The 72,089-nt window shown below is 38.4% G+C and overlaps 4 protein-coding genes and 3 pseudogenes across 4 annotated transcripts in view; 2 read left to right on the top strand and 5 right to left on the bottom strand.

Annotated features, from left to right (window-relative positions):
* LOC124252247 (olfactory receptor 56A4-like) overlaps window positions 1-12,886 on the bottom strand; it is a 128,588-nt gene extending 115,702 nt beyond the window's left edge. Inside the window, exon 1 of the mRNA XM_046685536.1 lies at window positions 12,848-12,886. The gene's annotated coding sequence lies outside the window, so the exon portion shown is untranslated. The remainder of the gene's footprint in view (window positions 1-12,847) is intronic.
* On the bottom strand, window positions 10,423-11,418 carry LOC124251822 (olfactory receptor 52L1-like). The gene has a single exon (XM_046684720.1). The coding sequence runs from the start codon at window positions 11,416-11,418 to the stop codon at window positions 10,423-10,425; it is 996 nt and encodes a 331-aa protein (XP_046540676.1).
* Window positions 12,887-17,468: 4,582 nt separating the features above from the next.
* Window positions 17,469-18,389, bottom strand: LOC124252009 (olfactory receptor 52K1-like). Its single transcript, XM_046685069.1, has one exon. The coding sequence runs from the start codon at window positions 18,387-18,389 to the stop codon at window positions 17,469-17,471; it is 921 nt and encodes a 306-aa protein (XP_046541025.1).
* A 20,330-nt stretch (window positions 18,390-38,719) lies between these two features.
* LOC124225890 (olfactory receptor 688-like) lies at window positions 38,720-39,659 on the top strand (annotated as a pseudogene).
* An 11,666-nt stretch (window positions 39,660-51,325) lies between these two features.
* LOC124251892 (olfactory receptor 56B4-like) lies at window positions 51,326-52,281 on the top strand (annotated as a pseudogene).
* A 5,251-nt stretch (window positions 52,282-57,532) lies between these two features.
* On the bottom strand, window positions 57,533-58,296 carry LOC124252246 (olfactory receptor 52B2-like; annotated as a pseudogene).
* Window positions 58,297-68,568: 10,272 nt separating this feature from the next.
* LOC124225731 (olfactory receptor 52B2) lies at window positions 68,569-69,537 on the bottom strand. The gene has a single exon (XM_046638366.1). The coding sequence runs from the start codon at window positions 69,535-69,537 to the stop codon at window positions 68,569-68,571; it is 969 nt and encodes a 322-aa protein (XP_046494322.1).
* Between the last annotated feature and the right edge of the window lie 2,552 nt (window positions 69,538-72,089).

Genomic DNA, 72,089 nt, shown 5'->3' with positions numbered 1-72,089 from the left:
CTAGTCTTCCTCAAAGAAAAAAAAACAAAGACCAAGTTCTTTCTACTTTCTGCTCTGCCATCCTAAACTATGACTACCATCCTCCACATTCAATTCCATATCCCAGATTAGAAAAAGAAAAAAATGAAAAAGGACGCCTCAACAGACTTTTACATCTGATTGAAGAGAAATGAGTCTGAGGTTCCTCTCCTCAAGGAAGACTCAAAAGCTGAGTACTCTAGCTTCAGAGTCTCTATAGTGGAAAGTTATGGAAAGGTGGGTTTGAAAGGATGTTGCAAGCTAACTCTCAGCAAAAACAGACAATACACATCATGTTATTTTCATGCCTTATTTTCAGAAATTGACAGAATATTGAGCCATGAGGAAGGTCTCAAAAATTCCAAAGAGCAAATAAGTTCCAAAGATCTCTGAATCAACATAACAAACTCAGCACTCACTGTAGCTTCCTCCTTCCACCCAAAAACCTCACAATACTGACAAGATATTCGATAATAAATCAATCCATAACATGATACGAAACAAATGGAGAGCCATTGATGAAACAGAAAAAATGGGGAAACTCCAAAGATGAAAGACAACTGTGATGGAATTATGGAAGAATGGAAGCCCAAAAGGTGCACAAGAAAGGACAACTACAAAAATAATGAAGACTCAGACTCTAAAATCTCTGATATTAAGAGAAACAGAGTACCACAAGAAAACAAACCTGGTGACTAATGTATAGTACAGTAGGAGTAGCCAGGCAGGTCTATGTAGTACAGTAGGAGTAGCCAGGCAGGTCTATCTTTCTGCACATACACTCTTGGACCAAGAAGTAGGCTAAAAGTTAAGTAACAGCAGTGGGTATTCCAGAATATTGGAGACTGGGTCAGAAAACAGGACAGTGACCCACATGACCATAAACAATCATGACCCATGAGGCATAAGCTCAACCATAAATCAAGGTATTAGCACACCCCATGTCCTCCTACAAAAGGTTGCATCAACAAATACATCAGCATTATTACATTGCCTGTTAGAAAGAAAAACAATCAACCAATGACCAGGATGGCTAAACTTTGGAAAGGTTTCTTCCTGACTATAGGCTGAAAGCATTTTCTTGAGAAAACTTGTAATTGCAAATTCTTTCTCTTCCCCTTTGTGGTGTATATATATCTTCTTATAACCTCCTGCCAGTTTTACAACCTAAGAAATGTCTTTCTCAAGGACCTTGGAATTATCTCTTGAAATGTAAACATTGAAGGAGATGGCACTCTATCTTCCAGTCTCTGTGGAGGGTAGTATCCTAACTTCAAGGGTGTCAATTAGCAAACACAGAGGCCCTAATCACAGACAAAACATTTGCAATCTCAGGAATAATTCAATGTGCTTGACACATCCCATTGATCAACCTCCCACTAAAGTCCTCCAGTATTTTTCCACTAGCTCAGCCCAGGACTTAAACCCATTCCACTTAACACCTTACCCCAGTGCAACCCCACCTTTTATTTTAGCAGAACTGGGTATCCAGACTTGGTCTATTCTCTCTTCCCTATTGCTGATAATAGGATCAAAATAAAATCAACTTCCATTTGCTCATCCTGTCCAGTACAATTTTTCTTTAATACCAAATACAACTATCTATTTGAGAAAAATCAATAAAAAGCTTCTGCACAGCAAAGGAAACCATCAACAAAATGAAAAGACAATCTAACAATTGGGAGAAGATATTTGCAAACCACATATCAGATAAGGGGCTAATATCCAAAATATACGAAGAACTCATACAGCTCAACAACAAAAAACTAACAACGCAATTAAAAGATGGGCAAAAGATCTGAACAGAGATTTCTCCAAAGAAGATATACAGATGGCCAACAGACATATGAAAAGATGCTCAACATCATTAGCTATCAGAGAAATGCAAATCAAAACTACAACGAGGTATCACCTCACTCCAGTCAGAATGGCTATAATTAACAAGACAGGAAACAACAAATGTTGGAGAGGATGTGGAGAGATGGGAACCCTTGTACACTGCTGGTGGGAGTACAAACTGGTACAGCCACTATGGAAAGCAGTGTGGAGTTTCCTCAGAAAATTAAGAATAGATCTACCATATGATCCAGCTATCACACTGCTCGGTATTTATCCAAAGAACTTGATATCACAAAGGCATAAAGATACCTGCACCCCTATGTTCATTGCAGCATTATACACAATAGCCAAGACTTGGAAGCAACCTAGGTGCCCATGAAGGGACGAATGGATAAAGAAGATGAGGGATTTATACACTATGGAATACTACTCAGCCATAAGAAATGATGAAATCTGGCCATTTGTGACAACATGGATGGACCTTGAGGGTATTATGCTGAGTGAAATAAGTCAGAGGGAGAAAGCCAAATACTGTATGACCTCACTCATAAGTAGAAGATAAAAGCAATGACAATCATACACACAGCAATGGAGAATGGATTGGTGGTTACCTTAGTGGAAGGAGGGGAGGGCAAAAGGGGTGATTAGGCTCACATGTGAGGGGATGGACTATAATTAGTTTTTGGATGCTGAACATGATGTAATCTACACAGAATTCGAATGTATTATGGTGTACATCCGAAAGCTATATAATGTTACAATCCAATGTTACTGTAATTAAAAAATAAGTGAATTTTAAGAAAAATGAAAGAGTGACATTAAAGTGAACAAACAACTCACACCTGAAGAGATAGAATAAATTCAACAACATCAACCAAAAAGGCTCCTCACAAGATAACCTTCTCTGTCCCAGCTCTCTATTTCGGGATGCCAGTCACTCATTCCTTCAGGTTTAGAGGTGGTGGCAAGTGTTGTAACACGCCCTAGGTAACTGCGCTATCACTTAGAATCTCTTAGTGACCACATCCTTGTAAATAGTCCTTTGTAAGCAATCCCTTCTCAAATTATTCTAGTGGCCATCTATTCTCTAGTGGGACTTTATCTAATTCAGTGCTCATTCAATTAGACAGTATCAAAGTCACTATCAAAATCAATTTCAGCGTCATGATAGGACACATTTAAGATGGCCATAAATTAAAAAGGTGAGGAGTTGAAGGCAATATACAAAGATAACTCTTACAACAGGATGGATCAGTGAAAAGCAGAACCTGAGGCTACAGGGCTGTGACTGGGAAGTGCCATGGAAATATCTAGGCAGAAGTAAGTGGAATAGAGATAGTTTTTGAAGTTGAGAGTCCTTGGAACCTTCATAAATTGAAGTCTGTGATTCAGGAGAGTAGAAGACTGTTGATACATAAAAAAAGGAGATAGTCAGTTCTGCTATGTCACTTGGTTTGAATGCACAAACATGTTCCAACCAATGATATATTGTGAAACAATTTCAGGATAATTGAATTTCACCTTTACCTTTGTGCAGTTTAAATGCATAAAACTGCATCAAGCTGCAAACAAGCTGCATGGGAATATGCAAAACACACACACGCATACATGTCTAACATCTGCCAGCTGCCTTCATTCACTTTACAACTTTCCATCTGATTTCAGATAAAGTTCTTTCTAGCACTTCATAGTAACTCAACCCTTCTGCAACCCTTCTGCCCACTTCCACAAGGAATTTCATGTATTTTTCACACTAGTGTTGTACTCATTGTAGGATTTGTATTTTTCTTAACCATTTAACATGTTTAAGACTCTGCTACTGTTTATATTAGTTTTCTTTTTTATCTGTCACTGATAAGATTTTTGAAGGCTGTGCTCCTAATTCCATTTTTCCATAAGTGCTGTAGTTTTTCTTATGGAATTTTGCATAGCACAGTGATTTTTACAAACTGACTATACTTGCCAGAGTGAGTGGAGAGGAAACCAAGCCTAGATAGAAGGTGGAACACATCTCTTCCAAACATTCAAGCTGGCAGAGCCATCCATCTGGTGGGCCTGCCCCCTGGGACTAGGTTTGAGTAGGACTGTTCCATAAAGTGACCAAGACAAGCCTCCAAAGTCACTGAGGGCCCTTTCTGCTGGAGTGAGACAACAGCTTGCCCCAGGGGTAGTTGGATGAGACTAAGGAGTGCCATGGCATGGGCCCAGAGAGGATCAGTCCAAGACCAGGTCTTTTCACACCTGTGATTTATAACCAAAACCCCAGGAGTGGTAGAGAGAGGGTTAGCTCTGAGCAACAAAAGGCCAAGCACAGGGAGCAACAGCCAGGAAAGTGAAGGGAGGCCAAAAAGAGGCATCAGCCTGAGGGCATCTTCATGATCTCTCTTGCAGTAGTAAATAAACCAGCCAATGTTATGGACTCTGGGAGGGGAATCAATAGAGGCAGTCTACCTCATTTTGCTCTATCCTGGTCTATGTATCTGGTCCAGTATCCTTGGATTTCTCAATTTTACTTTCTTTACCTTCCAATAGGCTCATCACCTTGTAGGAGTTAGGAGCTATATCTGGGAATGAGTCCAAAACTGAGTTCTTACTTGGCCATGTTGGAGACTATGGGGCTCTTCAGCCAGAGGAATATATATGCAAAGACCTCTTGCCTGTCACAGTGTCAGGCACACAGGAGTGTCTCTGTAAAACTTTTATGGGTTTTATGATCTATAGTTTCTCCTCACACTGTGCCATTCCCTTCTCCAAGCCAACTGGGAACAGTAATAGTTTGGGATACTGGGACCTGACAGTTGATGAGCAGGATCCCATGGGAATCTTCATCTTGCCTTCTGTTAAGGTGCTACTGGGTGCCAGGAGTCAAGATGTGAGGGACAGGATTTGAAACTGACTTGAAACTCAAATCTATGTCTATCTGCTTGACCACACAGATCAGCTTCTTAAACATTATAGCACTTTCAACATTCTGAAATGTCATATTGAATCTTTTCAGAATTTCTTAACAAAAGAATACTTTTTCCTGCCTTTATATTATCCTGCACTGAACTCTGCTATTTGATATCTGTATGAATTTGGGTAGCTAATTTACCCTATGTAAATATCAGCTATTCAATAAGTATTTATTTTTTATTGTCAACTATATGTCCAGCACCAGATTAGTCACAAAGATAAACAGGTGAATAAAGTAGTTAAGGTCCCCGCCACCCTCAATGAGATTCCATTATAGTAGTTACATTAGGTAGTATTATCAGAACTTCCCATTGTTTATAAAATAAAACCAGTTTTCATAATATGGCCTACTCCAGACTACACATGAACTGGACTGTTAGCTTCATGAACATTAGATCCAAGTTGATTTTGTTCCCCATTAATGTGGTGTCTCACACAGTGTTTAGAATGTAGTAGGATCAACACATTCTTAGCTAATTAATTAAATCAAGATCATACATAATATGACTCCTTCCTACATCTCCAGTGTATTTAGAACCATTTTTCTGAGTGAGCAATTACTCCGGTCGTAAACATTGAATGTCTCTTGGGAGTTTAGGATGATGAAGTTAAAGCAAAACCATTCAGATTCATTGTGTGATTATTTTCTCCTTTATATCCTAGGTCCAACCATAGAGAAGGCAAATAGTTGGGTTCAACCCAGTGTGCCGTTTGTTCTCTATTTGACCACAAATCCATTTCCTCTTTATTTTTCCTGCTCTGTGCTGGGCGAGGCTGATCTCCATGGCCTGCTTTATCTGGGTTCCCTAACCTGACTCTCTGGCTTCCAGTTCAGGCAATAGGAGTCACCTGCAGGAGATAAAAATGTAGGAGGAGAGAGAGGCTGGGGTACTTATTCCTACCTCACCCTTCACCTTGATACAGTTATGACAATGGCTGTGTTTCTCTCTAGCTGGACATCCTAGTGGAAAGCCCCGTTTCCACAGCGCTAGAGCTCATCAGGTTGGAGTAATAGTGTTCCCTCCACTTACCATTTCAAGCCTGGGGTAATAGTAGCATCCTGCAGCTGAAAGCTCCTAGGTGCTTTGTTTGGTTCCCTTGACCCTGCCAACACATCTACAAATAGTTCCTTTTTAAGTTCCTTTCAGTTAAACCCTTTTCCTGTGCTGTTTCCAGCTTAGACCATGCATGATATAGTAATTGGTACCAGAAGAAGATACAAGAACAGACCCTCAAAATGGGATTCTAAGATGGCTCACTCACATGCTTCAGCATGTGGAAAACCTTCTTGCCAAGGCAAAATGGAATATTAGGAAGTGTATCATGGAGTGACATCTCAATAATACAAATTACCACCAATATGGTATAAGATGGAGGGCAGGTGGATGGCAAGGTGCTATGAGGAGAAAGACTATAAAGTGGCCTGTCTAGGTTAAAATCCCAGCACCATGGCTTACAAGCTGTGTTACTTAGGGCAAATCAGTTTACCTCTCTGGATCTCCATTTTCTTATTTAACATGAAGATAATAATAGTACACTTACCTCACAGGTTTCTTGTGAAGAATAAAAGAATCAACATATAAATAGCACTTAGAACAGTGCTGGGCTCATAGTAAGCAGTGTGTAGGTGATAGCTATTATCGATAACACTTTTATACATAAATTAATTACTTTACGTCCTTGTATTTTCTCTTTGGTAGAGACTCCTCACATGCTTCTCAGGCCTTCTTCCAAGATGGAACCAACTAAAAGTGTAAAGCTCAGTCTCTAATGCCTATTTACTCCATTTATACATATTTTTCTCATTATACTGTCATTACAATGAAGAGAGAGTCCAGGCTGGGTTTTCAGATACATTTGTTGGAGACAAAATACAAGCCTGGCCCCTGAGCTTGCTGAGAGTTCATTTATGTGGTGGTTAACTTTATGTGTCAACTTGACTGGGCTAAGAGATGCCCAGATAGCTGTCAAAACATTATATCTGGGTATTCTGTGAGGGTGTTTCTGGAAGTGATCAGGTGAAGAGCATTGATTTCTAGGATGGGAGATATGCCCTCCTAATCATAAACAGAAAATCACACAGACAATTATTAAAATGAAAAAAGGAGCACTCAGTGCAGAGGTATTCAGTTTGTAAATTCATCCTGTATCACAAATAATTATTGAGGGTGTTTGTTGCATTGTGGAATAAGTCAGGCAATTAGTATTGAGAAGTAAATGAAACATATAAGACACCTGTCTTCCTAGAGCCTACAGTTTAACATGAAAGATATATAATACAATTAATATCACAAAATTAAATTAAAATTGTAATCATGCTGATTAAAGATGTTGGATTGGAAACATGATTTACTTCCTTTCTCTCCCAAAGTTCCCATTTAATGGCTAAGTAAATAAGAAAATAAGATAATTTAATAACAGTCCCAGAATATGGGGAAGTGTACAAGGGTCAGTTAAAATTCTTTGAGAAATTTCTTGAATTCATAAGTCAGATTGGCTTGTACTTACAGAAAAGCCAGAATGAAGAAACCTTCAAACCAATGTAGGTATGTGTGTGTGGAGGGTAGGGATTATGAGTTAGAGAATGAGGAATTGAAGACATTAAAACTTGATGCAGAGATGGGAAATGTTCTTATTAAGAGATCCAGGAGTGATATCAGCATAATGGTGGAGTGAGTTGTTCCCTTAGTCTCTCCCCTCTAAGTTACAACTAAATGGACATTCATTAACCAAGAGAGGATTCTCTACAAAGCGCAATAGTAGGTCTGAGAGATCCACTCAGCCATATATCTGAAGAAGGGGGTACTGGATCCCCAGGAAGCAGTGGAAGGAGGTGAGTGGATCCCCCCCATCCCCAGTGGCAGTGATCTAGGTTGATGGTCCTCACACAGTAGCCAGCATGTGACTATAAGAGGAGGTAGGGGGCAAGCAGACCTGTGTGTGAACATTTTCACTTTCAGAGTTGCAGCCTGACCTGTAGGAGTGCCCACCATGCCCTGTGTTTCTAAACCCTGTCATTGCAGTGAATCCAGAAAGAAAGAATCGGAGTCAATTCCAAGATAGGTTTGGTTCTCCAAGTTAGAAATAGAGAAAAAGTATGGAAAACCAGCTCCACAGATCAGCAAAATGTACTCTATCTCTGGTTCCAGGCAAAAAGCTTCTCTACTTCAGCAAAAGAAGAGGGAATCCAGCTTACCTCTTCATTTTTCTATTCACAGCCTGAGAGGAATTCTACCTGTTAGCAAATCCCTGCACAGTGACATACAAGTCCTACAATCAGGGCATGGGAGCTGTGTCCTTCACGGCCTCTGAGGAAACTCCCATCAACTACCCAGACCAGTTAATTCTCATCTATGAACAGATAAATAAGAGTAAGAATCTATAGATGTTAGAGGAATACTAGCAAGAAAGGGAAAGACCAAGCTAAACAAGCAGAAAAGCTAATCCATTAGACAGGAGTGAATGGAGATTTAAAAAGGCACTTAAAAAATAAGTAATGTATTGTTAAATGCCCTTTTTGATGCATCTTTAAGATGGCAGAAAGGTACAGCAGAAAAGAAAAGAAAAGGTCAAAAAAAGGGCCATTGCTAAATTTAGCTAAATGGCTATACAGTTTAAATATTTAAATATTTTCATAATGTTGATAAACATTTAGCATCAGTTTATAGATGAAAATAGAGAAAGCACAAATAAACACCACTAGGAATAAAATAGGGGATATACTGCAGGCACAGTAGAAAATAAAATATAAGAAAAAGATATAAACGATTTTCTGATAGCAAATTTGAGAGAGAGCAAAATAAAAACATTTTAAACAAACAGAAATGGCAAACATTTCCAAAGAAAATTCTAAAAGATATACTTCAAGCACAAGATATATCCCACTTGGAAGATCTGAGATGAAAAACATGTACTTTTTAAGCTATAGGTCAGTCTGCTGCAACAAAGTTTTCCAAAAATATATAGGCCTAAACCAAATATGTTTATTTCTGACTCAGGTTAAGTCAGAATTGGAGACCCAGAGTATATCAGGAACAAAGGCTCTTCTAAAGTGCCGCTCTGCTATCTTCACCACACGTCTCCTATGATCAAAGGAAGCTGTTTCAGATCCCACCATCATATCCACATTCCAAGTATCAGCAATGGTATAAATAGAAGGAGAGAGAAGACTACTTCCTTTTATAACCTACCCAAATTAAGTACTTCTAGGGTCAAGAGAGTTGTTTTCCAATGGACATGATAGACCATAGCCTGGGCTTCTCCTGGACAACTTAACAGAGTTTAATTCCTAGAGCTAGAACCAAGGTGATGAGAATGTATAATTCCTCCTGCAATAAGAACAACTCATACCACACCTCCCTAATTGACCCACATAAGACAACGAAATTAAAGACCTAATTCACAGTCTGTGCAACAAAACTATTTACTCGGAGTAAAATTTACAAAGAAAGGAGAAACTGGAAAAACCAACCATCCACTCCACCCCTTCTACCACTATGGAATCCCAAGACAGGATATTCTCATCACCTGAGCATCTTACCTCAAGGTAACAATGACTTCACTTCTTCCAGGACTAAACAAAAGTTATTACTTTTTAGGAATACAACACAGTTAAGCCAGATCTTACAGCAACATCCAACAAACAGGGTGCGATACACCAACTGTGACAATCTTCTTGTAAGTTTTACCCAGTTCCTGTTAGTAAATGGGTGATCTAATTAACATCAATACATATCCACATTTCATAAACAGAAACTCATTTTTAAGTGCATTGTTGCTTTTGCATTTATTGCCAAAGCTATGTTTACCAACACCAGACTCTAGCACATTTTATGTTTTAGATTCTGATGATTATTAAGTTAATACTTACAAAATTTATATGTATTCAATACTTGGTCTTATTTTCTCTTTATTCAAAGCAAAAATATAAATAAATTAAAGTACAATAAATTAAATACACAGCTTTTTTAAAAAAAATATCCACCATATACATATGTTTCTTCTTTTAAAGAAGGGGTCAGGCCATATCATTCATAGATGTTATTACAGTATCTGCCTCACTTAAGTTTGTTTTGTAAGTTAGTAAGACCCATATTGCAATGAAAGTGTTTTCTCACATTGTGGACTTCTCAAAGACTTTAAGGAACACTCCTTTGCTACACAGGAGCCGAGTGACCCACAGCTCACAGCGCTAACTGAGAGAGTCTGAAAATACTCTAAAACTAAAACCAGGCAAAGACTGGGAATTCCCATTTCAATTTCAGATGATGTTCCATGGTCAGTCATTGGGTAAAGACAGAAAAATTGCATATCCGGAGCTATTATCTATTTTCCTATTCCCAAGTCCTTTCCTTCACAAGGAGTAGAGAAATGTTGGCATAAGGAGCAAAAGAAAGGACGGGGAAAATATTTGCAAATCCAGCTACCTGCTTCAGGTACATCTGAAGCAGCTATGGAGCCAAGTACCCATGGGTGTTCTTTGCCATGAGACTAGTAGGACTAGAGGGACTTCTGTTTATGGAATGACCTTCGTCCATATACTCTAGACCAGCCATGGGCTCCTGGCAGTGTCTTTGACAGGAGCCTCTGAAGAAAATAATTGGTATATGTTCAGATCCATCCTTTTGTGTAGAATACCCTGAGTACTCGCTGGCGGATCTGCTGAGTCTTCACTCCATAGACAAGAGGATTGAGTGCAGGTGGCACAAGGAGGTAGAGTGTGGCCAGAAGAACATGGACATGATGGGGTACATGGTGGCCAAAGCGGTGAGTAAGGAAGGAGAATATTCCAGGAACATAGAAGACCAGGATGACACAAATATGAGACCCACAAGTGCTAAACGCTTTAAGTCGGGCCTCACCACCTGGTACATTCAGCACTGTCTGGAGGATGAGGGCATAGGAAATACCAATGACCAGGACATCTAGCCCAATCACAAGCAGTGCCACTGCTAACCCATATGCTCGGTTCACTGTGGTTTCTGAGCAAGCAAGTTTTACCACAGCCATATGTTCGCAATAGGCGTGGCCTATGACAGTGGTCTGGCAGAAGACAAGTCTCCGCAACAGGATAGGGAAAGGGAGGAGGAGGAGGAATCCCCTCACCAGCACTGCCATGCCAATGCGCCCTATGAGCCCTGGATGCAGGATGGTGGAATGGTGCAGAGGGTGACATATGGCTACATAGCGATCCAGAGCCATGGCCACAAGTACACCTGACTCCATGGAAGAGAACGCATGGATGAAGAACATCTGGATCAGACAGACAGTGTACCCAATCTCATGGGCATGAGCCAGGAATACTGCAAGTGTTTTGGGTGCAGTGGAGGAGGCCAGGACCAGGTCAATGCCAGATAACATGGCCAGGAAGAGGTACATAGGGTGGTGCAAGGATGAGTCAGTCCAGATGATGAAGATAATGGTAACATTACCCACTAGAGCGAGGAAGTAAAGGACACACAGTGGCAATGCTATCCAGTGCTGGCTTTCTTCCAAACCTGGGATGCCAATCAGGAAAAAAGAAGGCTGGAGTAGCCTCCTGCTGGAATTACTAAGGGCCATCATCAATGGCTCAGAGAGGGAAGAGGGAAAAGAAACCAAAAGCATGATTGCTCCATTCCTGATGTATTATCACATTGCCCAGATCTGGCTACTATCTTCATGAGAAGAAGAAAGAGGCTTAAACTGCAACACAAGGAAATAAAGTTAAATACAAGGAAGAAAATCTCCTTTTCTTGAGATAATTTTTTAAAAGTGAGACATTCAGATGTCTGAATTAGAATTAGTCTGGTTTCATTTAGAGACAAGTAAGCAGATGCTCCTTTTAGAGAACTTTTTAAACTCTACCATTCAATTATTTATAATTTGGAATGTCAGTTTGAAAGCATTCTCTTTATTACCTCTTGGCATTACTGAATACTGTAAATCAATCTGTTGTTCTTTAAATGAGTGTCCCTCAGTTTCCAGGATACAGAACTGTACAGTTGTTCCTCCTAGTTTCCCCATCCCACCACCTTCTCTATCTACCTACCATTACATATTGTTGATTCCAGGGTTCTATCCTCTCCTCTCTTTTATATTCTGTATATTACCTCTGATTAGATTCATCCATTTGCATGGTTTTAACTATTTATATAGTTTAATTTCTTCCAAATCTATGTATCTAAGTCAAATATCTTTCTGGAACACAAATTCATCTTTCCATTTGCTTCCTAAATACCTATACTTTGCACTCAACATATTGAAGACTGAATTAACTCACCTCTCCTTCCCTAATCTGCTGCACCTCCTTTTTGTCCATATTTTTATGAATTATATCACTATCTACCTATCCAACCCAATGTAGAAACTTGGAAACTATCTTTACTCATTCTTCTCTCTCATCCCTTTTACCTATTCACTAGTTGCTGTTGTTTGTATTTTTAACCTCTTTTATATTCACTCCTTTTTCTCAACCCCAATATGACTGCCTAATTCACACTCCCAACTTCTCTCACCTGCATTGTTTCCTCAACTCTCTCTGCCTTTGCAATTAATCCTTTTCAACCCACTCCCCACTCTGAAGTCAGAGGGTTCTAAAAAGCATCTTAGAAGGTCTCATTGACTGTGTTAGGACACTTTCTTTTATGACCTTTCTTTGCTCATCCACAATTTCCTGCTTTATCTATATTATAGGAACTCTTTCAGTGTCTTAGTGGTTTGTTTCAAGAAAAGGATCATATCTCACTAAATTCTATAACTACAAACTAGCTGGTAGAGGCTTCACAGTATAGTGGAGTAAACACAAGCTCTGAATACAGACATACGAGGTTTTAAATTCTGTCTTTCATCTTCTATAAATGACTTTGGCAGGATACTTAAACTCTCTGAATCAAGATATCTCACTGGATGGTAGAACAAATGATATAAATCTTACATATTTATTACAAATAATACTAAATTAAGGTCTTGATATGTAGGTATTCTATAACTATACATGACTCATACTTGGTTCTTTAATCTTACCCTGAAAGGCAGGTCCATTCTTCGTACTTACCCAAGGCAGAGCTGGTGACTGTGAACAAGGCACTGGGCTGGTGAGATATTATTACGAATTGGCAGGTCCCAGAGGACACACAGACAATCTGGACAGATCCAAAGTTAGCCTCTAGATTGGCTGAAGGCACACAAAGCTAAGTCTACTGCCCCAGGGATAGCTGGTTGGGCAGAGAGGTAGAACAGGGAATGGCACCTGCCCCTGACCAGGTGGCCCGTTTCTTTCCAGTGTTGGTCATCATCCCTAAGCCTGTACATCCTGATGGCTGTGCTAGGAAACCTCATGCTCAGTGAGCTAGGAAAACTCACATGGCTCTGTAAGCTCAGACTTCTTGTTCTCACAGAACAAATGCAGACTCAATAAATTCTTTAGTGGATTCTGTGGCTCAATATGCTCTATCCTCCATCTGCTGAGTGTTGACTGCTCAAAGCTCATAACTGAGTCACTCTCCTTTGGACAAAGAGAGATGACTCACCAAAGGCTATTTTTCCTTCCTGAGTATAGTTCTCACCCAATGACTGGTGTATGTAAGAATACAAAGACTTGACCTTCTCTCTTCAGTTTGAACCATCACTGAAAGGCCATCCTCTCAAGAGCCTCTCCTGGAATTAGCTCAGGCATCTGGGGCAATTGGATCACAGTTTAACTTCTTCCTCTACTCCATGCTGCTTGTATAATTCCTTGACAGGTGCCATTTCCAAGTACACTTCACAATAAGCTTCCTGAATATAAATCTCTGCCTGAGAGTCTGTTTCTGGAGAACTTAACCTAAGACAAATGCCACCCATCACAGGTGAATTGAACCCTCTGCTTCTCTTCTGGGGGATTGTGACAGATCCATGGACATCAATTCCCCCACCATGGCAAATATGTGATGAATATAGATTCTCAGATAGCCCATCCCAGCAAGTTCCCAATGAGATAAGCTAAGACCTCCAATATCATATCTCCCCCATCACCAAGCAGACTTTTTCCTTTGTCCTTTGTCTGATAGAGCAACTATCAGTCCACTCAATGACCATGTTCCCCTTTGGAACAACGTTTCAATTGCAGTCTTTTCATTTCTCCAATCAACAAGTATTTCATGTATGGCTCATGGGAAGGCTCATTTATTCATTCATTCAATAGATATTAAATATCAATCAAGTCCAAGTACTCTACTAGATGTCAGACAAAACAATATAATAAAATGGCTCTTGTCATCACAGATCATGATATGATATATATTAATTAGATGATCACAGAAATAACTAACAATGAAATTTCTCTAAATTAAAACTACAGTGTTATAAAGCATAAAATATTTCATAAAGCATATAATAAGAAAACCTTATCAGTCTAGGGAGGTTGGCAAACCCCTTCCTGATTCAAATTAGTGACCAGAAAAATGGGTTAAAAGTGAAGGGAACTGTGAGGGTAGGCTGAGGACACAAAATCCCTGATGCAGGAGGGAAGGGAAATTGATATTGTCAAGGACCTGAAAGAATCAAGAAATTTGGGAATGTAGTTCTCAGGAACTGAGCCTGGTGTGGAAGCAGAAACTGTAGCATGCACATTAAGTCATGTTAAAGGGTGATGAAAAATCATGAAGATGTTAAGCAGAAGATTTACAGATGATCAGAATCTTATTGTCTAATATCACACTAGGAGTATGGATAGGAAGGAGTGAAGCATAGATGCTGGGAAATCTGTTGGAAACAAATGCAGTGGTCTCAAGAGAGGTTCAAGAATATGCCATGGGAATGGGTAAATGAGGCAAGGGTCTTTTGGGGAAAAGAAATCAAAAACATGAAGACCCAGAGTGTTCAATGGGTCCTTCACATGAATACTGAAGTCTCCCACCAAGACTATGGCCCACCAAAAAATAGAGAAGATATTAATCAAGTCATCATTTGGAATGCAACCAGGTTAAATATCAGTAACTTGGAGTGGTAGAGAATGATATGCATGAATGACATGAACCTCAAAAGCACCAGTCTGTGTTTGTTTGTTTGCTAGACTTTTTTTACAGGAAAGAATTGAAAATTGCATTTAGGAACAAGAACAGTGAACTCACTGCCAAAACAGGGGTAGAAGTATGAGAAAATGAATGGTCCCCACTTAGGAGAAAGTATGACATTTTCTTCATAAAAAGTTTGGAATAATGAGAGCACCAGCTTCCTGCACATTTTGTAGACATTAAACGAGAGAGTTTATGTGCAAAGGTTTTTTCTCAATGGCTCAAGTTACCACAGAGTAAGAGCTGAACAGGAACTGTTCATACTATCAAGATTTTACACTAATACAACATACTCAGACTAAGAGGGTTCAAAGCTTAGCCAAAGCACTTAAAGACCTCTAAGCCTATTGGTGGTAATCATCACTCAATCCTCCAACCACCAAGGAAACTTCCTCTGCAACCCTGCGGTTGCTCACCCTCTCCTGCAGACTTTTCTTCCATTCTCACCCATGAAGCAAAGACAAAAGTCAGGGAGGGGTGTCTTCACTTTTTTCCCCTTTATTTCATCAGCTATCTTCATACTAATAATATTGAAGATTAATATTTAACAGAGGAAAAATGAGGTAATAAAGTATGGCATAGAGCAGAAGGCACTTAGGAAAGAGATTGAGGCAGACTCCCCCTAGCAACCATAAATTTAGCCTTGACCCTCCACCTACTCACCCAACAACCCAGGCCCAGTCTTCCAAACCCTGGTCATCTACAGTATCTCTTTAACCTGACCCAACCCATGTCCCATTCCTGCCCATTGCCTCTCATTAAGAATTATTCCTTTATGACTTGGAATCAATCTCTACCACAGCACTGTCACATTTCATCATAATTTCTATATTTTCAAGTTCATTTCATCATCACACTGAGAGCCTGGTAAATACTCAGGATAAGGAAGAAAATCATGAAGAAAAGGAGAGCAAACAAAGAAAAGATGGAAGACAAATGCTGATTTTCTGATTGCTCTTTGCTTACATACAGCAGTAAGTCTGCCTTATAAGAGTAATCACATCTTCTAGTGTGTCTGCACAGTGTCCAAAATACTCAGCTGAAATTACATTTGAAAAGACAGTGTTAAGGTGGTGGTAGTCATGATGATGACAGTAAAGACAATAGTGTGAATAATAATTGTGATTGCAATGGTAATTTTGTGACAACTAATCTCATTTCTTCAATAAAAATTTATTGAGTGCTGAATGTGTTACACTTTGGAGATTTATGTATTTATCTAAAACACACATATGTCAATGTGACCAATGAGCAAATATGCTAGCAGTGACACAGTCCATTAAAATAATGTTTTATTTATTGAGCAAACGTTTATTGAGAGCCTATCATGTGCATGTACTATGCTAAGAATACAATTCACCACTTAGTAGGGATGGGAGCAGAGATTATTCAACCAATTGTTATATATATAGTTATAAATTATGATGGACAATGAAATAAATATACGCGGAGTTCTGAGTTCAGAAACAAGTGACCTGATCTAGTTAGAAGAATCTTCTTCAAAGAGGTGAGGTTTGAACTGAAGTTCAAGATGATTAGGAATGTTGAGTATAAAGACAGGGAGATGCATTCCATTAGGAAGAGCCCAGACTACCCACAGCTGGAGGAAGGATGGACACTTGAGGAACTAAAGAAGGGTATTTATGTATATTAGAAATATGTAACACTCAGTCAACATTACACATATTGTAAGGGTATGTAAATACTTAACATACAACAAACACATTAAAGTGAGTGCCAATGGTACGAACTGGAAGAGAATGGGCAAGAGAGTTAGGAATGAAGACAGAAAATAAACAAACAAAACAAGAATTAGAATGATAATTATTATGTGCAATAAATTTTAACTCAAGTCTTTGCACTTGAGACTAAAAATGAAGAAATAAAAGAAGAATTAGCATTACTTTCAGAGGTTACAAGTACATAACACTATGGGCATCATAGAGAGTCATCCACCTCAAAAACAGGCTGAAAAATACATGGAATAAAGAAATCAAGCTTCCCTGCAATTTTGGAGTCAGATGGAACATGAATATTTTAGAGTTTCTCTCATAAACTTGAAACTCTAAAGTATCACTGTAGTTTGCTACCTTTGTTTCTGTGATGACAAAGTTTTTCTGATAGAGGGGCCTATCTGCTCCCACAGACTTTCTGTATCAGGGTCATGGTGGTGGGAAGTGGTGCATGTTTTCATGTGTTTAAAATATGCACCCAGTTCATCTCTTCCTGCACTCCTCAGTCACCTGATCAAGGTCTGTCAAGGTCCTAATTGTTTCTTAATTACCTGATGCATTTATCTTGTCAACACATGTAAATCATAAACTTTTAGAAGAAAAAGGATTCAAAAAAATTACTTTCTAATTGATCAGTTGTGATACCCCAGCACGTCTCAGTTTTCCATCCCAATATCTAAACACTATACGCCTCAGAAGAGATTTACCAACTTCCAGGTGCTTCCTGGATAACTTCATTTGCTTTCTCTTCACTGTCCCCACTAGGTAAATGACCTGGGCTGTGGGGCTCCTACCTCACAGGGGAGGGTCACCCTGGCCCCTGAGGTCTAGCCGATGAGAACTATACTCAGGTAGGATGGATCTGCTTGGGGCTTAGAATTTTAAACAGTCACTCCCGGATCTGCTTTGTCTTAATCCCATAGACAATGGGGTCCAGTGCTGGGGGAAAGAGCAAGTAGAGATTGGCAAGGATGACCTTGGCAGCAGAGGCTGTGTGTGGGCCAAAGCGCTGCATGGCTACAGAAAGAAAGCCTGGTCCATAGAAGAAGAGGATGACACAGATATGAGCCATGCAGGTGCTGCCTGCTTTAGCACGTGCCTCAGGTGAAAGGAAATGAATCATAGTCCTCACAATCTGCCCATAGGAGTAAGCAATAAAGGACACATCCCCTACACCAAGAAAGATTGCCACAGCAAAGGCATAGAGGTTATCCATGGTGGTGGCCCCACAGACCAGTTTCACCACTGCCATATGCTCACAGTAGGTATAGGCAATCATGTGGGAGCCACAGTAGGGCAGCTGATGGGCCAGGCTTGGAAAGGAGATGGTCAACCCGACACCTCGCAGCACCACCAGGCCTCCAATCTTGGCAACAACAACGGGAGTAAGAATGATTCCATAACGCAGTGGGTTACAAATGGCCACAAAGCGGTCCAGGGCCATGGCCACCAGCACTCCTGACTCCATGGCTGAGAATGCATGGATGAAGAGCATCTGGAAAAGAAAAGAGTGGGAGCTGTTGGCTGTGATGCCAAACCAGAAAATGGCCAGCATCTTGGGCAGAGTGGAGAGGGAGAGAACCAAGTCAACAAAGGAGAGCATGGCAAGAAAAAAAAACATAGGCTGGTGAAGGCTTTGTTCTGTCCAGATGAGAAAAAGCAGGACACTATTCCCAGTCACTGCCAGGATGAACATGAAGCAAAAAGGAAGTGAAATCCAAATGTGGGCAGCACTCAGTCCTGGGATGCCAGTCAAGAAGAAAATATGTGGGAAGAGTTGTGAATTATTGGAAAGAATCATGGTGATCATTTCATTTAGAAGAGTGAAGTGTCACGGCAAAGAAAGGGAGGCAAGTTACATTCAATGATGTGGAGGTTGGGAGCTCAGGATATATGGTCTCACTGACACACCATATCCGTCACATTTCCCCCATAGTTCTCAGAAAACAGTCAGAAATAATTTTCAGTTTAGTCAATATTTCTGCAAGATCTTCAAACACAGAAGACACCAGTCAGCTTGGTCCATGGGAAATGCACTGGGCAAGATCAGAAACCAGGTCCCAGAATTAGACATCCTACTATACCTGTGACCTAGAGCAATTCACATAACCAGATTTAAATAGATGCCCAGGAACTGCTGTTAAATAAAAATCCTTCGCATCATGCTCATATACCCAAGTTCTAAATCCTGGTGCTTGATTTAATCATCATTGGCCTCACATGCTTCCCTAGTCTTATACCACTAACAGACATCTGAAACTACCAAAAATCCTAAAATCTGGACAATCTCTTAATTTAGAGAGATTTTCCAAACTTCAGTAGACTCCTCTAAACTTCGGTTGACTGCCAGGTTACAGAATAAATGGTCTGTGATGACTCAATATTGATCAGGTTCTTCCTTGGATTATTCAAAAGCATATCTTGTTTCTCTCCCAGATATCTTAATGGAGATCTGACTTCACCGCCTCCTGTATCTCCCTCTCCTTCAAGGTGGTGTTGTACAGGGGTAGACACAAAGTTCAGAGCTGTGATAACCTGGAGTAAACAGAAGTTCAGGATAATAACATTCATTTGAAAGCCAAAGAATTCTATATCAGAGCCACATAACTGAGAACAGGAGAGAATATGGGCAAATATTCCCTCCAATTCCATTTTTTTTTTTTTTTGGAGGAAGATTAGCCCTCAGCTAACTACTGCCAGTCCTCCTCTTTTTGCTGAGGAAGCCTGGCTCTGAGCTAACATCCGTGCCCTTCTTCCTCTAGTTTATACGTGGGACGCCTACCACAGCATGGCTGCCAAGCAGTGCCATGTCCCCACCCCGGATCCGAACCAGCGAACCCCGGGCCGCCGAGAAGCGGAACGTGCGAACTTAACCGCTGCGCCACCGGGCCGGCCCCCCTCCAATTCCATTTTTCATGTAATCCCATGAAGTATACAAAATTATACAGATTCCCCAACATGTACTATACCCAAACTATCATTTTGTAGGCTAGAAAACTAAGGTCTAGAAAGAAGTAAATGGTCCAGGTCCCAGATCTATTTAGTGACAGAATCAGGCAAGAGCTCACATCCACTGAGCCCTGTGCTAGGAAGCCATCACTCTGTCTCTGTGTTAGCAGTGACTGCTGCAGGGCCAAGGAAGAACATCCAGGGCCCTGTGGCCGAGGGTGGGCAGGAGAGGAATCAAATAGCAGGGCAGATAAAGAATGATTTAGGGATTACTTGTCTCCCCAACACCCCGCAATGCCTATAGTACCACAATCATCTCATGTGAAAAAAACATAAGGACACACAGAGACCTGGGCTTAGGGTCTGTAAGGGCTTTGGAGCATAAGAGAAGTGATATGCATTCCAGGTAGAAAAAAAGCACCTGGACTGATCTCACAGTTTCAACAACAGCAAGGAGAGACCTCTAAGCATGAGGAAAAGGAGCAGAAGTTGGCCCAGGAAGATAGTCCAAGAAAGAAGCACAGCTTTAAAATGACTTTCTTGGCCATTTTACTTTTCTGGCTAAGAGAAATGATGTAATTATTGCTTATATCTTCAACCACAGAGGCAAAGGAGACTACATAATGACAGCAAAAGGCATGAGGGCTGGGAGGATGGGAAATTTGAGTGCACCTATAGTTCTGGTGTCATGGAACAAACTCTGGATCAGAAGTCAATATCCTGATTCAAGGTAATATTTCCATATGTCAGCTGTGTGACTTTAAGCAAAGCATCTAACCATTTTCAAGCCTTTGTTTTCTCACGTGTGAAATGACTATATCCAAACTTACCTCACAGGATCTTTGTGAGAAACCAATGAGATATAATATGCAAAAGTTCTTTGTCAAATGCTGAAAATAATAATGTTATTATTTTCCATGAATTACAAGAAATAAATGATGCATTAGGAAGAATCTGATTAATGACAACAGAATCTTTAGATATTCAGAGACAATGCATTTGATTGGAAAAAAAGATGATAGATTCATCCCATGGGTGGGTGTTGTGTAGTAGTAAACCTGGAGCAACTGAGTCAAAAATATTATATCCTCCCCTATATTGCTCCTTCTTCCCTCCCAATCACACATTTTTGCCCTCAGCACCCCCAGGGTATGGTGCTGTGTGGGAGGTGGAGGGTGTCAAGAATGTGGCTCTGATCACCAGAGCATTTGCTTCAAATTATCCTTAAAGCTGCCTTTCCTTAAACCTCAGCCCACCTTGTGGAACACAACAATGTCTTCAGAACAATGTAAGAAATAATTACATCTGATACCCCAACTATCCCCTCAGGACCCTGCAAACGTCCTTCATTATAACCTTGTGACTCAACGAAAAGCCTGACCCAGTAAGTTCAGTTCCTCTCCCTCCACCAGGAAAGTAGGTAAAGGGAGGTAAATGGTCCTGGAACCAGAGGAATCTAGGACACAGATGTAGGCACCACAGTAAATGTTTCCCTGTGACTCACCCTGTGGGCTTCAAAGAGGAGAAGATTTACAAATAGCTTCTTGTTGAGTCAGGGATAGGAGGATGTTTGCCTGCTTTGGAAGAAGGAATTCTCACACATCTGATCCCTCCCTTGCTTGTATCTATATAACAAGAAAGGTCCAGATAGAACTGTGACAATGTACACAGTATTGGAAGTATTTCTGATTTTCCCCAGTGATATCAAGACTGCGCATTTCCATCCAGACAGTCTATCAGATTATCCAGATCTGGAGAGGTCAGGAAAAAGTTAATTTGTGATGGAGCCTGTATGAAGCTCTCTTCCTTGAGCCTACCTTTGGCCATTACTCACCAAAGAGCTGCACTTATTGGCCTACAGTGAGACAAGAAGTTAAGCTAACAATGAAGTCCCAAGAACAGGATATTTAATGGGCACCTTTTCAGGAATTGCCTGTACAGATCCAAAGTGAAGCTCCCACCACTCAAACACCAATTAGTACTTCTGCCTTCTCTTCAAACAAAGGTCTAACAAGGTCTTTTCCTCTTATTGGAGCCTCAGGGAACAGCCCCAGCAGGGAATACTTTGAACAGCATACTCCAGGGTGCCTTGCCAAGAGGGGGCAAAGGCCCTGCCACTGGAAGCAAGGAAAGGCTGCCTGTCACAGGAAATGGGACCACCTGGTTTGATGACCAAGCAAGATCTGATCTAGAGAGGGTAAGGAAGAAGGCAGAGTTATGGGAAGGGGCAACATCGGGACCAGCATACAATATTACCTAGATGACCTCCTGTGACATAGGTGGAACCATGAGAGGAAGAATGATTAATAGGTGGGAATGTTTATGAGAAGAAGGAACCTAGCCAGGAAATAAGGCTGGAGAAAATGGCAAATGTCTCCTGTGCTTGAACCCAAAATGTGAGATGCAAGGGTAGGCCAAGTCCTGTAGGTATTGCTATCCATATGTTATCTCACCTTAGTGAAATAACTCACAGCTTTGCCCCTTCTTAATCAAGTTCTCTACATTTGACTCTCATTTCAGCCACCAAAATCACTCCTAAAAATGGTGCCAAATTAATCTATGGGAAGATATTCAAGAACATAAAGGATCTGGATATTACATTGGATTGAGAGGTATCAGAGAAATTAGGTGTGTACAGCTTACACAGGAGAACACATGGTGTCATGCATGATTCTTCATGGATTCTTCAAATCCAGGAATAAACTCCCCGTGGGAAAAAATGATTTGTTTTATAAAGCCAAAGGAAAAACAGCAAACATACGCAAATTTATAGTTCAGGACCCAGCCAAACAGTGTGTCTTCAGAATGATAATCCCTTATCAAAAAGACAGAGGTCAACACAGGCTATATTGGAAAGGAATAGCACAAGGTTGATCGAGAATGGTTAGTACCCAGAATCAGGTCATCCATTTAAGAGAACCAGGTTCTAAGGGTGCTGACCCAGTTCCAGAGGGAAGAAGAAGACATAGGTGTCATTTCAGGTAGAGCCAAGATTAGGAATGCTAACACAAGGAACTCAGTTTTCTAAGAGAGAAGCTAAGCAGGGTAACAGTGAGCTTAAGATGATGCTAGGATATCTCTGAAACTGCAGGATACAGGTATTACGAGGTAGAAAACACCAGCCAAAACCCCAGTGGAGGAGGGAGAAGTAGGGAGGACAAGGAGCAAAAGCAATACAGAGGTCAGTCCATGAGGAATTGAGAGGCTGGACTGGTAACTGGAACAGGAACTTAGGCCCAGAAAATAAAGAAGAGTATTAGAACTGGGACACTAGATTAGTGTGAATGTGGACTACCTGACTGAAACTCTCAAACTCTCACCTAAAGTCAGAAATTGTGTAAAACATGAAGAGATTGGGACAAGTGTGAAGCTCCAAAAACCATCAAGAAGCTTTGGAACAATAATTTATATCAAACAAGTATTTCCTGAGTTTCTCTTAAGGTTGTCTAAAGAAATACAGATTTTTAAACGGGGTCAAGAGAAAGATACACATCTTTGCTAAGGCAAAGCACCACCAAAGACAAAGCAGAGGTACATGTAAAGATCTGTGGGCACACTTTGGAGAGATGGAAACACCTTGGAGAGAGAGTATCTAATTATACCTGTGAGGATCAGAGGAGGTTTCACAAATGAGGCAACTTTAGAAAGTTGAAGAGTGGGAATAGAATATTCCAGAATGACTCATTAGCGTTAAAAAAAAAAAAAACATCAAAACCCATAAAGTATGGAATTCTTGTTGAACAGCGAAGAGATCAATGTTGAGGAAGCAGAGGAAAGGGATGAGGTTTGAGTCGAAGGTTGAACCCAGACTGTGACCGGCCTTCAGTGCTCTGCAAACAGCACTAAATGTTAATAAGAGATCAAGGAAGACAACACAACGGATAAGCAAGTTGTTTAAGCAGGGCAGTGATATTAATAGATTAGTGCTTTAATAGATTTCTTTCATAGTATTCTGGGCATAGGAAGAAGGATATGATATTACAGCAGGTAAGACTTGGTGAAATCCTGGAAGAGAGCAGAGGCAATGGGGTAGAAAGGAAGAAACTGGACCAAGTCTTCACTAGCAAATTCTATCAAACATTTAAGAAAGAAACAATAACAATCTTATGCAAACTTCTAGAAAGTAGAAGAGGGAACATTTCCCAACCCATTTTAAGAGGTCAGTATTAACCCGATAACAAAAAAAGATAAAGACATTACAGGATAAGAAAATCCACCCAATATCTCTCATGAACAGAGAGATAAAAATCTCTAACAAATGATTAGTAAATCAAATCCAACAATACATAAAAGGATAAAATATCATGAGGAGGCAGAGCTTACCCAAGAATGTAAGATAACATCATCCAAAAATTAATATAATTCATCAATTTAACAAAATTAAAGATAAAAAAACATACATATCACCATCTCAATAGAGACAAGAATAAGAAAAAAGCATTGTGCAAAAATTAACGTTGATTCACAAAAATAATTCTTAAAAAATCTTTCAGTATACTGGAGACAATAGGGAACTTCTCAAACATAATAAAGACCATCTACATAAAACCTATAGTCACATTACACATAATGGTAAAAGACTGAAGACTTTCCCCCTTAAAATCAGGATTAGGCAAACATACTCACTCTCACCACTTTTACTAAGCATTGTACTTGAGGTCCTAATCACTGAAATAAGACAAAAAATAAAATGAGTCCAAAATTAGTCTGATACCAAAACCAGAAAAGAACACAGAAAAGGAAAAATTACAGGCCAATATTGCCAGCGAATGTAGATGCAAAAATCTTCAACAAAATATTAGCAAATTAAATACAATAATACGTTAAAAGGATCATACACCATGATCAAGTGGGATTTATTTCAGGGATGGTTCAACACCTACAAATCAATCAATGTGATACTCCACATTAACAAAATGAAGAATAAGAATTACTTGCTCATCTTAATAGATGCAGAAAAAGCATTTGACAAGATCCAACATCCATTTATGATAAAAATTCTTGATAAAACAGGTATAGAAGGACAGTACCTCAACATAATAAAGGCCATATATGACAAACCCACAGCCAACATCATATTCAATGGTGAAAAACTGAAAGCCATTTCTCTGAGAACAAGGACAAGACAAGGATGCCCACTCTCTGCACTCTTATTCAACATGGTACTGGAATCTTTAGCCAGAGAAATTTGGCAAGAAAAAGAAATAAAAGGGATCCAAATTGGAAAGGAAGAAGTAAAAGGTCACTATTTGTGGATGATATGATTCTATATATAGAAAACTGTAAAGAATCCACAAAAAATACTATTAGAAATAATCAATGTATATATTAAAGTTGCAGGGTACAAAATCAACATACAAAAATCAGTTGCATTTCTATACCCTAACAAAGAAGTAGCAGAAAGAGAAGTTAAGAATACCATCCCATTTATAATCACTACAAAAAAAACAAAACACCTAGGAGTAATTTAACCAAGGATGTGAAAGCCCTATACATTGAAAACTATAAGACTTTATTGAAAGAAATCGAGGAAGACATAAGGAAATGGAGAGATATTTTATGTTCATGGATTGGAGGAAAAAACATTGTTAAAATGTCCATATTACCTAAAGCAATCTACATATTCGGTGCAATCCCAATCAGAATCCCAATGACATTCTTCATGGAATTAGAATAAAGAATCCAAAAATTTATATAGAACAACAAAATACTCTGAATAACCAAAGCAACCCTGAGAAAAAAGAACAAAGCTGGAGGTACCACACTCCTGGTTTCAAAATATGCTACAAAGCTATAGTAATCACAACAGCATCGTACTGGCAGCAAAACAGACATACAGATCAATGGGAAAGAATCGAGAGCCCAGAAAAAAAAACCATACATCAACAGACAGCTAACCTTCAACAAAGGAGCCAAGGACATATAATAGAAAAAGAAAAGTCTCTTCAAGAATGGTATTGAGAAAACTGGACAGCCACTTGCAAAAGAATGAAAGTAGACCATTATCTTACACTATACACAAATATTAACTCAAAATGGATTAAAGACTTGAATGTAAGACCTGAAACCATAAAACTCATAGAGGAAAAGATAGGCAGTACACTCTTTGACATCAGTCTTAGCAGTATGTTTTCAAATACCCTGTCTACTCAGGCAAGGGAAACAAAGGAAAAAATAAACAAATGGGACTACGCCAGCCTAAAAAGCTTCTGCAAAGCAAAGGAAACCATCAAAAAAATGAAAAGACAACCCACCAACTGGGAGAAAAATATTTGCAAATCATATATCTGATAAGGGGTTAATTTCCAAAATGTCTAAAGAACTCATGCAACTCAACCACAAAAAAATGAACGCTCCAATCAAAAAATGGGTAGAGGATATGAACAGACATTTTTCCAAAGAAAATATACAGCTAGCTAACAAGCACATGAAAAGATGTCCAACATCACTAATTGTTAGGGCAATGCAAATTAAAACTGCAGTGAAATATCACCTCACACCCATCAGAATGGCTATAATTAAGAAGAAATAAATAACAGCCTTTGGAGAGGATGTGGAGAAAAGGGAACCCTCAGACACTGCCTGTGGGAATGCAAACTCGTGCAGCCACTATGGAAAACAGTATGGAGATTCCTCAAAAAATTAAGAATAGAACTACCATATGATCCAGCTATTGCACTACTGGGTATTTATCCAAAGAATATGAAATCAATAATTCAAAAAGATATATGTACCCCTGTGTTCATCGCTGCATTATTCACAATAGCCAAGATGTGGAAGCAATCCAGGTGCCCATCAACAAATGAATGCATGAAGAAGATGTGGTATGTATATACAATGGAATACCACTCGACCATAAAAAAAAGACAAAATACTGCCATTTGCGACAACATGGATGGACCTTGAGGGTATTACGCCAAGCAAAAATAGCCACACAGCGAAAGAAAAATATCATATGATTTCACTCATATGTGGAAGATGAACACACAGATAAGGATAACAGATTAGTGGTTACCAGAGGGGAAGAGGGTGGGGGAGGGCAAAAGGGGTAAAAGGACACGTATGTATGGTGACAGATAAAAACTAGTCTAGTTTGGTGGGGGTGAACATGATGCAGTCTATACAGAAACTGAGATATAATAATGTACACCTGAATTGTACACAATGTTATAAACCAATACGACCTCAATAAAATAATATTTAAAAAATAAGTAAATCTTACAGATTGGGAAAAAAAGAGTAAAATGGTTATCACTTGCAGACAACATGACTATTTGTAGAAAAGCCTAAGATCTGTACTAGTAAGTGAATTTAGTAGGGTCACAAGATACAAAGCAAATACAAAATTGATTTTCGGCATTTCTACATACTAGCCATGAAAACACTGGAAAATTAAATTTATAAAGTTATTATATACATTGGCCTCAAAATATATAAAATAATTAGGGATAAATTTGATAAAATATATCTGAGTCCCTACACTGAAAATTAGAAAGCACTGTTGAGAGAAATTAAAGAGTATTTAAATTAATAGACAGAAATGTGTTCATGTATTGGAAAACTCAATATTATTGAGATGTATCCATAAATTGATCTATAAACTTGACTCAGTTCCCATCAAAATCCTGGCAGGCTTTTTTGTTTGTAAAACTTGAAGAGCTAATTCTCAAGCTTATATGAAATACAAAGACCCAAAAGAACAAAAACAACCTTGGAAATGATTTGGAAATTATCAAAGTTGGAAGACTTTCATCATCTTATTTCAAGACATTATAAATCTACAATATCAAGACACTGTAATATTGGCATAAGTATAGACATATAGATCAATGAAACAGAAAAGAGAGTTCAGAATGCACACATATATAGTCAATTGATTCTTTTACTAAAGTGTCAACATAATGCAATGGGAAAAGGATAAACTTTTCAGTAAGGGGTACTGAAATAACTGGATATCACACAAAAACATAAAATTCAACCCTTACCTTACATCTACAAAAATTAACTTGAAATGGATCTTTGTTGGTTCACAAACTGGCCCCCGTACACGGATGGCAAGGAGAGACCAAAGAAAGAGGCAGGCCACTCCAGATTAGTGTGTGGTACTTTTAATAAGCAAGGGAACTTACTTACAAGTCTTTTCTTGGGTGGCCACAAGATGAGTAGATCACTGGCCCCTGCCCAATAGAATCTTAACAGTTTATATAGAGCCTTAACTGGGTTCAGTCACATATGAGCTAGCTATTGCACTAGATGGTGTCAACAACACATTGCTCTCTCAAAGTCTTCATCCTTGAAAACAGTTCCAGCTGTGGGAATGGTGGGTGGAACATACATTCCAAGGACAGGGAAGGGGGTTGAGGAACCTCTAATCGTCAGGGTCTAGATTGTGAGTCATCCTCTCAGTGACCTCTTTCAACAATCTTAGACCCAATGTAAGAGCTAAACCCACAAATTTTCTAGAAAAAAATAGAATAAAATCTTTCCAATCTTAGGATAGGAAAAGATTCTTCAATAGGACACAAAAAGTATGAACCATAAAATAAAAATTGAGGGGCCGGCCCTGTGGCCTAGTGGTTAAGTTTGAGTACTCGGCTTTGGTGGCCCAGGGTTTTGCTGGTTTGGATCCTGGGCGCAGACATGACACCCCTCATCAGGCCTTGCTGAGGTAGCGTCCCACATAGCACAACTAAAGGGACCTACTAGAATATACAACTACATACTCAGGGGCTTTGGGGAGAAGAAGAAGAAGAAAAGAAATAGATTGGCAACAGATATTAGCTCAGGTGCCAATCTTAAATAAAAAAATAGCTTGTAAAAAATGTTTAAAAGATAAATAAAAATTGATACATTAGAGTTCACCAAAATTTTAAAATCTGCTTTTCAGAAGACCAAGCCAAAAACTGGGTGAAAATATTTGTACTGAACATGTCTGAGAAAGAATTTGAATCCAGATTGTATAAATAACTTTTACAAAACAATAAGACAAACAACCCAATTTCAAACAGTAAAAATATTTGAACAGATACTTCTCAAAGGAAGATTTATGAATTTCCAACAGCCCAAAAGCATTGTGAAAAGACGTTGCATATCATTAGTCATCAAAGAAATGCAAATTAAACATGACTTAGAATAACAGACATATTAGAATGGCTAAAATTAAAGACTGACAATACCAAGTGCTGATGAAGACACAGAGCAACTGGAACTCTCATATATTGCTGATGAGAATATAGAATGCTACAACCACTTTGAAAGACAATTTAGCAAAAGTTTTTAATAAAATTAAACATACAGTTACTATAGAACCCAGCAACTCCATGCCTCAATACTTACACAAGAGAAATAAAAGCTTTTAATTGAAAAATAATCTAGTTTATTAATCATTTCCTCTATGTTTAGTCATTTTTTATGTGCTTTTTAAGAAATTTTTGTCACCTCAGAGGTCATGAATATATTCTTCTGGAATCATCTCAAGGCTTTATTGTTTTTAACCTTTCACATTCATTCTTGAAATGAATTTTCTGTGTATACTAGGGATGAAGATTCATTTTTCCCTGTGGACAGCCGATTGACATAGTACCTTTGCTAAAAGACTGTCCTTTCCCCCATTGGCTTGGTAGTTTTAACTTTGTCTTAAATTATGTATTCCTATATGTGTAGGTTTATCTTTCAGCTCTCTCTTCTTTTTCATTAGTCTCTGTTTATTCTTTGGCCAATACCACACTGTCAGCTATTGTAGCCTTATAATGTACTTTGCCAGCATAGCATAAATTCATCAATTTTATTCTTCCTCTTCAGGTATTTTTCTCAACAAATAAATGGGGAAATATCAGTTTGTAATATTAGGGTAAATGCCATATCAGAATATCCATGAAAATTCTTTCCTCTGGCTTTCCGATGTTATATATATCAATCCACTGGTGTCATAGGAACTCCTCATATTGCCGTATCATTTGGAGAAAGACATTATCCTTAGATTCAAATATTTCAATAAACAGAAGTACAGTAATAGTAACACCCAAGAGGAATCAGTCTATGATGACAAGTCTTTTCACCTTGCAAATAAAAACACCTGACCACAGCAGAGGCTCCAGAAGGAACAAGGGAGATGCTAGTTAGCATAAGAGTGTTTTCTCATTACTGTGCACAGATGACCTCAATATAGTTTATTAAGTAGACCTCTTTAACAGAGGATGAGTCACTAGCATATAGAACCATTGTACTATTGTAGGATAGGTAACAAAGAAATAATCATCAGTGAGAAAGGAGTTAAGTCATCTCTGGCAGAGCAAGAATTATCTGTGTTTCGCTTAAAAGTTTGTAACCTCTTGAGTCTGTAGAAATGCATCCAAAGCTTGACCTTGCTTGAAGGGCAAATTATAATACCAGGTGTCTGAGAAAGTAGCATAAATCATGTATAAGAGTTTGGTAAGTATGTGAGACTGATGTCTTCTATCAATAATAAACATGGCACCAATCTAAAGTCCAAACACTTGACTGAGGGACTTTAGTAAGTAGACTTGGATTGGTTACTCCCAGCAAAATTCAGTCGATGTTTTTCTTTGATAAACTTTGACGTGAATCCAGCACCAGCCTGCAGACCATAGCTTCAGATGTCAGTAGGGCTTTTTGAACCTGTGAATAAAATGGCTTGCAAAAATCTCATTAAATAGCATCAAATTCATTAATATCTTGCTGATGGGTAGGCTCTGGTACGAGGAAGTCTCATGAATCTACCCATTACTATTTCATAAGCAGAAAGTCCCAGTTTTCTATTGACTACAACTCTTGTGCTCATGAGCACTTGCATCAAGACACATGGCCTAAAACCTTAACCAGTTTAATTTCAAATTTTTGTTTTACACTATTGAGTCTGAGTGATATGGCGAAGGAAATGCCCATTAATCTGCAGGGATTTAAAATTTTTCTTTATAAACGGATATGTAGGATGTGAATTCTATCACTCAGTGTATGAGTATCATAAATCTGGGAATAGAAGCTTCCTTGGAAAATAGTTTTCTGTTTCCATACTACTCATACAGGAAGATAATAGGATAAGATTTTTTTTTATAAGGTCACTGTTGGCTGTAGTACCCTATCTCTAAAATTACTCCAAGACATTATTTTTTTTTAAAGATTTTATTTTTTCCTTTTTCTCCCCAAAGACCCCCGATACATAGTTGTATATTCTTCCTTGTGGGTCCTTCTAGTTGTGGCATGTGGGACGCCGCCTCAGCATGGTTTGATGAGCAGTGCCATGTCCGCGCCCAGGATTCGAACCAACGAAACACTGGGCCGCCTGCAGTGGAGCAGGCGAACTTAACCACTCGGCCACGGAGCCAGCCCCTCCAAGACATTATTATACTCACCTTCTCTGCTGTGTGCTCTTAGCTTTCCTAACAGCCTGATCCTTTCTCTTTCAGGATTTGTGCCATGTGCTTAATCTTCACCATCCAGTCTGGATTTGTTATTCAAAATGACCTTAACATCTATATTTGGACAAGTTTTAGTATCTGATTTCCAGTCTCGCAAATCAACTTTGGGCCCCTCAAGGAACAAATACACAAGTCCACCCCTCTATAAGAGAAAGGAAGTGGAAACAAAATTAATATATAAATGCATCTCCAAAAAGATTTTAAATGATGATTTTTGTTTAATTTCCATTGGCAAAACCTGAGTCATGGATATCATCCGACAAAATAATATGGACTGAGAAGACACAAAGTTGTGCAAAGAACATTGGGCAGTATAAGCATTAAACACAAAAAAAACAAAAAGAAAATTCAGGGCCCTGAAAATGTGACCACTGAAATTGAATTAATAAGAGATTGGATTGGTGGTTACCATAGGGGAAGTGGGGGGAGGGCAAAAGGGGTGATTAGGCTCACATATGAGGGGATGGACTATAATTAGTTTTTTGGTGGTGAACATGATGTAATCTACACAGAATTCAAAATATATTACGATGTACATCTGAAAGCTGTATAATGTTATAGTCCAATGTTACTGCAATTTAAAAATTTTTTTTAAAAAAAGATCTTACCGGAAGTAGTTATTGTAATAAAAAAAGAGTTAATTAAAGTAGTTGGATTCAACACCAATATTTTTAGTGTATATTAATATACATAATGGCATATGGAGAGTGTGATATCATAACAGCAAAGAGAAAAAAAAGATTCCAATGTAATATTTATTGAAAATCTATTATCAGCCAGCAACCCTGAGAGATACTAGGAATGAAATAGGCACAGCTTCTGCTCTCACAGACTTAAAGTAGTGGGGAGAAGAGAAACATAATGGTGATTATAATTCCATCCAATAACTGATAAAAAGGGAAGTATATGGCACCACAGTAATACATAGGAAGCGCATCTAAACAAGATTTAGGAAGTCAGGGAAGCCTTCTCAGAAGAGGTGATACCTAGGCTGAGATGCAAAAGACTAATCCAAGTTACCCAGATGTACATAATAAGGGTTTTGTGGGAAAAGAAAAACATCTCTGAAGGCCCACAGGCAAGAGTTTAAACAACATATTTGAGGGACCAAGATCAAAAAAGAGAAATACTGAAAACTTTCCATTTGAGTTAAGAGCATAAAGTGTGATAGACATGTAGATGTACCACCCAGATCCCCCTTCAAGGAATGCCATTCTGTGAACTGGTAGGAGTGCAGACATCCTCTAGCTGTCACCTCTGAGGGACTCCCTTAGCTATAGAAAGCCCAAGGAAACACCTTTCCCTGGGAAATTGCCATCCAGTGACAGTATGAAGTGAAGATATAATACCGAGCCATTTTGGTCTCATGTGGATCAAATTCTGATGGGCACTCTTCCCTCTAGAGCTCCAAGTTGGTTGACTGAGGCTTTGTCACACCTGTAGAACAGTTGACATCTCCTTTTTCTCAGTCTTTCTTCCCCCCACTTTTTCACAGGTTTTGACCCTTAATAAACTTCTTGTACTCTGGACAGTCTCATTGTCTACTTCCAGGGAATCTGACCTGCAGTAATACTTCAGAGAATACCCTGAGTTCCCAACATAATCTACTTGCATCCTTTGTATAGAAGCAACCTAATTTCCCCTTGGTAATTGGAAATAATCACTCCAGATAATAGATTAACCCCTTTTTTAATTTGGTTCTGGAATCTAAGGCAGCAAAATGGGTCCCACGGTATGTGTATATATAAATAGAGGGTCCAAATTAAAATTTTCCCCGTTCTAATCCTCTGATGATATTTGAAGCCTTTGTTTCTATTACCCAATATGCAAATTGAAATCCAGAATATGTACCTTTTCCAGTCAGGAACCATCAATACCTTCCTGGAGCCAACGAAATCCATTTTCAGGCTACATGTCAGTCTGATAATGGCTCATAGTGGTCTTAAGTCTCTGGTAGTCCCTGTTGAGAAACAGAACAATTTTGAGCTTCAGAGGGAGTCAGTGGGTTAGACTGACTGACTTACTTATTGTCCATAATAGCATCACTAGACTAACCTCATGACCATGCATCTCAGGCACCCAAGAAGACTCTTCCAGGAAGTAGATTAGAGTATCCACTTGTTGATTCTAGTCCACTTCAGAATTCAGAAGAGGGTTTTTCTGATGAGCATCAATATGCCCCTCTTTAAAGTCTCCTTTTTCAGGCTCATAATGTTCCATAATCTTGCACACCATACCAAGATTCCTTTTATGATTCAGTCATCTAGGGTCCCCTTCAGACCATATTACCAATTCATTGTTTGTGATCTAAAAACAAGTACAATTCCATCCCGTTATATTCTCATTATCATTTAATTCCTCTAACATCATGAAGAAACCCATTGAGTAGATTTACCTTGCCTTTGGGCAAGTTAATTGGTGAAAACTGTCGCAGAGAACAGACTTCCCCAACGCAGATTGACATTCTATTAGGGAAGGTAATTTTAGGTATTTATAGATTTTCTGAGATATCTTGTGATTTCAATTGTAGAGAATGAGCCTACCTGAAAAATGCTTGCCAATGTTCTTCCTTTGGAAATCTATACCAATTTTCTCCATAGAATTTTTCACAGTATCTTGAACAACATATTGTTATTCTCATATCCTTCCTGGTTATGACATCACATTTTTTCAATATATAAATTTATTGTTACCAAAATTAAGAATGTAAATAATTACTGTTCAATCAGAACTGCTTACTTCCCTGACTATGCTCTTTTACAGTCAAGAAGCAAATGTCCCTAAAGTTCCAATAAATCTGTGACTTTCTTTGCCTGTACCTTGACAACAATTTATGACTTAGTACATCTTAATTTAGAAAGCTGTACCTCACTTTGCTTCATATTACAAAACCAAACCAACTTAACAGTCTATTTAACAAAATTGCTGAAATGTTAGATATCTTTGGTTGTGGCAAAAAATGAATTTCACACATTGATCAACATATGTGATATGTTCTATCTCCATATGCTATTATTAACAGGACTTTAATTTTTAATTTTCTGAAATTAGCTTTAAAAAACTTCCCTTGACCTCTTAGTTGCTTAAAAAGTACTGATAGAGATTATACTGTTAAAAATTTCTAGCTACACAATAACGTTGAACAGAAAAGAGTAGAAAGGCACTGCATATCAACACCAGCATCACTCTGAAATTCCTGTAGACTGCTCCCAAACTCACTCTCATCAATATTCATTCATCTACTTGACAAATATTCATCAAACACTGGCTAAGTGTCAGGAACTAGTCTAGGTGCTGGGGATAGAGGAGTGAACAAAAATGAGAAAAAGTAGGCTCTTAGGCAGCTTACATTTTAGCATGAGAAAAAGAAAAGAAAAACAAATAAATGATTTTATAATATGGCATGTTGTGATATGTGCCATGGAGATAAATAAAGCAGAGAATTATAAAGTCTGGGATTGCTACTTTAGATAGAACGATAGGAGAATGAATATCTCATTAAGGAGCATTTGATCTGAATGCAAATTCAACACCATTCTTTTATTCCAGTTTAATTAAAACTAAAAGTACAAAGTCAAGAAAGACAAGAGTGGCAAGCGGTCCTAGAAAAAGGAACTGATCAGCACAGAAAAATGCTGCAGACGGTTCAGGTAAGATTAAGTTCTAAAATAGAATCAATATTTTTGGCAATTGAGGTCATTGGCAAGTGCAATTTCTATGTGATGTTGAAACGAAAATTAAATTGAAGTGAGATAAGAAGAATATAGGAGGTGAAGATGAGGAAATGACATAAAGAGGTTACTTGTAACATTCGTGAAGAAGGAATGAGACAGGGCAATCTCTGAAAAGGATATGGAGTAAAGATACATTTTGAGACAGGGAGACTTCAAAATCTTCCTATAATGAAGGGCACTATTCATCAGACAAGGGTGAATTAATCCCTGAAGATCCTGGAGTGAAAAGCTGTCCATTTAGTGGGCTGCCCTAGGACTACATTTGAATGGACTCCCAGACATTACGTGGCTAACCCCTAAGAGCACTTGGGTTCTATTCCCACTGTAATGTGAAAAAGACCCTGGCAGATGCTTGGAATAGAGTAGGGAGGGCCTAGAGAGCAGCACACTAGGATCGGGCATCTCAGGGATCTAATTTGTACAAAAACCCCAGACTCCAGGAGCAGCAAGCAAGGACAGGAATCTGGTCTGAGCAACAAAAGGCTGAACACAGGCAGCTGAAGCCAGGAAAGCACTGCAGCCTGAGATCCTCTTCAAGGCCCTCCTGAAGTAGTAAGTAAACCAGTCAATGACCTGCATCCTGAGAGATGAGGGGGTGGATGTGTCCTGTATTCCTGTAATTGTCCTGATCTGAATTTGATTACCTGCCTTATCTTTGACTTCCATAGTTGGCTTTCCTTGTTTGATTCTTCACCTTTAGTAGCTCCCTTCTATCAGGCTCTTCACTTTTTTAGGACCTAAGGTCAGTGATTAGGAAACAAAAAAGAAATGATGCTGAGTTCTAAGATTGTCAGTGAGTAAATGATAAACCAAGAGGTCTAGAATAATAAATTCTATATTGAAGATTCTCAGAACAAAAACCAACTTCAAAAAAAATATTATTACATCTGATAAAAAGAAAGAATATAACTATTTTTTAAAAGACATCATATTTAATGTAAATTCTACCTGAATTCAACCAAATTCAACCAAATAAACTGAAGATGTTTGCCATATACTTATTTTACATTGATCATGAATTTCCAACCATTTCATTGAGATATGAAACAAAAATTAAGATATACTAATATTTGTATAAAGGTAAAATTGCATTGTTTGCAAGCAACTTTCTGCTCTACCCAGAAAATAAAAAAAACTATCAATGGGAAAAATTCAAGAATTGACAATAGTTTAGCAAAATGAATGATACGCGAGACGAAAATAGCAAAACAAATACAATTGTAATATATCAAATAATAAATCCACAATATTTACTTTACCAGTAACCATTAAATGATTGATGTAATTCAGAAAAAACTCACAAAATGTTTAAAAGTGGCACAAGTTTATCAAAGCGGATGAATGCAAAAAATTTGGTGGGGGGCGGAGGGCTGTCAGGAATATTGTCCCTGAGCTAACATCTATTGCCAATCTTCCTCTTTTTTTTTCTCCCGAAAGCCCCAGTACATAGTTTTATATCCTAGTCATAAGTCATTCTATTTCTTCTATGTGGGAGGCCGCCATACCTTGGCTTGATAAGTGTTGTGTAGTTCAGCACCTGGGATCTAAACCGGCAAACTCTGGGTTGCCAAAGTGGAGCACGCGAACTTAACCACTCGGCCACAGGGCTGACCCCCTGAAAATTTTTTTTAAGGCTTAAGCCAAAGCAGAGAGAATCCACATCTGTGAATGAGAAGACTTGATAGTATAACGGTGTCAACTTTTTTTTCAAAATTAATCTACGAGTTTAACACAAGCCTAACAAAAACTGCTGTTTTAGAACTCAACATGGATATTCTAAGATTAATCTGGAAAATAAACACATTAAAAGGGCTTTAAAATTAAAGAAAACAAGTAATAAGAGAATATAGTTCTGTTGTGTATTAAAAATATTGTAAAGGTAGAACGTTTAATTGTTTGATATTGGCACAAAATTAACAGAAGAAAAAAATAGAAACAATTGGCTGCCCAGACAGAACTTATACATATAAAAATTTACTATGTGACAAAGGAGGCATAATAATCACCTGGCAAAAGATGCAGAAGCCATTGGTTAATTATTTGAAATCAATTTATTTACATGTCTCTCCTTAACAGCAAAATTAAGTTCATGTAAATAACTTGAGTCACAAAACCAAAAGGTCAGCCATTAAAAATTGTCATAGAAAAGTGAATTTTAGTAAAATTTTGAGTAAAGAATAATTTTCTGTAGTTGTTTCTTGGTTGGATATTAGAATGTTTTGAGAATTTGATGAAAGCTAAACAGATCGTCTCTCCAAAATAATGCAAATATAGACAAAATTTTTCCATATAAATTTAGGAAATTCATAGACTCCCATTCATAAGTTCTTGGTTAAAGAGTTCTATTTAAGCTTAAAAGACATAGAAAAAACATAAAAAGAAAATAGTGTAAATATGAAGGTAAAAGATACATATCTCCAAATATGTATGTGTGTGTATGTGTATATAGAAATACAAAAGCAGCATATAAAACCAAACAAAAATTGACAAAATGTTATAAAAACCATATGATAACATTAGTGGCCATTGAAAATAATGTTTATAAAGAGTTTCCCAATGAATTAGAAAATTTATATGTACTACGTGAAGAGAAAGCACAGGATGAAGAATTCTACTTACATGGAACTTCATCTGTACAGAGATATTGCAAAGAAAAATGCTGAAAATTAAATATTCTGAAATGTCAAAGATCATTATCTTTTGTTTTTGGGGTTTTGATTTATAGCTATTTTTCTTGACATTTTTTAGATTCTAAAAGTGCTGTTGTATTATTTTTCTTTCTTCATTTCATGAGTAATAAATATTTGTTATAATCTATAAATGGCATGGTCATGCATTCTTCACAGAGGTGTTGAGAGGTGGAGACTTTATCTTACACTTAATGCCAACAAATGAAGCAAAGGCAGAGCTTTGAAAAGGAAAAATTGATACCCAAATATTTGACAAGGCAAGATATTATTCACAGGTAAAGGCAACAAAAAGATTTCTCAGATATGGAAAGATTACAAAAGCATAATTCCCATGTACACTTTTTGAAACAAATATTTAAAAATATTCTACAACAATCAAGAATGAACAAAATCAGGAATATAAGAATGAAGAGGACCAAGTATTAAAGGACCAAGAATGAGCCATAAAATTACTTAAACGAAAGGGTCTAAATGTATGCTTTAAGTTCCTGCTGTATTTCCAAAATACTAAACAAAAATCTGGAAGTGGTTGGAAGTTTGTTGTTAATTTTCCCTCCTTATATATTTTATTAATAAAATTGATGATTTTAAAATATAGCTTTAGGCATGTCTTTAACATTATTTTCATATTCAGAAGGGGGAACAAATGATATTCCCAAATGGTACTGACATTTTGGGTATGATTTGATGCGAAGAGTGGTGGAATTAAGTGCAGAAGATTAAAATTTTGCTGAAGTCTTTCTCACTTATTAGTGTTTTCAATATATGATTCTTATCTATACAAATCATTCACCCTCTGTATCCTCATATGTGAATAATAACATCTGTTTGGTGAAGATTAAATGAGATGCTTTTTGTCAGAACCCATTTGTCAACCACATGAACTGTTTAAAAGAAAAGCCTGGTCAGGGTTCTCCTTGTGGTTACTTATTCTCTTCTGGAAAAATCCCCAAGAATGGAGACAACACCTCTACCTTATAACTTGACCTGAAATTTTGGGTTCTTCATAATGTATGCATCTTATGCTTTGAGTCCATACTCCCCACATATAAAAAAATCTACTCAGAATTTCAAGAAAACAAAGCCAGTAAATCTTCACTTTTTCACTAAACATCTTTATCTTAAAATCTATTTTGGCTCTTCTACTGTTCTTATCTGAACTTTTTCCAAGAGTCTTAAGTGGGTTGAGGATATGTTATGTTAAAAAGGACTGAGATATCATGGGTGAATCTTACACCTCTACACAAATTTTAACCCTCAGCTCAGCTAACCACAGCCTATTCTTGTTTCCCCCTAATTCACAGGTAGATGCTGAGAGGAAGACATCACATGATATGGATACTGTCCTGGGTAATCAATAGCTCAGGGTTTCAAGAATGTGAGTTCATCCTGATGGGGCTCCCAGGCATTCATGAGTGGCAACACTTGCTCTCCTTGCCCCTGGCTCTGCTCTACCTCTTAGCTCTTGGTACCAATCTCCTCATCTTTATCACCATCCAACATGAGCTTTCCCTGCACCAACCTGTGCATCTCTTCCTTGGTATCTTGGCTGTGGTGGACATTGGCCTGGCTACTACCTGGCCATTTTCTGATTTGATGCCAAAGCCATCAGCCTCCCTGAGTGTTTTGCTCAGATCTATGTCATCAACTCTTTTATGGGCATTTTCCTCTGCATGGCTGTGGATAGATATAGCCATTTGCTATCCCTTTCATTACACCTCCATAGTCACTGAGGCTTTTTGTGATCAAAGCCACACTGTCCATGGTACTCAGGAATTGTCTGTTGACCATCCCAGTGCCTGTACTGGCTGCCCAGCAAGATTATTGCTCTAAAAATGAGATTGACCACTGCCCTATGCTTGAACTTGGGAGTCACTAGTCAGGCTTGTGATGACATCACTAGTCTGGCTTGTGATGACCACTTGGCCTTGGCCTGGGTTATGGTTGGGAGTGACATGGGTCTGGTCTTTGCTTCCTATGCTTTATTTGCTCAGTGCTGAAGCTGAACTCTGCTGAAGCAAGATCTAAAGCCCTGAATACGTGCAGCTCCCATCTCATATTCATTCTCTTTTTCTACACAGCCCTTATATTAATATCTGTCAACCATCTGGCAGGAAGAAAGGTTCCCTTCACTACTTTTCTCCTTGATATGCTGCACAATGTCATGCCCCAAGCCCTTAACCCCATGGTGTATGCACTTTGGACCCAGGAGCTGAGAGCGGGCTTCCAGAGGGTGCTTGATTTGGGTGAAAACGTGGCCAGGAAGTGAGCCAGCTTTAAACGATAGAATTTTATAGTTGGTATTACAGAAAGAACACAGGCTTTGAAAGTACAACAGTCCTGGGTTAAAATTCCACATACACTAATTGCTAGGAACATCAATTCAAATCAATTTGCCTATTTATATATTACATGCTATGTGCAAGGCACTGTTCTAAACATTTCACAAATATTAAGTCACTTAATTGCAATAACAACCCTATGAAGCAAGCACAATTGTTTTTATACATTTTGCAGATGAGGCGAGAAAGTTGAGAAACTGACTCAGTTTCTGGTTGCAGAGTGAAATTAGAACCCAAGATGTCAGGCTCCAGAGTCCCTGCTCTGAATCTTTTCTCTCTATTAAACCTCAGCACTAATTTTTAAAACTGTAATTAAGATGACATTAAAAAGAATGATATTTAACTAAGTGAAATTATATATCACTTAGCTGTTAATAAAAGAAAATTCCATTTAAAAGTTGGCAGCAATTTTTCTTTCTAATGGTAAATATAGTAGGTTTTAAATCATCTCGAAAGAGTCACTGTAGAGAACTCTCCTAAATAAGTGACGAATTCGACAGGAATTATTTTGTCACGTTATAAACTCTTTGCCAACTCGAGTTCATTTACATAAAACATTAAGAGGAATATTTCACTTTTTTTTGAGGTTATATTGGCTTATAACATTGTGTACATTTCAGGTGTACATTATTATACTTCAGTTTCTTTATAGACTGCATGACGTTCACCATCAAAAGTCTAGTTTTATCCTTCACCAGACATATGTATCCCTTTACCCCTTTTGACCTCCCCCTACCTCCTTCCCTTCTGGTAACCACTAATCTGTTCTCCTTATCCATATGTTTGTTTATCTTCCATGTATGAGTGAAATCATATAGTGTTTGCCTTCCTCTGTCTGGCTTATTTCTCTCAGCATAATAACCTCAAGGTGCATCCATGTTGTCACAAATGACACTCTTTTGTCTTTTTTATGGCTGAATAGTATTCCATTCCATTTTTTATATATATATATATACCACATCTTCTTTACCCCTTCATCTGGGGTTGCTCCATATCTTGGCTATTGTGAATAACGCTGCAATGAACATAGGGATGCACAAATCAATTTGAATTGTTGAATTCATGTTCTTTGGAAAAATACCCAATAGTGGGATAGCTGGATCATATGATATTTCTATTTTTAATATTTTGAGAAATCTCCATACTGTTTCCCATAGTGGCTGCACGAGTTTGCCCACGAGCAGTGTAGGAGGGTTCCCTTTTCTCCACATCCTCTCCAACAGTTGTTATTTCTTGTCTTGTTAATTATAGCTATTCTGATGGGTGTAAAGTGATATCTCATTTTAGTTTTGATTTGCATTTCCCTAACAATTAGCAATGTTGAACATCTTTTCATGTGCCTGTTGGCCATCTGTATATTTTCCTTGGAAAAATGTCTGTTTATATCCTCTGCCCATTTTTTGATGGGGTTGTTTGTTTTTTTGTTGTTGAGTTGTATGAGTTCTTTATGTATTTTGGAAATTAACCCGTTGTCAGATATATGATTTTCAAATATTTTCTCCCAGTTAGTGGGTTGTCTTTTCATTTTGTTGATGGTTTCCTTTGCCTTGCATAAGCTTTTTAGTCTGATGTAGTCCTATTTGTTTATTTTTTCTTTTGTTTCTCTTGCCTGAGTAGACATGGTATTCAAAAAGATACTGTTAAGACCAATGTCAAAGAGTGTATGGCCTATGTTTTCTTCTGGAAGTTTTTATGGTTTCAGGTATTACCTTCAAGTCTTTAATCCATTTTGAGTTAATTTTTGTGTATGCTGTAAGATAATGGTCTGCTTTCATTCTTTTGCACTTGGCTAGCTGTCCAGTTTTCACAACACCATTTATTGAAGAGACTTTCCTTTCTCTATTGTATGTTCTCGGCTTCTTTGTCAAATGTTAGCTGTCCATAGATGTATAGTCAGTCACTTTTTTTAACACTCAATGTTACATTGAGCTTCTCTAATGAATTAAGAAAGTCCAACTGAAGTCCTAGGGTTCATTGGCAGTATAAAGGACCCCAAAGTCCTCTAAAGTGGAACTTTCCCCATAAGAGAAATAATATGTTTCAGGACAGGAAGAAGAGAAAGTAAGTAAAAAGAAATTATTTATTTCAACACTAGGGCATAGATCAGGGTGAAATAATGGTTCTAGGATGACCCATGGATATGGCTGGAAGATTCTTTTGACCCAATCACATGGCATTATGGCAGATTTTGGGGAAAAAAGACCAACTTGTGCCAGTAAACTTGGAAGCCAAAGTGTGAGAACTGTAGGCCATTGAAACTCAAGGATTGAATCATCTTTCCTTTGACAGAATGACTTAGACAGCAAGGGCATTACTATATCTATCAACAAGGCAGAATTGGACCACGTGCTTTCATCTGTTTTAAATAGTGATCCATATACCAAAAACAGAAGCATTGACAGCTGACACAGTAACGCACTAATGGATGGGTCAAATTGCCTGTTTCTCTTTCCACACAGTATTTGGACTAAGTCCCTGAGATCCTTTAACATTTCAGGAAGAAAAAATAAGTCTCAAAAGAAAGGTACTGAAATTTCTTCTAATCTGACCATCCAAGAGATTGGATTTCCACTTCTGCTAATGGCTCATAGGACAATTCAGACAAAGCCTTCCAGTGAGACTAAGTAGAAATGATAGACAAAACATCTTTAAATGGGTATAGAGAGATTGGAAAGTAACAAATTAGTAAAAATTACGTGGCTAAGACCTGAGTGTCACAGAAAACTTAGAGACTGCTTTTCAGCTCCAACAAGTAAAGAGAGTTTAGAAGTTGTCACTCCCATCCTTACATCAAGAAAAGGCTGGACAAACTAAAAATCAATCGCTTTTCTTGGACCTGTCAGAGAACTGAGGCCACTGGGCTAACTGCCATCCTGGAGGGAGAGAAATACCCTTCATCGAGGTGGGATATGACTCTAATATTTTCTTTTTTCCTGGAGATGAGCCCTCTCTACAGAAAATGCTCTGAGTTTATTTCATAACATTAACTTTTCCCCTCCCCCTGCCAGAGCCAGTGGACCATCCTTGGATGTTTACTACAAGAATCTGCTGGGGTTCCTGGATATAAAGTGTGGGGCTTCCTAAGACTGCAGCCCCCAAGTGTTTCTCATTCTCAATCTAGACCACACTTATCCTCCAGCAATTTGTCAAAATTACCTTTGAAGTCTTCCTACCAGTTTGTGACTCCAGTAGCTTCTGCTCCAATTAGCCAGATTCTCTGGATTCACCTGCCTCTCCAAATTTTGGGGTATCAATTGCCCTGCAATGTCAATTCTCTAATGTGTCCAAGAAAAGTCATTGAATTTTCTTTTTTTCACCTTTTTTGGTTGTAAGGACAGGAGTGACATTTCAAAGTTGTTTACATGTCAGAAGTTCTAGTATTGGATTATAATTAAAGTATAAGATAAATATCCATGAGTCCATAGTGATAAAATAAGTGATGCAATAAATAAATACATACGGGAGAATATACAAACCTCCCATGCAGAAAAATTCCAAATAATTTTATAGATACGCCACCCTCAAGTAGGTAAGCCATAATTCTTGACTTCTTAAGTGCATAGTGACTTCTTTCCAAATGCCTTCCTTGGCTGCAAGTAAGAAGGTAAAACAAAATATATATATATATATATATATATATATATTTCAAATACCCAAATTACAGATTTTTTATATCCTCTTCCTCAGTATTCTCTGTAAATTAACCAAATGTTAAAAATTTCTTGAATCAAACTGACTTTCCAAAACTGCAGATTTCCCTGCAGACAGAGGACCTTTACACCTGGAGTTACCCTATGGCTGAGAGCCATAGAGACACATGCTCCAGAGATTAAAAGAGAGAAAGGGACTGAACTCTACTAGACCATTTTTTCCACATTAATCAGGAAGATTAAGACACTCATCCTACTCTGGAGAGTAAGTGAAGATTGAACAGAAGCCAGAAGTGTTATGACAATGGACTGGCCAGCACATGACCCAAAACATCAAGAGGAGGAAAAGTGTGCCTCCTTAATGTTAGTAAACAAACTATCAATTAGTATTGTGTTTAGCTGTGTATGAGAGACCCTAGATTATAGTAGTTAACCAAATTGGAGTTTATTTCATGCCACACACACACACAAAATCAGGCAGTTCAGTTGTTAAGGCAGCTCTTGTACCATCAAGGGACCAAGATCTTTTTAGTTACTACTCTGTCACTCTAAACTACAGCTACTGTACTCCACATTCAACTCCATATTCCAGACAAGAAGAAGGAAGAAATTTAAAAGGGAGTCTCAACAGACTTTTGCATATATCTCATTGGTCAGAAATGAGTCTGAGGTTCATCTCTAGTTGCAAGGAAGACTAAAAAGTTAAGACTTTTAGCTTCCCAGTCTTTGTGATAGTGGGAAGTTATGCAAAGGTGGATTTGAGTGGGTACTGAGTGAATTAATTCTCAGTAAAAACAGACAATACACATCATGTTCTTTTCATGCATTATTTTCAGAAATTGATAAAATATTGGGCCATGAAGAAAGTCTCAAAACTTCCAAAGAGTAAACAAGCTCCAAAGGTCTCTGAATCAACATAACGAAATCAGCACTCACTGCAGCTTTCTCTTTGGATTCTAAAACCTAGCAATACTACAAGATATTCAATAGTAATCAATCCATAATATGATACAAAACAAATGGAGAACCACTGACGAACAGAAAAAATGAGGTAACTCCAAAGATAAAAGGCAACTGTGATGGGGTTATGGAAGAATAGAAGCCAAAAAGGTGCACAGGAAAGGATTGCTACAAAAATAATGTAGAATCAGCCTGAGAGATGTCTGATACTAACAGAGGCAGAGGGCTGTAAGAAAACCAACCTGGTGATTAATGGCTGGTGCAGTAAGAACAGCCAGACAGGTCTATCTTTCTGCACATACACTCTTGGACCAAGAAGTGGGCTAACAGTCAAGCAACAGTGGTGGTGTTCCAGAGTATTGGAGATTGGGTCAGAAAACAAGACAGTGACTCACATGACTATGAACACCATGTCTCATGAGGCATGGGGAGAAAGCTCAAAGATAAATCAATCTATTAGCACACCCCACCTCTCTCCTACAACAAGTTGCATCAAACAAATATGGCAGCATTCTGAGATTGCCTACTAGAAAGGAAAACAACCAACCAGAGACCAAGATGGCTTGGTCCAAACTTTAGACAGGTTTCTTCCTGACTATAACCCTCTGGTCTCCCTTTTCTTGGGGAATTTGCTTGAGAAAACTTGTAATTGTGAATTTTTTCTCTGCCCCTTTGCAATATATATAAATCTTCTCCTAACGTCTTGCCAGTTTTACAACCTAGGAGATGTCTCTCTCAAGGACCTGGGAACTATCTCTTAAAATGTAAATATCAAAGGAGATAACACTCCACCTCCTAGTCTCTGTGAAAAGTAGGAGCCTAATTCTAAGAGCGCCAATTAGCAAACACAGATGTCCTAATCACAGACAAAAACATTTGCAATCTCTCAGGAATAATTCGATGTGCTTGACACATCCTGTTGATCAATCTCCCCCTAAAGTCCTCCAGTACTTTTCCACTAGCTCAATCCAGGGCTTAAATGCATTCCACCTGACACCTTACCCCAGCTGAACCCTGCCTTTTCTTTTGCAGAACTGAGTATCCAGACTTGGGCTGTTCACTCTTCCCCATTGCTGGTAATAGGATCAGAATGAAATCAACTTTCATTTGTTCATCTTGTCCAGGGTTTTTCTTTTTTTGATGAGGAAGATTGCCCCTGAGCTAACATCTGTGCCAATCTTCCTCTATCTTGTATGTGGACGCTGTCACAGTGTGACTTGATGAGCAGTATGTAGGTCCACGCCTGGAATCCCACAAATACCAGGCCACTGAAGTGAGCATGTGAACTTAACCACTAGGCTACTTGGCCAGCCCCAGTACAGTTTTTCTTTAACACCAAATACAGCCGTCTATTTGAGCAAAATCAATATGAAAGAGTAGCATTAAAGTTAATAAGCACTACCCACATCTGAAGAGAGAGAACAAATTCAGAATCAACCAAAAAGGCTCCTCATAAGGTAACTTTCTCTATGCCAGTTCTCTACTTCAGGATGCCAGTCCCTCATCCCTTCATGTGTAGGGGTGGTGACAAGCGCTGTTATTAGCCTTAGGTAACTGCACTATAACTTAGCATCTCTTACTGATGACACCCTTATCAATAGTCCCTTTGGAAGTAATCTCATCTCAAATTATTCTAGTTTGAGAAATAGCAAACGTTGGCAAGGGTGTGAAGAAAAGGGAATTCTTGTGAACTGTCAGTGGGAATGTAAATTGGTGCAGCCACTATGGAAACAGTATGGAGGTTCTTCAAAAAACTAAAAATAGAACTACTGTATGATCCAGCAATTTCACTTCTGGGTATTTATCTGAAGAAAACAAAACACTAATTCAAAAAGATATATGCACCACCATGTTCATTGCAGCATTATTTACAATAGCCAGGTTATGGAAACAACATAAATGTTTATCAATGGATGAATGGATAAAGAAGATGTGTTATATACAACGGAATACTATTCAGCCATAAAAAAGAATGAAATCTTGTCATTTGCCACAACATGGATGGACTTGAGGGTATTATGCTAAGTAAAATAAGTCAGACAGAGAAAGATAAATACCATATGATCTCACTTATATGTGGAATTCAAAAACAAAACCAAGCTTACAGATACAGAGAACAGATTGGTGGTGGCGGGGGGGGGGGGGGGGGGGAGGGCGGGGTGGTATGAAATGAGTGAAGGGGGTCAAAAGGTACAAACTTCCACTTACAAAATAACTAAGTCATGGGGGGTTGGCCCAGTGATGCAGCAGTTAAGTGTGCACATTCCTCCTCGGCGGCCCAGGGTTTGCCAGTTCAGATCCCGGGTGTGGACACGGCATTGCTTGGCAAGCCATACTGTGGTAGGCATCTCACATATAAAGTAGAGGAAGATGGGCATGGATGTTAGCTTAGGGCCAGTCTTCCTCAGCAAAAAGAGGAGGATTGGCAGCATATGTTAGCTCAGGGTTAATCTTCCTCAAAAGAATAAATAAATAAAAATTAAAAAATAATGTCACGAGGGGGCTGGCCCCGTGGCCGAGTGGTTAAGTTCGCGCGCTCCACTGCAGGCGGCCCCAGTGTTTCGTTAGTTCGAATCCTGGGCGAGGACATGGCACTGCTCATCAGACCACGCTGAGGCAGCGTCCCACATGCCACAAGTAGAAGAACCCACAACGAAGAACACACAACTATGTACCGGGCGGCTTTGGGGAGAAAAAGGAAAAAATAAAATCTTTAAAAAAAAAAATAAAAAAAATAATGTCATGAGGATGTAATATATAGCAATATACACCATACACAATATGGTGGGGATAGTTAATAACACTCGATTACATATTTGAAACTTGCTGAGAGAGAGTAACTCTTAAAAGTCCTCATCACAAGAAAAAAACATTTTGTAACTATGGATGGTGACAGATGTTAACTAGACGCATCATGTCACAATATATACAAATGTTGGATCATTATGTTGTACACCTGAAGCTAATATAATGTTATGCGTCAATTATACCTCAATAAAAAACATTTTTTTTTAATTATTCTAGTTAGAGTGGGCTGTCTTTTCCCTACTGGGATTCCATCTACTACAATGCTCATTCATTCAGTTAAGCAGTGTAGAAGTTATTACCAAAAGCAGTTTCAATGTCGTGATAGGACACATTTTAGATGGCCATCAATTAAAAAGGTGAGGATTTGAAGGCAATATACAAAGATGGCTCTTACAAGAGGTTAGATCAATGAAAGGCAGACCCTGAGGACACAGGAGTGATATGAGAAGCCCTGGGAAGACCTAGGCAGAAGTACATGGAATAGAGATATTTTTGAAGTTGGCAGTCCTTGGAATCTTCACATATTGAAGTGCATGATATGGAAGAGAGGAAGACTGTTGACAAAACAAAAGGAGTCACAGGCAGTTCTCTATGTCACTTGGCCTGAAAGTACAAACACGTTCCAGCACCAATGATATATTACAAAACAATTTGGGCATGATGGAATTTAGCATTTGCCTTTGTGCAATTTGTCCCCTACAAACACTGGCTGAATGAAAAAAACTGCATCAAGGTGAAGACAAACTGCATGGGAATACACAAGACACACACACACACACACACACACACATCCCTAACATCTGTGAGCTACCTTCATTCACTTCACAACTTTCCATCTGATTTCAGATAAAGCTCCTTCTACCACTTCACAGTAACTCACAAGCTGCAACCCTTCCACCCATTTCCACAAGCAAATTTCATGTCTTTTTCAAAGTGCTATATTCATTGTAGGATTTGTGTTTTTCTTAACCATTTAACATGTGTAAGACTGCGACTATTTGTATTAGTTTTCTTTTTTATGTCACTGATGACATTTTTGAGTGCTGTGCTCCTAATGCCATTTTTCCATAAATCTTGTGGTTTTTCTTGTGGGATTTTGCATAGCACAGTGATTTTTAAGAGCTGACTGTACTTTCTAGAATGAGTGGGGAGGAAACCAAGCCTAGACAGAAGAGAGAACACACCTTCTTCCAACAATCCAAGCTGGCAGAGCCGTCTATCTGGTGGGCCTGCCACCTGGGACCACGTTTGAGTAGGAGTGTTCCCTGAAGTGATCAAGACAAGCCTCCAAAGTCACTGGGGACCCTTCCTGCTGGAGTGAGACAACAACTTGCCCTGGGAGTAGTTAGATGTGACTGAGGAGTGCCATGAAATGAGCCCAGGGAGAGTTATACCAAGACCAGGTCATTTCATGGCTGTGATTTATAACCCAAATTCCAGGAGTGGTATGGAGAGGAATAGATCTGCTCTGAGCAAAAAAAATGCCAAAGACAGGCAGCAACAGCCAGGAGAGGGGAAGCAGCCCAGAAGTAGATACCAGCCTGAAGGCATCTTCATGGTTCCTCCTGCAGTAGTAAGTCAACCAGCCAATGTCATGGACTCTGAGAGGGGAATCAATGGAGGCAACCTCTCTTGGGTTCTGTCCTGGTCTATGTATCTGGCTCACCATCCTTGGATTTTTCAATGTGCCTTTCTTTACCTTCCATCAGGTTCTTCACTTGTGCAAAGGTTAGGAGCTATATCTGGGAATGAGGCCAAAGTGATGAGGCTGAGCTCTGAAATGGCCCTGTTGGAGCCAATGGGGCTCTCTAGCCAGAGGAATATGAAAAGATCTCCTGTCTGTCACAGTGTCATGCACACAGGAGGCTCTCAGTAAAAAGTTGGTGCGTAAATAACCAAACTAAGTGATTCTTGAATAATAAATTATAAGGCAAAGATTCTCAAAATAAGAGGATTTTATGAATCACAAGGCCCAATTCTCTCATGATCTAGAACTCTTACAGTATATAAAATACACTGTTAACTTGTTTTATTTGTAAAATACAGAAGCCAACACCATTCTCAATGAAAAATTTAATAGACTTTTACCAAATAAACCAAAGAGGGGAAATGAGACTTGCTGTTTCACTATTGTTTCACATTGCTCTGATTAAAATAAAACAGGAAAACGTAGATAAGAGGTAGAATATTTGGAAAAGAGAGTCTCAAATTTTCACTTGTATAACATTTGTGAGATCTTACTAGAAAATCAAAGAGAGAAAAATGAACTGAAAAAAGTTTTCAACTAAAAGTAAAATAGTAAAGTGAATCCAGGCAAAATAACAGAAATCAGCAGGCTTCCTATGTACCAGTAACAATTAATTAGAAAATATTCTCTAGAAAAAAAAATTCCACTCAAAAAACTTCACATATTGTAAAAAAAAAATGGTGTGAAGTGTTGAGACATATAAATAATGCCTTTTAGTGACAGATGTAAAAGAAAATTTAAGTAAAGGGAGAGATGCATCAAATTGCTGAATAAGAATGAAAAATATTTTTAAGATTTTACAAATTAATTTTTATATTTCATAGGATCTCAATTAAATTTAAACATTTTGTAAATCAACAAAAGAATTTAAAATATTCCTGGGAGTCTAAACACTAAAAAGAGCTTTAAAATTTAAAATTTTAAGTGGAAAAATATCTATTGTTACACCTGCAACTAATATAATATTGTATGTGCACTATACCTTAATTTACAAGAAGATCTATTGTAATTTAAATCTCTTATAAATCTAGAAATGTATTAGTCACTATAGAGTTCTCATCACAAGGCACAAATAGAAAAATGGAGCAGAATAAATTAGACCCAACACATGTAAGAACTTACTGGATGCAAAAGGAGGCATCAACAGTTAATGGAAAAAGAAACTAAAATTATTGTTTTATATTTGGAGAAAAATAAAATAATACAAATATATTCTTTTCACTGTAGACCAAAATCTACTCAAGATAAATAAGTTACATTTTTGTAATGAACCATTAAAAACAGAAAAAAAGTAATGAGAAATGAATAGTAATCAAAATTATGAGTTGATGATTTTCTAATCCATTCAAGGTATGTTGTCATTTTCCCTTTCTGATAAGATAACTTGAAAATGTTCTACAGCCATGCAAGATTTGAATCAAAATAAAGACCTCACAAATGGAGAAATACTGTTATGAAAAGATATACGATGAACATTGATTTCACTTATGTATAAATGTGAAAATATTTAAATGTAAAACTGTGGCAATTATGGCAACTAAATCTAGTACATGTTAAAATCCCCTTAAGAAAAAAAAATATGGTATTGTGCATTTTTAAAATAATGCCCTTGGGAAAATCCCATTCAAATTTAGAAGTGTTAGGAAAGTTACTGCTAATTTAATCATCTTGCATATTTCAGTATTTTAAAAAATCAGTAAATTGAAAACTATGGGTTTTAATATGTTTTCAATTTAACTTTTGTGATCAGAAGGGGAAAAGAGGTTATACCTTAAAAGAACCATTTGTATCAAGCCATCAGAAATAGTTTAATGGAAAGCGCATAACAACTAAATATGGAATACTAAAATTTTAGTCCCTGATCATCTATCATTTAAAATTCTAAACTCAGATAAATCATTTAACTTCTATGAGCCTTAATTTCCTCAAATTCAAAAAAGCCCTTTCAAAGGTATTTTTGTGAGAACATCTAAACCCTATACAAAACAAAACCATCATGATAATTCTTGTTTTGACTCTTTTTATTCCCTAGAAGACCTCCAAGAAAGGCTATATCTATTCTGTCCTTAGTGTTTCCCTTCTGAGAAATCAGGCTATTCATAATGATTGTGTCTCCTGCTTTTTGTCCACGTCCTCTTGCTCCATGTAAAAAAAACACCATTGAGTGACATGGAGCCAGTAACTGATTCCCCTCTGAGTCTATTTTTTTCCTGCTGTAATCTTCGTTTTAGGGCTTATTTTGGCCACCTCAGTTACTTTTTAAGAACATTTTCCAGGTACAAAAGAGACATGGAGGACTATCACAATCAAAGGGAATATGAGTGAATCATATCTTTAAATTAAATCTGAATCTCAGCTGAACACTTAACCAAGCTTCCTTCTTGTTTTCCTTTATCTACAGACACTAAGGATTAAGATGCTCCAAGTTATGAATATCTCCCAGAGTATAACCAATAGCTCAAGACTTCAAGTGTCTAAGTTCATCCTGAGGGGATTCCCAGGCATTCAGGAGTGGCAACACTAGCTCTTCTTGCCCCTGGCTCTGATCTGTGTCTTAGCTCTTGATGCCAATCTCCTCATCATGATCACCATTCACCATGAGTTTAACCTGCACAAGCCCATCAATTAGTTCCTTAGTATCCTGGCTGTAGTGGACATTGGCTTGGCTACTACCATCATGCCCAAGATTCTGGCTGTCTTTTGGTTTGATGACAAGGCCATCAGCCTCCCTGAGTGCTATGCTCAAACATATGCTGTTCACTGTTTTATTAGCATGGAGTCAGGCATCTTCCTCTGCTTGATTGTGGATAGATATGTAGTCATCTGCCCCCCACTTCAACACACCTCCATAGTTACTGAAGCTTTTGTGGTTAAAGCCATAGTATTCATGGTACTTAAGAATGTCCTATTGACCATCCGAGCGCCTGTACTGGCTTCCCGGAGACACTGCTGCCCCAAAAATAAAATTGAGCACTGCATGTGCTCTAACCCAGAGGTCACTGGCTTGCCTATGATGACATCACCATTGATAGGTTTTTATCAGTTGGCTTTGACATGGGTCCTTCATGGAAGTGACATGGCTCCAGTCCTTATTTCCTATGTTCTGATCTTTTGCGCTGTGCTGAGACAACTCTGCTGAGGCAATAGTCAAGGCTCTGAGCACCTGCAGTTCTCATCTCATCATCATCTTCTTCTGTGCAACTATTATTGAAGTATCTATAGCCCCCCTGGCAGGAAAAGTACCTCCTGTCTTCCCTTCTTAATGTACTTAATATTGTCATCCCTCTAGCCCTTTACCCCATGATATATGCTCTTAGAGACCAGGAGCTCAGAGTGGGCTTCCAGAGGGTGCTTGGTTTAGATGGGAATATGTCCCGGAAGTGACACAAACTTAAAGAATGAGTTATGAGGTACTACAAAAGACCACAGGTTTTGAAACCCAACAGACTGAGGTTGGAATCTGATTTCCATCTTTCATTAGCTAAATATAATTTGTTAGATTCAGATGTTGGGTTTATCAAACACTGACTTCAGAGCAACTATTGTAAAGATACTCAAAGAATTAAAGAGTACCATGCTTAAAAAATTAAAGAAAAATATGAGGAAAATGACTCCACAAGCAGAGAATCTATTGAGACAGAAACTGTATAAAAGAACCAAATGGAAATTCTGAGGTTGAAAAGTATGATAACAAAAAAAGTCACCAGAGAGGTTCAACAGCAGGTCTGAGGTGGCAGAGGAAAGAATCGGTGAGCTCGAGAATAAATAAATAGAAAGTATACAATCCTTAAAGATAAAGGAGGGGCTGGCCCCATGGCTGAGTGGTTATGTGCACAAGCTCTCCTTCAGTGGCCCAGGGTTTCACCAGTTCGGATCCTGGGTGCAAACATGGCACCGCTTATCAAGCCATGTTGAGGTGGCATCCCACATAGCACAGCCAGAGGGACCTACAACTAGAATATACAACTATGTACTGGGGGATTTGGGGAGAAGAAGAAGAAAAAGAAAAAGAAAAAGAAGAAGATCAGCAACAGATGTTAGCTCAGGTGCCAATCTTTAAAAAAAAAAAGATAAAGGAAAAATGAACAGAGATTCAGAGACCTGTGATACAACATCAAAAATACCAACATATGTGTAATTAAACTCTCAGAAGAAGAGAGAGCAAGAAAAGAGTAGAAAAATATTTTGAAGAAATGTTGGTCAAAGTATTTGAAGATAAAAACATCAATCTACATATCGAAGAAGTTCAAAGAGTCCCAACTAGGATAAAAACAGAGATCTACATCTACATATAGAGGAGGCAGTCTACTAAAAACAAAGAAAAAGATCTTTAAAGAAATAAAAGAAAAAACTCACAATAAACACACATTACAATTAATAATGACTTCTCATCAGAAATAACGCAGGCCAGAGGGAATAGAATGACATATTCCAAGTTCTAGAAGTTCTTGGTGTCAACCAAGAATTCTAAATCCAACAAAATTATCTCTCAAAATGAAGACAAAATAAAAGCAATTGTAGACAGAGAAAAAGAACACAGGAAATTCATTGCCAGCAGACTTGCCTTACAAGAAATACAGTCATATGTTGCTTAACAATGAAGATATGTTCTGATAAAATGCAGTGTTAGGTGATCTTGTCATTGTGCAAACTTCATAGAGTGTACTTCTGCAAACCAAATGGTATAGCCTACTACACACCTAAGCTATATGGTACTAATCTTAAGGGACCACTATTGTATAAACACTCCAATCAAAAGTACTTCAAGGAACCGGCCCTGTGGCCAAGTGGTTAACTTCACACGCTCTACTTCGGCGGCCCAGGGTTTCGCTGGTTCAGATCCTGGGCGGACATGGCACCGCTGATCACGTCATGTTGAGGAGGCATCCCATATAGCACAACCAGAGGCACTCACAACTAGAATATACAATTATGTACTGGGAGGCTTTAGGGAAAAGAAAAAAAAAAAGTTTGGCAACAGATGTTAGCGCAGGTGCCAATCTTTAAAAAAAAGACAGTACTTTGAAAAGTACAAATAGTTTGAAAGATGAAAGCTAAAATATATAAGCTATGCAAACAAAAATATAAGAGTGCTGGAGTGACTATATTAATATCAGATAAAATCAACTTTAAGACATGAGATATTTCTAGTCATTTAATAATGCTAAAAGGGTCAATACATTAGAAAGATGTAACAACTATAAATGTATAGGCAGCTATCAATACAGCTCCAAAATGTATGAAGTAAAATCTGACATAATTGAGAGAAGGAAGAGCTCAACAATAAGAGTGGTGATTTTAATATGCCACTCTCAATAACTGATAGAATAACTAGACAGAATAACAGCAAGAATATAGAAGGCTTGAACACACTATCAACCAGTTTGATCTAATTGACATTTATAGAACACTTGACCCAATGACAGCAGAATACATATCTTTTCAAGTACACTTGGATATTTCTCCTGGATAGATCATATACGATATGATAAAAACAAGTCTCAACAAATTTTAAAAGATTAAAATCATACAAAATATGTGTTCTGATCTCAACAAAATTAAATTAGAAATTCACAACAAGAAGAAATTTGAAAAGTCCCCAAATGTTTAATGTTTAGAAATAAAACAAAACACTTCTAAATAAACCATGGGTAAAGAAGAAATTATAAGGGAAATTAGAAAATATTTTAAACTAAATGAGAATCTAAATGCAACATATCAAAATTTATGGAATACATCTGAAGCAGTGCAGAGATGGAAAATTATAGCTTTAAATACCTGTATTAGAAAAGAAGAAAAATCTCAAATCCATAATCTAAGCTATTTTAAGAAATAGAAGAATTAAAACCAATGCAAGCAGAGAAACTAATAAAAACAGAACCAAAATTAATGAAATAGAAAACAAAAAAATAAAGAAAACCAGTAATTTACACTAAATATTTATTTAAAGTAAATAATCTGTTAAAAAAGCAAAATTTTATTTAGAAAAATGTTCATTGCATCATTACTCAAAAAATAAAATGAAGTTCATAAAAAGTATGTCTATAAAACTTTGTAATTATAGGGGAAAATTCTCATGAAATAATAATTTGAAAAAGAAAACAATAAAGTATCTTCAACAAGATATCTCCTTATCCTCTCTCTCCTCTCTCTTTCTCTCTCATATTGCAGTACATTTCTCAGTTAATTAAAGCACCTAAAGATGAAGATCATGTTTTGGGTGTGCTGTCTAGGAAACACCTCAGATGGATAAAGCAACTGAGGACAAAGCTCAAATTAAAGCAGGTACCTTCCCACTAAAGCATCATAGTCCCAAATTAGCTTCCATTTTGTTCACAGAGATGTACGTGGAAATGACAAAGGGAAAAATAAACAAAATTTAAGTATTATGTCTTTCAAAGATTTAGGAGCGTATTTACCGGTACATAAGTGGAACCAAATAAATGAGAAGAATACGAGTTTTTTCAACATATATCACAAAGAAACCAAGAGCTCAGCTAACTCTTGACTATTCAAGAGTTAACGTAAGTCTTGGTACCTAACCTTTCAGCACCAGGAAGTGGACTGAGAAAGCTATACTGTCCCCAAGAAGGACATATTCTCCAAAGCCCATTTTAGATATAGGCCCAAGAAGATAAAGGAATAAGAAGCAGCTTTCAGAAAAGCTTTCATGGGTCACAGAGAGAAATGGACAAGAGAGTTTCTGAGAGAGTCTAATCAAGAAACTTCTCCAAAACTTCCCAATGTCTGCCCAATGGAGATTGCAAAATTGTTATGAATTAATGAATGTTGAATGTCTCATGTTCTTCATTTTTCCAAGTGGGAGAAGCTATTGTTGTTAAACATCCCTGTTACACTACTATATTTTTAATAGGAGGGTGAAGAGTAAGCAGATAAATGTTTTTTAAGTCATAGGTCTCTAGACCAAGAAGAGCCCCAACCAAATCTCATAGAGACGTTCTCGTATATCATCTGAAGATCCTACACTTTGAGCTGAGTAAAGTGCCTGGGGCTTCTGGGTCTCTCCTGTGGAGAGGATTTGTGCAAGTAGTATACATGGGAAGAAGGGAAAAAAACATAGTAAGTGACCAAAAGCACAGATGGTGGCAGAACAATTAGCACTCATTGCAAATCCAGGAGCACTCTCACATTTCCCTCCTTCCCTTGCAGTTGAGTTGGGACCATTTTAAGACAATACATTCAGCAATGAAAACGTGAACAAAAGTGATGAATCTCTTCAAGACCAAGGCAGTTAATAATTGGAGTGCCTCAGCTTCCCTCTCTTTCCCTGCTTTGGCAGCTCTGAAAAACGCATGTTGACATGACAGTTTCACAGAATGGAGGGATCCAGGATTTCTGAGTCACTAAATGGAGAACAGATCCTGTTGACACACACTGCACTTTAAATGAGAAAGGAATTAACTTTGTTTTGCTAATTCACTGAAATTAAGCAAAATTTAAGCTATCCTAATACAGACATGTTTATTTTGAGATGTCTACTAGACATACAACCAGATATGTCAAGAAACAGTTGATTATATGAATGTGGATCTCAAGGGAAAAGTCTAGGCTGGAGATATCAATTTGGAAGTCATCCTAATTTAGAAATGGTATTTTAAAGCCATACGACTGTCTCTAATTAGGAAAAAAAGTATAGATATGGAAGCTAACATAGAATCATAGAGTATTACCCTGTTTCATCTTTTTAGCATCTGAATATTTGTGTGATATATCATATTTTCTATTACCAATGTGACCCCCATGCCTTGTTCTTTGTTCACGTGTCTAGCTCGAGCAACTGGCTCTTTATGGGCAATGCCTGTGCCTGTGTCAATCTACCCATTTTCTGCATGAGTAAAGAGATTTTTTTAATATAATAATTGTGATAATTCCTTAAATATAAAATGTAATCAATATCAACCTTAGTCTGTCTCAACAGCTTAATACTTTTTAAAAAGCATTCTTTTATATTCATTACCTAATTTCATTCACACAACAAACTTATGGTTATGATGGCAACAGTGTTTCAGGTGGTGATGGTCACATACAGTCTTGGAAGGTAAGCAAGAGAAGGCAGAGGAGCCTCTGGAAATATTGGAAAACTCATTTATATCAAATCTAAAACATCCTCCTCAGGCAACAAACTTCAAATTAGAGTTATAGCTAACACTGAGAGCTCACTAAATGCAGAGCATTATACCAAGTAGTTTACATATTTAATTTAATCCTTACAAAGACCTTTGAGCATAGGTACAAGTGGTTCCACTTTATAGGTTAAGACTAAATTTCTAAAAGGTAGGAATTTGCCAACTGTCAAAAATCAGAAAGTAAGGGAGCTAGGATATGAATTCAGATGCATTTTGTTTCAAAGCCCAAGTGCTTTCTGCTGCAATACGCTACAACACCTACACTTGGGAACTTGATTGGTAAGTTCTCTTTTCTCTTGCTAGTAAGAGAAAACTATGAAGGAACCATGGGCTTTCTCAAGATGTCCTACAATAGATATCATGTGAGCCATACTGTCCCTGATTTGCTTGGTCTTGAGTCCATAAATGATGGGATTAAGCATTGGGGGAATAGAGATTTTCAAGAAGAATGTAGACATGGTGAGGGATGTTCTTGCCAAAGCAGTGGGTCAGGAAAGTGAAAAAGGATGGGATGAAGAAGAGAAGAATGACTCCAATGTGAGAATCACAGGTGTTGAAGGAAGTCTAAACACAGTTTGGAGGATCAAAGTCTAAGAAATACCAATGAGTGCAACATCTACCAAAACTGATGCCATTGGCACTGAGAAGCCATACCAGACGTTGACAGTGATGTCAGCACAGGCAAATCTGGCCACTCCAATGTGTTCACAGTACAAGGGTGGGATGATATTCATCCGACAGTATGGCAGCCTCTTCAACAGGAATATGAAAGGGAAAATGGTCCCAATGCTTCATCCCCAGATTGCAGGGGCTCATTTTTACAATTTCTGTAGAAGTTGTACGTGATTGTGTATCTCAAGGGAGTACAAATGGCCACATAGTCGTCAAATGCCATGGCCAGAAGGATTCCTGACTCAGCCACAAAGACAACATGGATGAAAAACATCTGAGTGATGTACACATCAAAGGCAATCTCTCAAGCACGGAACCACAAGATAGCCAGGGCCTTGGGCACAGTGGTGGTGGACAGCAGGATGTCCGTGCCATCCAGCATGGATAGGAAGACATACATGGGTCCATGGAGTGTGTGTTCATTGAGGACAACAAGGATGAGGACTCCATTTCCCAAGACTGCAGTAATGTACATGAGAAAGAAGGGGATGGAAAGCCAGGTGTGGTAGTTCTCCAGTCCTTGGATGCCATGTAAGATGAACACAGTGGGGTGAAAGGTGGTGAGGATAGCACCAGACATACCTGCTTTGACGTCTGTCTGCGAAGACTACAGAAAGTGAGAGTGAGTGGGCAGAACCAGCTGTAAGTTTCACTAAAAGTTGAACATTAGATAATGAAATCGGTCACTAATGCCTTGACTTAAAGTATATAACATTATGCTTTCACTTCCTACATTATCGTTGCAAACATAAATACAAACATAGGTTCCCACAACTCAGCAATGCCTAGAATCCATACATACCTCGCCATTCTCACTTACATACTCCTACTCAGGCTTTGGTCACCCCTCACCTGTTCTTCTGCAGTAGCATCCTCACTAATATGGTCTCCCTGTCTCCCAACTTCCCATCCTCAACCCCTCCACATGCATCAGCTATGTTGCAGCCTTGTTGGTATGCTGAAAACAAAAATCTTATTGTGTTTTCTCTTACAATTCTTACATAGCGATTTATTGATTACAAGATAAAAGCCCTAACTTCTCAACATGCCAAACCTTCCACAATCCTGCTGTTACTCCCTTCTCTAGCGTCAATCCCCTTTAGGCACTCTAATAAAGCTAAATTAGACTATGATCCATTCTCCACACAAAATCTGAGTTTTCCAACCTTCATGACTTTGCTCAAGGTTTTCTCTTAATCTGGAACATACTTTTCTACCTTTGGTGTTTGTTAAACTCCTGTTGATCTTCCAGTTCACAGTTTAAATATTTATCATCTGGGAAGACTTTCCCAGGTTCAAATTCTGGGTTTCCAACTGTCTGATTATTGACAAAAAGCTAATTTTTCACATCTCAAAAATTTAGCCTTATCTGTGAAAATAAACTATTCATACTTATCTTGAAAGGATTTAATTAAATACTTTCTGTAAACTGCCTAGTATAGTGGCTGGCATAGAAACACTAAATAACTGCTAGTTATTATTATTCAGTGGATCAGTACAACTTAATAAAGAGCCCAGAAACTAACATATTTGGAATTTAAAATGTAATAAAGTAGCATTTCAATTTAGTGGGGAAAAGGAAGGCCTACTCAATTAATGGCATTGGGATATTGGACTATGTTATTTTTGTTAGAGAATAAAATTAGTTCCCATCTCACTCGGTAAACAAATAGAAATTCCAGATAAGCTAAAGATGTACATTTAAAAAATGAAACTACAAAAATATTAAAAATTAAAATAAAGGTCTTAGGAGAAAACATAGGAAAATATTTGGGGAGTTGGAAAGATCTTCCTAAAACAAGGAAACCATATTTCACAGACAGTAACAATTGAACGATGTAATTAAGCAAAAATTCAGTCAAAGATAAATAAAAATCCCAGGAGGAAAACTTACAAAGCATGTAATGGACTAATGGTTAAGATCCTTAAATACTAAAAGTTGGTATAAATAAATAAGGAAAAATTAGAAAATGTACAAAGAATCAAAATAGACAATTGACAGCACAAGAAAAATGGTCCATATATATGTATGAAAAGATGCTAAAAATTTAAAGAAATAAAAATCAGTATCATATTAAAATATTGTTGTTTTCCTATCAAATTGGGAAACATAAGAAAAACAATTAGCCTCCAGTGCTGGTGGCACAGCATTATAACATATAGATATATTTATAAGGATATTCATTGCTATACTGTTGCAATAGTAAAAGAAATGTACATTACAACTTCCAAATCCATCAACAGAACAATAAATAAATTACAGTATATATAGTACAATGGAATTTTTTGCTTCCATTTTTTAAAAAGAAGTATTCACCATGGCATACAGTTAAGTGAAAAAGCAAACTGAAGATTAAAATGCATTAAGGTAATTCTTTTTTTTTTCTCTCTGTATATCAGTCAGGACACTTTATAAGTAACAGAAAATTCAACCCATTCTGGCTTGAGTACACAGGGAAATGTCTTAGTTCCTGAAAAGTGTTTCTAGTATAAGGTTTATCTAAAGATTCAAGAAATCATTAGGGGTTCCATTTCTTTTTTGTTTGTTTGTTTGTTTGTTTTACATCATCTCATTTATTTATTCTTTATCTTTTTAATCTCTTTTTTATTGCAGTAGCATTGGTCTACAACATTATACAAATTTCAGGTGTACATTGTTATACATTTCGTCCTCTGTGTGGATTACATCATGTTTACCACCCAAAGACTAATTACAATCCATCGCCACACACATGTGCCTAATAATCCCTTTCCCCTTCCTCCCTTCCCCTCTGGTAACCACCAATCCAATCTCTGTTTCTCTGTTTGTTTGTCGTTGATTTTATCCTCTACTTATGAGTGAGATCATATGGTATTTGACTTTCTCCCTCTGACTGATTTCACTTAGCATAATACACTCAAGGTCCATCCATGTTGTCAGAAATGGCCAGATTTCATTGTTTCTTATGGCTGAGTAGTACTCCATTGTATATATATACCACATCTTCTTTATCCATTCGTCCCCTGATGGGCACCTAGGTTGCTTCCAAGTCTTGGCTATTGTGAATAAGGCTGCAATGAACATAGAGGTGCATGTATCTTTAGACGTTCGTGTTTTCATGTTCTTTGGATAAATACCCAGCAGTGGAATAGCTGGATCATATGGTAGATCTATTCTTAATTTTTTGAGGAATCTCCATACTGTTTTCCATAGTGGCTGCATCAGTTTGCACTCCCACTAGCAGTGTATGAGTGTTCTCTTCTCTTCACATCCTCTCCAACAATTATTGTTTCCTGTCTTGTTAATTAGCCATTCTGACAAGAGTGAGGTGATATTTCATTGTAGTCTTGATTTGCATCTCCCTCATAGTTAATGATGTTTAACATCTTTTCATGTGCCTGTTGGCCATCATTATATCTTCTTGGAGAAATATCTGTTCAGATCTTTTGCCCATTTTTTAATTGGGTTGTTAGGTTTTTGGTTGTTGAGATGTATGAGTTATTTGTATGTTTTGGATATTAACCCCTTATCTGATATATGGTTTGCAAATATCTTCTCCCAATTCTTAGGCTGTCTTTACATTTTGTTGATGGTTTCCTTTGCCTTGCAGAAGCTTTTTAGTTCGATGTAGTGTCCTTTTGTTTCCTTTGCCCGGTCAGACATGGTGCTTGGAAATATGCTGCTAAGACCAACGTCAAAGAGTGTACTGCCTATGTTTTCCTCTAGAAGTTTAATGGTTCCAGGTCTTATATTCAAGTCTTTAATACATTTTGAGTTAACTTTTGTGTATAGTGTAAGATAATGGTCTACCTTCATTCTTTTCCATGTGGCTGTCCAGTTCTCCCAACACCATTTATTGAAGAGACTTTCCTTTCTTCGTTGTATCTTCTTGGCTCCCTTGTCGAAAATTAGCTGTCCATAGATGTGTGGGTTTATTTCTGGTCTCTTAATTCTGTTCCATTGATCTATGTGTCTGTTTTTGTGCCAGTACCATGCTGTTTTTGTTACTATACTCTGTAGTATATTTTGAAATCAGGGAATGGGATACCTCCAGCTTTGTTCTTTTTTCTCAAGATTCCTTTGGCTATTCGGGATCTTTTGTTGTTCCGTACAAATTTTAGGATTCTTTCTTCTATTTCTGTGAAAAATGTTGTTGGGACTTTGATAGGGATTGCATTGAATCTGTAGATTGCCTTAGGAAGTGTGAACAATTTAACTACGTTAATCCTTCCAATCCAAGAGTACAAAATATCTTTCCATTTCTTTGTGTCTTCAATTTCTTTCAACAATGTTTTATAGTTTTCAATGTACAGATCTCTCACCTCTGTGGTTGATTTTATTCCAAGATATTTTATTCTTTTTCTTTCATTTGTAAATATGATTATATTCTTAATTTCTCTTTCTTCTACTTCATTGTTAGTGTATAGAAACACAACTGATTTTTGTACGTTGATTTTTGTATCCTGCCAGCTTGCAGGTTTTCTATATATAAAATCATGTCATCTGCAGAAATGACAGTTTCACTTCTTCCTTTCCAATTTGGATCCGTTTTATTTCTTTTTCTTGCCTGATTGCTCTAAGACTTCCAATACTATGTTAAATAAGAGTGGTGAAAGTGGGCATCCTTGTCTGGCTCTTGTTCTTAGAGGGAATGCTTTCAGTTTTTCTCCATTGAGAATGATATTCACTGTGGGTTTGTCATATATGGCCTTTATTATGTGGAGGCATTTTCCTTCTCTTCCCACTTTATTCAGAGTTTTTATCATAAACGGATGCTGTATCTTGTCGAATGCTTTCTCTGCATCTACTGAGATGATCATGTGATTTTTATTCTTCATTTTGTTAAGGTGGTGTATCATGTTGATTGATTTGCAGATGTTGAATCATCACTGCATCCCTGGAATAAATCCCACTTGATCATGGTGTATGATCTTTTTAATGTATTGTTGTATTTGATTCACTAGTATTTTGTTGAAGATTTTTGCATCGATGTCCATCAGTGGTATTGGCCTGTAATTTTCCTTCTTTGTGTCCTTGTCTGGTTTTGGGATCAGGGTAATGTTGGCTTTGTAGAAGGAGTTAGGAAGCTTCCCCTCCTCTTCAATTTTTTGGAAGAGTTTGAGAAGGATAGGTATTAATTCTTCTTTGAATGTTTGGCAGAACTCACCAAGGAAGCCATCTGGTCCTGGACTTTTATTTTGGGGAGGTTTTTGATTACTGTTTTGATCTCCTTACTGGTGATTGGTCTATTCAAATTTTATTTCTTCCTGATTCAGTTTTGGCAGGCTGTGTGATTCTAAGAATTTATCCATTTCTTCTAGATGATCCAATATGTTGGTGTATATCTTTTCATAGTATTCTCTTAGGATCATTTGTATTTCTGAGGTGTCCATTGTAAGTTCTCCTCTGACATTTCTGATTTTATTTATTTGAGCTTCCCCTTTTTTTTTCTTGGTGAGTCTAGCTAAAGGTTTATCAATTTTGTTTCTCTTTTCAAAGCACAAGCTCTTGGTTTCATTGATTTTTTTTTCTATTGTTTTTAAGTCTCTATTTCATTTATTTCTGCTCTGATTTTTATTATTTCTTTCCTTCTACTGATTTTGGGCTTTGTTTGTTCTTCTTTTTCCAGTTCTTTTAGGTGCACTGGTAGATTATTTACTTGGGATTTTTCTTGTTTGTTAATGTAGGCCCCACTTGCTGTAAACTTCCCTCTTAGGACCACTTTTGCTGTATCCCATAGATTTTGCCATGTTGTATTTTCATTTTCATTTGTCTCCAGGTAATTTTTTTATTTCTCCTTTGATTTCTTCATTAACCCAATCGTTGTTCGGTAGTATTTTGTTTAATCTCCACATAATAGAGGGTTTTCTGATTTTCTTCCAGTAGTTGATCTCTAGTTTCATACCTTTGTGGTTAGATAAGATACTTGGTATTATTTCAATCTTCTTATTTATTGAGACTTGATTTGTGGCCTAATATATGATCAGTCTTGTAGAAGGTTCCATGTGCATTTGAAAAGAATGTGTATTCTTTGCCATTTGCATGGAGTATCTTTTTCCATCCTTTTACTTTCAGTTTGTGAGTGTCTTTAGTTCTGAGGTGTGTCTCTTGTATGAAGCATCTATATGGGTCTTGTTTTTTTATCCAATCAGCCATCCTACGCCTTTTTGGTTTTTTAAAGGAGCCAGATTTTTTTTTAAGATTGGCACCTGAGCTAACATCTATTCCCAGTCTTCTTTTTTAATTTTTTCTTCTTCTTCTCCCCAAAGTCCCCCAGTACATAGTTGTATATTATAGTTGTAGGTCCTTCTGGTTGTGCTATGTGAGACCCTGCCTCAGTATGGCCTGATGAGCAGTGCCATGTCCACGCCCGGGATCAAAACTGGCAAAACCCCAGGACACCAAAGTGGAGTGCGCAAACTTAACCACTTGGCCACAGGGCTGGCCCTTACCCTATGCCTTTTGATTGGAGTATTACTCCATTGACATTTAAAGTAGCTATTGATAAGTATCTACTTATTGCTATTTTGATATTTTTTTCTGGGTGTTTTAGTAGCTCTTCTCTTTTCCTTTCTTCTTCTCTTGCTCTCTTCCCTTGTGGTTTGATGGCTTTCTTTAGTATTATGTTTGGGTTCCTTTATTTTAATTATTTCTGTATTTATTATAGGTTTCTGGTTTGTGATTACCATGAGGTTCATATATAATAATCTACATATGTAGCAATCTATATTGAATTGATGGTCTCTTTAGTTTGACCTTTTTTTAACAGCTCCATTCTTTTACTCTCCTCCTCCCACATTTTATATTTTTATATCGTATCTAACCTTTTATTTTGTGTGTGTGTGTGTCCATTACCCTCTTATCATTGAATTAGGTAATTTTAGTACTTTTGTCGTTTGACCTTCATATTATCTTCATAGGTGGTTTATCTGCTACCCTTATTGTATTTTTGCCTTTACCAGTGATTTTATTGCCTTTTTTCTTTGATAATTTTCTTATACCTATTTGTGGTCTTCTCTTTCCCACTTAAATAAGTCCCTTTAGCATTTCTTATAAAACTGGTTTCTTGGTGATAAACTCCTTTAACTTTTGCTTATCTGGAAAACTCCTTATCTCCCCTTCCATTCTGAATAGATAACCTTGCCAGGTAGAGTATTCTTAGCTGTAGGTTTTTTCCTTTCAGCACTTTAAATATATCATGCCATTCCCTTCTAACCTATAAGGTTTCAGCTGAGAAGTCAACTGTTAGCCTTGTGGAGTTTCCTTTGCATGTCACTTGTTGCCTTTCTCTTGTGGCTTTTAGGATTCTCTCTTTATCTTTAATTCTTAACATTTTAATTATAATGTGTCTTGATGTGGGCCTCTTTGGGTTTATCTTGTTTGGAGTTCTCTGTGCTTCCTGTACCTGGATGTCTGTTTTGTTCCTTAGGTTAGGAAAGTTTTCAGCTATTATTTCTTCAGATAGATTCTCTGCCCCTTTGTCTCCCTCTTCTCCTTCTGGGATTCCTATAATACAAATGTTAGTGCACTTGATGCTGTGCCAGAATTCCTTAGACTGTTCTCATTCTTTTTAATTCTTTTTCTTTTTTTGTTCAACTTCAGTGATTTCCTCTAGTCTTTTGTCCAGCTTGCTGATCTGTTCTTTTGCATCATCTACTCCACTATTGAGTCCCTCTAGTGAGTTTTTCATATCCAGTATTGTATTCTTCATTTCTGATTAGTTCATTTTTATATTTTCCAATTCTTTGTTGACATACTCACTTTGTTCATCCATTCTTCTCCCAAGATCAGTGAGCATCTTTATGACTTTTGTTTGAACTTTTTGTTGGGTAGATTGCTTATTTCTGTTTCATTTAGTTCTTTTCCTGGAGTTTTACCCTGCTCCCTTGCTTGGAACATATTCCTTTGCTGCTTTATTTTGACTCTTTCTCTCTGCTTATGTCTACTTATTAGGTGGGTCAGCTATGTCTCCTGATCTTATGTAAGAGATGCCTTTTGAGCCCTAGCAGTGTGCTTCCCTCCTGTCACCAGTTCCAAGTGTACCAGGAGTGACACCTATGTAGGCTACATGTGTCCTTCTGTTGTGGCAGGGCTGCTCTTGCTGCAGGTGCCCAGGGAGTCTAGGCTGTCCTCCTGGCCTGCTGGTTGTAATGCTCAGCTACAGGGGGCTGCTGTGGACCCTTCAGTCACTTTATCAAGTTTTGGGAGCCCCAGTGCAGTTGGCTGCAAGGTCTAATAGCACATTCCTCTTGCAGCTTTTCTGTTAAGTGAGTAGCCCACCAGTGTGACTGGTTGCTAGGCTCAGGGGCTTACAATTGCTGTAGGCCTCACGCCTGTGAGGCTGTTGTCAGCTCTCTCAGGATTTCAGCTAAGTGGGGCTGGCCCCAGTCATGGGAGCACCCAATTGTTTCAGGCTTTGGAAGGTAGGGCCAATCTCCTGGCTATTTGAGAAGCACAGGTCTTCTGCTACTGATAAGACCCATGACCAACAGGTCCACACATACCATCAACACAGTCCTGGCCTGTGCACACATCCTGACTCTCTGGAGCAGACCTAGTGGTCACCCCACTGCAAATGCCCCACCAATGCCCCACACACTCCACCTTGCCCCAGAGGAGTGGACCCACTTGCCTGCCTGCAGATGATCCAGGTACCCAGTCTATACAGGCCAAAGAGTTACCCGAGGGCTTGCTCTTGGGTGGAGCCACTTCCTAGGGCTGCTGCCTGCCCTGGCTGAGCTGGATTAAATTGACCTCTAGTAGGAGGGGCAGACACTGGGATAACAGGCCAGGGGAAGAACTCCAATGGTGTCTTCCCATGTTTGTGTCAGCCTGCAAGCACTAGCTCAGAATAATGGCTGCCACCAATGTCTCAGTCCCTGGAGAGGTCTCACCTCTCACCAAGATGCACCCAGAGCCTATCAGGTGAGTCTCTTTTCACCAAAGGACTGTGCAACTTTCTTTCTGGTGGTTTTAAGTTTCTTTCCAAAGCAAGTGAAGCTGTGTGTGGGACCTTTAAGAGTTGGCTTTATTCTGCTCATATCTGATAGGTTTTCTAGGGGTATTCCCTGTTGTAGCTAATATCCAGCAAAGCCAAATATTATGAGACTCATCTCAGTTGTGCTGAGTCTGAAGGATGCTTATAGCACCAACATTCCCCTGCTCAGGTCTCCCACTCCTCCAGGGAAGGCTGCGTACCCCAGGGTTTCTCCAACCTGGTTGGCTGTGCAGCTCTATGGCTCTCAAAGGTGGCTTTTTTCTCTCCAGACAGGAATTTCTGACTCTTCTGCTTCAATCACGACTGTCCATTATTGCTGGGTTTCTTTTTTACCCAGTTTTCAGTTCTCTTTCAAAGGCAGTCATTCCAAGAAAAGTTGTAATTTGTTGTGTTTGTGGGAGGAAGTGAGTTCAGAGCCTGCCTATGCCACCATCTCAACACCCACAGGGGTGCTCCATTTCCTTTTTACTCTCAGCTCTACCTGCCAGGTGTTGAATCTCCTCAGGCTAGGCCTCAGCTAAGATGAGTCAGGCACTTATCTCAGGTACAACACGTAAGTGTGTACCAAAAAGCTCAGTAAATAAGATTAATAATATTTTAATATAATCTTTTTATATCAAAATTAATGCAAAATATCCACAATGAATCAAATTTTAAATAAAGAGAGGATTGACTATACTGTACTGAACCATATTGGAGCCCAAGGCAAAAGGAAAAATGAGAGTCCCTATGCACATGTTTTTAATGGTTAAATTTTTCCATAATTTTATTTTGAAATATTATTTATGAGTTTCTTCCATTAAAGCCAGCAAATTATAATAAATTCTAATTTTCCCATAAATAATATATTTAAATTTAAACTAATGTCATGCGTTTTAATATACCTACTTTTCAATGTTTCAATATATTTTAAACCACTTTAATATTCTGGAAAAAAGTTAACCCTAGTCCCAGCCCTGCATAACAAAAAACATCTGCAGCTATCAAGATATCAAGTTGTATACACAGACAGTGTGTGTTATACTATATTATCCAGAGGTCTCAAGAAGATCTTTTCTGAATCAACAGTTTATCAGAACAGAAAAACCTAAAAATCCCAGGAACCAAACATTTATTCCCTCCCCAGAAACTTACCCCAGTTCTAAAGAAAGTTCTTCCTTAACATGTGTAAGAAGCTGCCAGATGCAGATTCTGGAGTGAAATAGGACAGTATTTGTACCTCATCAGCAGGAATCCCTTGGGTGAGGACAGAGCTTCCACCCTACTAGGTCTTTAGGGAGCATCTGGTTTAATTAGACAAAAGCAGACCCCAGCAGGACCAGTCTCCAGAGATCACTGACTCAGGAACCAAAAAGGGTGGGTAATGTAACTATGTCCTACCTGCAGCAGACTATACAAATTGCATCTGCTAATGACCCCATATTTCTGGCTAACAAATGGACACAGAGTGGATTTGGGCTGTTGCTGGTCAACAGTTTTTTTAAAAAACTGGAGCCTCTTCAGATGTTAAATACAAAATTACTTTTATCCATTTGTTCATAACTCATTTTACGTGGTGATCAGCTCCCTGTGTTTCTGGAATGCATCTAGTATACTGAGAAGACTAAACGCTCATGTCAGGGGCATGTACACTTAGCTATTATTTCTGGGCTGTGGGGAAGGCATGTGAGACAAGAAGAGAATAGAGGAAACAAAGAAACAGCAAAAGGAGGTAAAGAGGAAGAACCAGAAGAGAAAAAAAGAAAAGTGGGAGGAGGAGGATGAAGAAGAAGGAAAAGAGGAAGAGAAGAAAATGCCATCTCAGTCCAGGATATCTCTGTATTTCACACTTAGTTTTTTGGATAAAGCTTGGAGTAGGGATTAATGAGGAGCCATCAGCCTGGAAGGGAAGCACAACACCAAGCCTTGATGTCAAAGAACCGGTGGGCTACACCTTCCCGGATCTGCCTTGTCTTCACACCATAGACGATGGGGTTGAGCATTGGTGGCACCACCACATAAAGATTAGCCAGCAGGATATGGACATGTCGAGGAATGTTATGTCCAAAGCGGTGGGTCAGTAATGTAAAGAAGGATGGAACATAAAACATGAGGATGACACAAAGGTGAGAGCCACAAGTGCTGAGGGCCTTGTGCCGGGCATCCTGAGAGGGCAAATGAAAGACGGCTCGGAGGATCAGTGAGTAAGACACAGTGATGAGGATCACATCCAAGATGACCATGACAATGGGCACTGAGAACCCATACCAGATGTTAATGGTGATGTCAGAACAGGCTAAGCGGGCCACCCCAATATGCTCACAGTAGGAATGGGGAATGATGTTGGTCCGGCAGAAGGGCAGCCGCTTCAGCAGGAAGATGACTGGAAAGATGATGCAGAAGCTTCGAGTAACAATAGCCAGAGCAATCCTTCCCACAATAGGCCATGTTAGCACTGTTGTATAATGCAAGGGGGCACAGATGGCCACAAAGCGGTCAAAGGCCATGGCTAATAGGATGGCTGACTCCCCCACAAACATCATGTGGACAAAGAAAACTTGGGTGACACAGGCATCAAAGGCAATGTCATGGGCATGAAGCCAAAAGATAGCTAGGGCCTTGGGTACGGTAGTGGTGGACAGCAGGATGTCTATGATGGCCAGCATGGAGAGGAAGAAGTACATGGGCTCATGAAGGTTACGTTCTGTGATGATGACCATTATCAGGATGCTGTTGCCTAGGACTGCAGTAATATACATGAGGCAGAGGGGTATTGACAGCCAAATGTGATGAGCCTCCAACCCAGGGATGCCAAGTAGAGCAAAAACTGCAGGGTGGAAGATGGTGAGGTTGGCATGAGTCATGATGCACTTTAGCGTCCTCCCTATCATGACTTAGAAGTTGATGAGTCTGCTGAAAGTGATAGGAACAGAAAGCATCTCTGAGTGCGCGCAGAGATCACAAAAGACAGCATGGATTTCTAAATTGTCAGACTCTCCAGGGGAAAGTTCTTTCAGAGAACGTACATTTGGGTGTAGGAATGACTTCTGGCCTTTGGCACCTCATTTGCATGTAGAGTTTCTGTGGCAATCACGCTTCAAGGACCAAGAGAGGCTTTAACTTGCCTCCGATCACCTAGCCCACCTTACTTTTCTGATCTCATTCTACCATTGCCAGAATTTGCCCCTTTACCTGTGCTGTACTTTTTTCTTCCCCCAAGATTTTGCTCCTTCTGTGTTTACCTGAATTTCCCTTCAATTCCACTTCTGCTTACTCAAATTTTAACCTTAAAATACCTCCTTAGGACACACCACTTTGTAATGGCCCATGTTCATAACAATATATCTCCTTCCTGAATATCTAGTAGCTAAACTACGCCTTAACTTGACTATATTTAACATATTAAATTTATCCAGCTATTGCCTTGAATATCTCATATGAGACTTGCCTAATAGCACTTGTGGCTTCCTGTGCCTGGAAGTAAAGGACCAAGTGGAAATCCAGAAAGAGCCTAAGGGATATATTTCTCCACTCTGACTCAGATTCAAATCTCCCTAAAGGCAGCGAGGAGGGGGGCAGCCAATAAAATGGAGAGGGGCCATGTTCATCACCTGCTCCTCATGAACTTCTCATGCTCCTCCTCAAACAGTCCCATATAAATGGCCTTTGATTGTGTCTAGATGTCCTCATCCTTAACAGCCCCCTGAAAAACTACTCCAAATACAGGGAACCAATACACTCCCCTCTGTCTCCATTAATATGACCCTTTCTCACTCAACTTGTTCTTTAACCCTCAAAAAGATTCAGGTTTGGCTGCAGATAAGAATGGTAAAGCATAGAGCCCTTCTTGCCTTAGCACTTTCCATCACTTGGGTAAGATCTGTTTCCTTCTGAAGCTCCGGACTATCTTAATAGTCAGCTATTAGGACTAGGGAAAGGTTGAGTGATTAAGAATCTGGAATGGAACATGGAGAAAAGGGAGCATGGAGAGAATCGAGAGTATAAAGGCATCAGATAAATACTAGATGGATCTACTGATAATGGTATTCAGAGGGCCCCAGGGAGGAAGGCATCCCAAGGAATGAAAGCCCCAGTTTATGAATCCATCCTGCTGTCTCTATGCAGATGCACTTGCCAGAAGACACTTCACTGTGGGGAGCGAGCAGTGGGTCTCCACGTGGGAACAGGGCCAGATTCAGACATCAAGGGCCCTACTTGGGCTAATAATTTGTCACCTTTTGAGCTAGTATATTTTAAATATTCATTCAACTTTTACTTAGGGGAGAGGCTGAACTTTGCAGGGATAAGCAGAGAAGAAGGGCCACAGGTAGCATTGCTTTGCTTCTATTCTAAAACATTAGCCCCAAATTTATTTAAACAAAAGACCCACCAGAAAAAATAATTCATTTTCCTTAGAAGGATATTTGCTGAAAATTTTTCTCACCACTTCTCCCAACCCCATTAATTATTAAGATACCCCTTTTCAATAAAAGATATCTGACATAGGGCCGGCCGGTGGTGCAGCAGTTAAGTGTGCACGTTCCGCTCCGGCGGTCAGGGGTTAGCCACTTCGGATCCCAGGTACAGACATGGCACCCCTCTGCAAGTCATGCTGTGGCAGGCATCCCACGTATGAAGTAGAGGAAGATGGGCACGGATATTAGCTCAGGGCCAGTCTTCCCCAGCAAAAAGAGGAGGATTGGCAGCAGTTAGCTCAGGGCTAATCTTCCTCAAAAAAAAAAAAAAGATATCTGACATAAATTCTCCTAAAAATAACTCTGGCTCTCTGCTTATAATTCCAATGATGTTTTATAATCTCAATAGTGAGATACCAAACACAGAGTGGGGAGGACAGCAAGACCTAAATGGCTGTTAATGAGGTTCTGGAAAGGAGGTCACCATCTGTGTGAAGAAGGGCTTTCATTTCATTCAGTGGCTTCTAAGTGCTCCATCTCAGCCCTCCTGAGGGTTCTCAGCAGGAGAGTTCTAGGCTCATTTAGGAAAGAGTCAGAGGTGAGAAGAGAAGAAAGTCACAGGCACAAAGAGGCACACTCAAAGTCTCATGGAAAGTACCTCCCCAGAAAAAGGGTACCTCCCCAGTACGTCTTCAGAAAAAAAAAGCATGAAAAAAAGAGCTGGAACAATAGTGAAGGGGAAAGGAGCCATGCTGAGTGGGAGAGGACACAGTGCAGTAGGAGAAACACACTGAGTTCTGGAGCCAGATTTCCTGGATTAATTTCCCAGTCCTTCCCTGGTTGGCTGGATGGTCATGGGCAGTTACTTTACTTCTGCACACCTCCGTCCTTCAATTTGTAAGATGTGGATAACAATAAACTCTATGAGATAATTAGGAGGATTAAATGAGTCAATTCATATAAAGTACTCAGAAGAGCAGGTTATCATTATTGTTGTTATT

The sequence above is a fragment of the Equus quagga genome, chromosome 14 (genome assembly GCF_021613505.1).
Source record: "Equus quagga isolate Etosha38 chromosome 14, UCLA_HA_Equagga_1.0, whole genome shotgun sequence".
Taxonomy (NCBI): Eukaryota; Metazoa; Chordata; class Mammalia; order Perissodactyla; family Equidae; genus Equus; species Equus quagga.
The sequence above is the reverse complement of the archived record's forward strand: the minus strand, read 5'-3'. Positions and strand labels throughout refer to the sequence as shown.

Bases quoted from the DNA above. Each gene is read 5' to 3' on its own strand.
- LOC124251822 (XM_046684720.1), bottom strand. From the start codon at position 11,418: ATGCTTTTGGTTTCTTTTCCCTCTTCCCTCTCTGAGCCATTGATGATG.
- LOC124252009 (XM_046685069.1), bottom strand. From the start codon at position 18,389: ATGATCACCATGATTCTTTCCAATAATTCACAACTCTTCCCACATATT.
- LOC124225731 (XM_046638366.1), bottom strand. From the start codon at position 69,537: ATGACTCATGCCAACCTCACCATCTTCCACCCTGCAGTTTTTGCTCTA.